General features: G+C 37.2%; 1 protein-coding gene across 1 annotated transcript; it reads right to left on the reverse strand.

The window, feature by feature from the left end:
• Positions 1-36,216: 36,216 nt before the first annotated feature.
• LOC118016499 (ubiquitin-conjugating enzyme E2 L3-like) lies at positions 36,217-36,863 on the reverse strand. Its single transcript, XM_035013900.1, has one exon. It carries the CDS (start codon positions 36,860-36,862, stop codon positions 36,398-36,400), a length of 465 nt encoding a protein of 154 aa, XP_034869791.1. The 5' UTR covers position 36,863; the 3' UTR covers positions 36,217-36,397.
• Positions 36,864-72,089: the final 35,226 nt, after the last annotated feature.

Raw genomic sequence — 72,089 nt, forward strand, 5'->3', positions numbered from 1 at the left:
AGGTTTTTTTGTTTTTCTTATCTTTATGTTTGGAATGCTCCTTTTTGTTTTTGTTTTTTAACAAAGAAGACTGTACAATGTGTGCTGGAGGCAGAAATAGAGCCCATGCTTTGAGGTTTTGCTGAGTCATTCTGTCATTGCTAAATGTTAAAGTATAGCTTCCCTGGGAGCCCAGGAGCAGGGCCCACAAATATTAAAAGTTGAAAATTTCCTTTATCAGGAGCTGAAATGAAATAAATGTTCAGGTGCTAATGCACTTGCACTGTAACATTACATACCCAAGGTATTTGAAAATCATTAAGCTAGGTGTGATTTTAGTTCCTCTTATCTTTTGTCACTCTTGGGCAAATTAATATTAATATTACATTTTCTGACATATCCAGTGAAGGGCTAGTACCCAAAATATATGAAGAACTTATAAAACTCAACACCCTAAAAACAAATAATCCAATTAAAAAATGGGCAGAAGACATAAATAGACATTTCTCCAAAAAAGACATACAGGTGGCCAACAGATACAGGAAAAGACGCTCAACATCACTCATCATCAGGGAAATGCCAATCAAAACCACAATGAGATATCACTGCACACCTGTCAGAATGGCTAAAATCAAAAACACAAGAAACAACAGGTATTGGTGAGGATGTGGGAAAAAAGGAATCTTTATGCTCTATTGGTAGGAATGCAAACTGGTGTAGTCACTGTGGAAAACAGTATGGAGGTGCCCCAAAGTTAGAAATAGAACTACCTTATGATCTAGCAATTGCACTAGTGGTTACTTGCCCAAAAAATACAAAAACAGTAATTCAAAGGGATACATGCAGCCCTATGTATACCAGCATTATTTACAATAGTCAAGAAATGGGAGTGTGCATCAATTGATGAATGGATAAAAAAGATGTGGAACATTATTCAGCCATAAAAAAGAATGAAATCTTACCATTGGCAATGACATGGATAGAGCTAGAGAATATGATGCTAAGCAAAATTACTACCTTAGGATTTCACTCATCCATGGAATTTAAGAAACAAACAAGCAAAGGAAAAAAATGAAAGAGAGAGAGTCAAAGCAAGAAAAAGACTTTTCATTATAGAGAACAAACTGATGGTTACCAGAGGGGAGGTGGGTAGGAGGATGGGTTATATAGGTGATGGGGATTAAGGAGTGCCCTTGTCATGATGAGCACCAGTGATGTACGGAAGTGTTGAATCACAATATTGTATGCCTGAAACTAATGTAACACTGTATGTTAATTAATTGGAATTAAAATAAAAACTTCTAAAAAAAGAAAAAATATATTACACTTCCAAGAGAAAGCAAAAACCAAATGAGTGCATACTACTTTTTAGACACAATCACATACCTCCATTATTATAAACCTGCCCTACAATAACATATAACCAAACAGATGAACAAACACCAAAACAAAAGGTAATTTCTTTGCTTTTGAGAAAAGAATTTTTTAAAAAGTGTGAGTTCCTTGGGATCAGAAGCTTTTGTGATACGTCAGAAAATTTTGCCAGGTATATTATAGTGAGAATATAAAAATTTAAAATACACTCTGCGCATTACAGAATCTGATTTTTTATGATATCAGGATAGAAATGTCAGGACGAAAACTTAAGAACTCTGCTACAAGCCAAAGAAGCGGCACATCTCAAGTCATCCTCTACCTAAAGAACCCTGTGAGAGATGGGCAGCTTCAAAAAAATATCTTAACATGGCCCCCAGTGCTTCTGTTTTAGACACCACATTCCTGTCACGCACAGGCCCACTAAAATTCTGTTACCTAAGGGAATGGTGACAGATCATACAACCTGTGGAGAAAGAGGGATCTAGGTTCTAGTCCTGGCTCCTATTCTGCCAGGTACAAACTGTGCTTCTTTTAACAGGTCACTGAATTTGGCAAGACCTTGGTAATAAGGAACATATGTGGAACTACTTAAAGAATATAACCTGATTTCTCTAACCCTAAATGATCTGACTAGGAAGACTATGTTAATCATATAAACACCTTTGAGAAAACATACATAAGAAAACCAGAAGGGAAAATGACTTTTCTAAAGTAAAAAAGACCTTTAAAGATATAGGTAAAAAACAAAGATTGAATAATATTATAAGCACAGCACAGAGTTTAATGAATGAACATCCAAAAAGCATTGTTAAGGACATAATATATAAGTAATACACATTCCTTTAATTTTTTACAAATTATCAAATATAATACTATCAGTAAAGATACAGTCATCTGCTATTTTATTTTGAATAGTCTTATTTATTCATTTAAACTCTATTCCTAAAAGACTTGAATAGGCTAAGTAATTGGTGGCGCGTTTTTTTTTTTTTAAATCTTGTTTGAAAGACAATTGAACAATAATTAAAACAACTGCAAATTAAGAAAGCAGGAAATGTATGTAATTTCTGAAGTATCTTAAAAGACAGTCCAGAAACAATTCTAAAATTTCCATTTCTTAAAATAGCTAAGTGCCAAAATATATCCCCTGGCACCAGTTAAGATATTTTGTATTCACATATACAGTATCATTCACAAACCTACCTTTTCTCCAACTGAGAGAGAAATAAGGGGTGGTCTAAAGCAGGCTTCTAGCATCATAAAAAAGATCAATACTTGATGGAGGTGGGAACTGTCTAAGCCCTTTAGATGCATTATTGTTTCATCTTCTCAATAATTTTAAAAGGCAAGTACCATATTATCTCCATTTTGCAGACAAAGAATCTAAGAATAAGGGAGGTAAGTACCTTGCCTAAAGTCAGACAAGTATGAAACGAAAATGCTAAAACATAAATACAGCTTAATCTGTAGTTACCCTCCTAATTACCTCATTTTCCTGCCTCCCTTCACCTGATGTTTTGAGAGAGTATTACTTCCTACCTACACATAGCTACAATTCCCAAATATAGCCACTCTGACCAGGAATTTTGTTTTTTGTGATTCTCCAGCAAATGAAGAAATTCTACCATAAGCCTTTCTGGCTTCTTGTATCCTCACCCCTTTATCTCCACCCTACTCACCAAGATAATTTCAGGAGGCACAAAGAAGTTGCAATATAATGTGGAACTTCTTAGAGCTGTCACAGTCAGGACGTATGTAGAAAGATGGCTCCAGGATTCCCATACTGGAGACAAAGTGGGGCAGGGGCAGATTACTATGGCTCTCCCCTGAAAGTGAAAAGCGGGACAGTAACCATTGTGTTGATTGTTCCCTGAGAACAGTATTGCCATCAGAAAAAAAAAAAGAAAAAAGAAAGAAAATTATTTTCTCTAGGAAACCAAGTACATTACATGCAAAGCATTCATGTGTTCTTTGAAAGATTTGCATGTTGATGAGCCCAAGAATTTCTCACTTTCCTTCCATTTTTGCAAGGTCTCTCTGGTCATGGCTTAAAACCCATCACAAAAAAAAAGCCATTTGCCAATATTTCACTGCTAATTCTAAATATGCATAAGTCATGTCTCCTATGCAAGGTTATGCCCTGTGACTGACAGCATACATTTGGGTGTAAGTCATCAAGCCCAAATGGGTAAAAAGGCAACATCATTTGTTTTCTTTTTAAAAATTTTACTTATTTATTTGACAGAGAGAGAGAAGGAGCAAGTGAACCCAAGCACAAGGAGTGGCAGAGGGAGAGTGAGAAGCAGGCTCCCCACTGAGCGGGGAGCCAGATATGGGGATTGATCCCAGGATCCTAAGATCATGACCTGAACTGGAGGCAGATGCTTAACTGACCGAGCCACCCAGGTGCTCCAAAAAGGCAACATCTTATTGGTAATGTCTTACCACCTTATAGAGCACTTTATCCAAAGATATTCCTCTGAAAACTGAAAAGGAGAAATGTGTCATATATTCAATTGATCCGTCTCCCACAGATCAATTGTTCTTCCTACCATACTCCAGAATATTCAGCACAAAAGAAGAGAGTATATAATAAAGTAGCACCTTAGAATGTATGAGCACAGTTAGGACTGTGTGGAAATACACTGAGTGCTCTTTGTCATAAGGTAGGACCCAGAGAATTTTCTATCACAATTCCAATTCCAAACTCAACCTGCAAAGAAATCAGCTAATTTGTTCCCCAGTTAAACCTCTCCCAATTCCAGAATTGAAGTGTGGCCACCTTGTGCCCACTGGACTTCCATTAGCAATAGCTCCAAGAGTATTCCATATTGCTTTCATCATTTCTGCTTTTCTTTTTTTAATTTTTCATACAGAAACTCTTATGTAATCTTTGGTTCTTTCACATGTAAGATTTTTGAAGAGAAAAAACACATCATGATAACCTTTATAGCATCAAAAAAGAAAAGTGATAAACCAAAAGCATAATTAACTTTGTTCCTTTAACATAACATGATTGCTTACTAGCATTTCCATAGGCCACTTCTTTCTCAGTATGCACTGATGATGAATTAAATAATTTTTGTTAACTACAGTTAGGCCAGAAATTAATTATTATGCTAACTTCATGCATAGATTTATATTCAACAGATTTACTACTTTCCTACTAGTTAATAAAAAGGACTTTATTTTTACAAAATTTTTCTAGTCTTTTGGTTTCCATATCTTGTCTATTGTAAATAATGCTGCTATGAACATAGCAGTGCATGTTTTCAAGTTAGTGTTTTTGTTACCATTGGATATATTCACAGAAGTGTAATTGCTATATTTTATCATAGTTTTACTTTTTATTTTTTGAGGATTCTCCATACTGTTTTCAGTAGTAACTGTATCAATTTACAATCCCACCAAGAGTGCACATCCCTTGCCTTTTTGATGATAGCCATTTTAAAGGCATGAGGTGAGATCTCATTGTGGTTTTAATGTGCATTTCCCTAATGACTGGTGATGTTGAACATCTTTTTACATACCTAGTGGCCTTTCTTATGTCTTTTTTGTAGAAATGTCTATTCATGGCTTTTGCCCATTTTTTAATTGGGTTATCTGGGGTATTTTCCACTGAGGTGTAGAAGTTCTTTACGTTTTGGACATTAACTTCTTATCAGATACATGGTTGACAAATATTTTTTCCCATCCCATAAGTTGTCTTTTCACTTTGTTGATGATTTCCTTTGCCCTGAAGAAGCTTTTTAGTTTGATGTAGTCCCACTTGTTTATTTTTTATTTTATTGCTGTGTTTTAGGCATCATAGCCAAAAAATCATTTCCTAGATCCATGTCAAGGAGCTTTGCTTCTATGTTTTCTTCTAGGAATTTCCTGGTTTCAAAGCTTACATTTAAGTCTTTAATCCACTTCAAGTTACCTTTCGTTGAGTGATACAAGATGTGGGTCCAGTTTCATTCTTTTATGTGTGAATATCTAATTATCCCAGCACCATTTATTGAGGAGACTGTCTTTTCTCCATTTGAGAATTCTTGGCTCCCTCGTCAATTAGTTGACCATATAGGTTTGGTTTATTTCCGGACTCTTGATTTTTTTTTTCCCATTGGTCCAAATGTCTGTTTTTATACTAGTACAACACAATTTTGATGACTATAGCTTTATAGAACAGCATGAAATGAGGAAATGAGATACCTCCTGCTTTGTTCTTTCTCAGGATTTCTTTGGCTATTTGCGGTGTTTTGTGATTCCATATAAATTTTAGGACTGCTTTTTATACTTCTTTAAAAAATGCCATTGGAATCTTGATAAGGATTGCATTGAATCTATAGATGGCTTTCAGTAGTATTAGCATTTTAACAGTAGGAATACTTCTAATACACAGACACAGGATATCATCCCATTTATTTGTGTCTTCAGTTTCTTTCATCAGTGTCTTACAATTTCCACTGTAGAGATCTTTGACCTCTTCTGTTAAGTTTATTTCTAAGTATTTTATTGTCTTTGGATGATAATATAAATGAGATCAATTTCTTTATTTTCTTTTCAGAAATTCCACTGTTAGTGTATAGAAATGCTCCAGATTTTTGTGTTAGTTTTGCAGAATTCTTTAGGATTCTCTATAAATAAAATCATGTCATCTGCAAATACAATGTTACTTCTTCCTTTCTAATTATGATAACTTATTATTTCTTTTTCTTGCCTTATTACTCCAGCTAGGATGTCCGGTAGTATGTTGAACAGAGGTGGTAAGAGTGGGAACCCTTGTCTTATTCCTGAACTTACAGGAAAAGCTTTCATCCTGTCACCATTGAGTATAATGTTAGCTGTGGGCTTGTTACAGTGTTTAAGCTATGAGCTTGTTAGCTATGGTTGTGGTAAACTATGGCCTTTATTATGTTACATTCCTTCTATGTCTAGTTTATTGAGTTTTTATCATGAATGGATGTTGAATTTGGTTGAATACTTTTTTTCCTGCATCTATTGAGATGATCATATGGTTCTTTTCTTTCAGTGTATTAATGTGATGTGTCACATTATTTGATTTGCATATGTTGAACATTCTTGCATTACAGGAATAAATCCCACTTGATCACAGTGAATGATCATTTTAGTGTACTGCTGAATTTGGTTTGCTAGTATTTTGTTGACAATTTTTGTATCCATATGTATCAGGAAGGGATATTGGCCTGTAGTTTTGTTTTGTTTTGTTTCTAGTAATGTCTTTTTTCTGGTTTTAGTATCAGGATAATGCTGGCCTTGTAAAACAAACTTGGGAGTGCTTCCTCCTTTTTGATTTTTTGAAAGAGTTTGAAAGGATTGGTGTTAATTCTTTAAATGTTTGGTCACCAATCAAGCCATCTGGTCCTGCACTTTTCTTTTTGATTACTAATTCAATCTCCTTACTAGTAATTGATTTATTCAGATTTTCTATTTCTTCCTGATTCAGTCTTAGTAAGTTGTGTGTTTTTAAGTATTTTTCCATTTCTTCTAGGTTGTCCAGTTTGTTGACATATAGTTGTTCATAGTAGCCTCTTATAATCCTTTGAATATCTGTTGTGTCAGTTGTAATGTCTCCTTTTTCATTTATAATTTTGTTGATATGAGTCCTTTCTCTTTTTCCTTGGTTTGTCTAGCTAAGAGTTTGTCAATTTTATCTTTTTAAAGAACCAATTTGTAGTTTAGTTAATCTTTTCTATTGTTTTCTCTATTTCATTTATTTCTACCCTAATCTTTATTATTTAGTTTCTTCTGCTAACTTTGGGCTCAGTTTGTTCTTTTTTTAGTTCTGTAAGGCATAGATTAGATTGTTTATTTGGGAACTTTCTTGTTTCTTACTGTAGGCACTTACTGCAATGAACTTCCCTTTTAGAACTGTTTTTGCTGCATCCCATAAATTCTGGTATGCTGTTTCCATTTTTGTTGTCTCAAGAAACGTTTTCAATTTAAAAGGGGGGGGGACATGTGGGTGGCTCAGTTGGTTAAGCAGCTGCCTTTGGCTTGGGTCATGATCTCAGGGCCCTGGGATCAAGCCCCACATCATGCTCTCTGCTCAGCAGGGAGACTGCTTCTCCCTCTGTCCCTCCCTCCTGCTTGTGCTCTCTCTCTCAAATAAATAAAGTATTTTTTAAAAAAGAAAATTTTATTCCCCTTTATTTTCTTCTTTGATTCACTGGTTGTTCAGAAGAGTGTTGTTTAATCTCCAAGTGTTCATGAATTTTCCAGTTTTCCTCTTGTTACTGATTTCTAGTTTCATGGTATTGTGGGCAGAAAAAATACTTGGTATAATTTAAGTCTTCTTGAATTTTTTAGGTTTTGTGGCCTAACATGTAGTCTATCCTAGAAGATGTTCCATGTCTTCTTGAGAAGAATGTATACTCTGCTGTTATTAGATAGAATGTCTGTTAGGTTAGGGCACCTGGGTGGTTCAGTCAGTTAAGTGTCTGACTCTTGGTTTCAGCTTGGATCATAATTTCATGGCTTATCAGATCAAGCCTTCTGTTGGGTTCTGAGCTCAAAGGGAAGTCTGCTTGAAGATTCTCTCCCTTTGCCCCTCCCCCCCCACTCTCCCTCTCTAAAATACATAAATAAATCTGTTTAAAGAAAAAAAAAGTGGGCACCTGGTGGTGTAGTCATTAAACGTCCAACTCTTGACTCAGGTCGTGATCTCAGGGTCATGAGATTGAGCCCCATGTCAGGCTCCATGCTCAGTGCTGAGTCTGCTTAAGATTTATTCTCCCTCTCCCTCTGCCCCTCCCCACCATGCTCTCTCTCTCTAAAATAAGTAAATATTTTTTTTAAAAATTGAAAAATAATTTAAAAAAGAATGTCTGTTAGGTCTATTTAGTCTATAGTGTTGTTAAAATCTGCTGTTTCTTTGTTGATTCTCTGTTTGTATCATCTATCCATTGTTGAGAATGAGATATTAAATCCCAGTATCATTGTATTGCTGTTTATTTCTGCTTTTAGCTGTTAGTTTTTGCTTGATATATTTAGGTCCTTCAATGTTGGGTGCAGAGATATTTACAATTAATATATCTTTTTTGATGTATTGACCTCTTTATATAATGACTTTCTTCATCTCTTTTTAATCTATTTTGTCTGATATCAGTATAGTTACTGCTGTTTTGGTTACCATTTGCTTGAAATGTCTTTTTCCATCCCTTCATTCTCAGTCTATGTGTGTCTTCAAGGCTAAAATGAGTCTCTCTTTTTTTTTTTAAGATTTTGTTTATTTATTCATGAGAGATGGAGAGAGAGAGAGAGAGAGAGAGAGAGGCAGAGGGAGAAGCAGTCTCCCAAGGAGCAGGGAGCCCGATGAAGGACTCAATCCCAGAACTCTGGGATCATGACCTGAGCCGAAGGCAGATGCTTAACCATCTGATCCACCCAGGTGCCCCTAAATTGAGTCTCTTATAGGCAGCATATGATTGGATCTTGTTTTTTATCCATTCAGACATTCTATGTCTTTTGATTGGACAATTTAATCTATTACATTTAAGGTAATTATTGATAAGTGAGGACTTAATGACTGCTGCCATTTTGTTCATTGTTTTCTGGTTATTTTGTAGATCCATTCTTCCTTGTTTTTTATCCTGCTGTGTTTTCTTTGGGTTGGGGGGGAGTTTGATGTATTTTGGTATCAGGATGCTTTGACTTCTTTATCATGTTCTTTGTGTAATTACTACAAGGTTTTCCCTTATGGTTACCATGAGGCTTATATAAAATATCTTAAATTTATAACACTCTATTTTAAACTGATAACTTCATTTCAACACAACTTGTATACTTTACACTTTTACTTCTTCTCCCCCTCATATTTTAGATTTTTGCTGCTATAATTTACATGTTTCTTATATTGTGAAACTAATAACAGATTTTTGTATTTATGGCTATTTTTCATACATCCTTTTTTTAAACCTTAAAACTAGAATTGTGAGTTATACACCACTATTACCATATTGCAGAATCTCTGGCTATATATTTACCAATACCAGTGACAGTTACATTACCTTTTTGTGTTTTTATAATGGTAATTAATGTTCTACTACTTCCAGTCTAAGAACTCCCTTTAGCATTTCTTTTTTTAAGATTTTATTTATTTATTTAATTGACAGAGAGAGAGGGAGAGAGACAGCGTGAGAGGGAACACAAGCAGGCGGAGTGGGAGAGGGAGAAGCAGGCTTCTGGCCGAGCAGGGAGCCTGATGCGGCACTTGATCCCAGGACTCTGGGATCGTGACCTGAGCCGAAGGCAGTCGCTTAACCAACTGAGCCACCCAGGCACCCTCCCTTTAGCATTTCTTATAATGGAGGTCTGGTTATAATGAACTTCCTCAGCTTTTCTCTGTTTGGGAAAGCCTTTATCCCTCCTTCATTTTGAAGGTCAGCTTTGCTGGGTATAGAATTCTTGGTTGACAGTTATTTTCTTTTAACAGTTTGAATATATCATTCCATTCTCTCTTGGCCTGTTAAATTTCTGTTGAGAAATCTGCTGATAGTATGATGGGATTCCCCTGTATGTAACTTCTCTCTTTTCTCATCTTTCACTTTTCAAAACTTAAATATAATGTGTCTTGGTGTAGCTGTACTCAGGTTCAACCTATTTGGGATAATCTGGGCCTCATGGATCTGGATGTCCATTTCTCTCCCCAAGTTTGAGAAGTTTTTAGCCATTATTGCTTTAAATATACTTTCTGTCCCTTTTTCTTTCTCTTTTCTTTCTGGAATTCCCATAATGCAAATATTTTCTTTTCATTGTGTCCCATAATTCCTACAGGATTTCTTCACTCTTTATTCTTTTTTCTTTTTACTCCTCTAAGTTATTAATTGTTAATGTCCTATCCTCTACATTGTCGATTCTTCTGCATGGTCAAGTATACTTTTGAAACTATTGAATTCTTCAGTTCTGTTATATTTTTCTCTAGGATTTCTGTTGATTTGGGATTTTTTGATGGTTGCTATTTCCTTGTCAAATTTCTCATTTTGTTCATGCATAGTTTTCCTAATTTCACTTAGTTGTCAGTTTGTGTTTTCTTGTGGTTCACTAAACTTCCTTATGAGGATTATTCTGAATTCTTTGTCTGATAGTTCATAGATCTCCATTTCTTTAGGGTCAGTTATTGGATCTCTATTAGTCTTCTTTGATGGTATCATATGTACCTCATTTTTCATGATACTTGATTTCATATGCTGATATCTGCACATTTGAGTAATGACTTTACTGGTTTGCTTTGGCAGACTTCTAGACTTTACAGGTTTGCTTTGGCAGAAACAGTTCTTCACCAGTCAGCTCAGTTTGGGTTGCTGGGTGTCTGCTGGCAATGTCTTTGGGGAGGTGGGGCCTGTTATTATGGTTATTATTATTTTTGAGCAAGGCAACTATTCAAGCTCTGAGAATAGGACTGGGGGGGGGGAAGGAGTGCCACTGGCTCAGAACAGCTGGATAGGACTGCTGGCTTGTTTCCCTACCCAAGTGAGACCAGAGGACAGGCTCCACAGCTACTTAGATTCTCCAGTCAGATTTACATGGTCAGGATTGGTTACTATATTCAGTAGTAACTGGGCTATAAATTAGCTTCCCTGCCCTGGTCTGTATAACTCATTATTTGGAAGCCTGAATGAGCACTGAATTCCTTGATCAGGTGAGGCCACTGGTTTTGTTCTACAGATAGGGCAAGCCATAGACTGTGCTCTCTGTACCACTGTGCATTGGACTGAAGAATAAGCTATGAAGCTTCCCGTGTGCTCTAGTTAGCTTCTCTAGTCAGACAAGCTGAAGGCTGTATTCAGCAATGAGAGGCTATAAATTAGATTCCCTCCCCAGGTGCAGTATGAACAGCAGCTCTAAAACCAGTAAAGCTCTTTGTTTGCTGTTTTAACTCAGGACAACCCACACCTCAAGTTTCTTGGCCAAACTAGGCCACTGGCTTTGCTCTGCAAGATATTGGCTCTGTCTGCCCTTCTCTTAGCTTGAGTGCTGCTGGGTCACACAGTTTTCAGATGTTTTCACCAGCCCTTCTGGTCAGAGGGGGTTGGAAGACACTCTCCACAGTGAGTAAGGCTATGTCTCAGCTCCCCTGCCTGGGCAGGAAAGGGAGGGGTCACTCCAGGCTACTTCCAATTTCCCAAACAGTCTGCCCCTTGGAAAGGGCCAGGAGTTACCCTCATCCTTGTCTGTGAATTACTCCCTCTGCCTGTGTGTAGCACAAGAAGCCTCCATACCCAGTAGTGGCTTTGCTCTGAGGGCAATCTGTTCTGCTCACTCTTTTGTCAGTGGGCCACACCACTTCCAGGAATTGTCACAAGGCCTTCTGATAAGATGGGGCTGGAAGACACTCTTCAGAGCAGGTGGGGCTCTGACTTAGCACCCTGCCTGAGAGTGGGCAAACCAGGCTCTAGGGCCAGCAAATCTCCTCATTTGAGAATCTGAATCAGGCAGCTCTGCACCCCACCAAGTTCCTTAGTCAGAGTGTGCTCCTGACTTGGCTCTGCAGATAAGCCAAACCACTGGTTAGGATTACTACTTGGGCTCTGCAGGTATAAACTCAGCTGCCAAGATCCACATGCTGTTTAGTGCTAGCCCCTCCCCTCTTCTCTGTCATAGTCAGATTGCCAGGGGCTGGGCCCCAAGGATTCTCCTGCATTTCCCATGCTGCAAGATTAGAGTAGGGGTTTCCACAAAACACCGACAATGCTAAGGGAGGCTGGTAGAGGAAACCGAAGCTCATAGGGGACCTCTACACATAGTGCTGCACAGTCCTGGGGGAGGGGCAAAGTGGTCAATGTGTAGCCACTTCTCTTACTCTGCTAATATAGTCTCCCTTGGTCTCTGAGATGCAGGGGATGCTTCAGCCTCACCCCTGTGTTCTAGAATTCTCACAGTTGTGTCTTGTTCATGAATAGTTAATAGTTGTTCTTCTTGTGAGGGGACATGAAGTCAAGAACAACCTATGTCACCATCTTGGTGACATTGCTTCTGTTTTAGTTTTAGCTTTTAAGTCAAATGTGCACAAATCTACCAGCATTAAGATGGTTGAGTGGTTTATTTGTTTATTAAATATTTCCTGAGTGCCTGTTTCATGGCGGGCACCAAACTAGGTACTAAGAACACAACAGTGAATACAATAAACCTAGTCTCATGTTCTGCTCATGCATGCTACATTATGAAGGAAGAGAGAAAATTAGCCAAGTAATTATAGTGCAGACAATTATAGACATACTTAACTTCCTCATCTATATTCATTCAGATCAAAAAGAAAAAAAAAAGGAAAATAAGAGGAAGGGTTGGCAAAGGGGAAAAGAAAAACATAAAAAATCTAAACTCTGCCCACCATTCTTCTCACTGATAACATGTCCTGACATAAACATGATCCAGAAAATATGAAATCTCAGTTACCACCTGCCACGCATAATGTGAACATCTCACCATGGAATGATCTAAGTGTTTTGAAGATTTGACCACTAAATACAAGTCACTGCCTTCATTTTATCTTCAACTGAATTAATAGCAGTCTAGAAGACAAATAGGGTGTGCTGGATTTATTAAAGACCGGATAAATAAATATATCCTCCAATGTGGCAACTTACTGTAGGATTTTTCAAAGGTAATTTTGACCCTGTGTGAATCCTGTTTACTGAAACATATAAGCTATGTCTCTACTCCATTATAGTGTAGTATATGGCAGGAAAGAAAAGCTCCAGGCACTTAGGTGACCAAAATTTTTCCTGTTTGACTTTGTAGATCACCATATATATAAGTGAGGTGAAATGGGTGATGAGAGGGTCATATTTCCTGACAAACACCATAGAGTTCATTCTCTTTTATTTTAGCTCTGCCTGGTGAATACTGCTGATATCTTTAGTATGCAAACCAAATTTGAAAATATCAAAGCTTTTTATCATTAGTATTTCCTCACCTGAGAAGATGCTATACTTAATCCCAGCGCAATTTTTCTTGATGCAAATAAGATGGATTAAAAAAACAAAAAAATAAAAAACAAAAAAAGAGTGAAAACTGGAGTGTCTTCACTCTTCCATTTCTATTGGTAGACCCTCAGGATGAGACATTTGACTATTTCCTTCCAGTTTACTTCTTCACTGGGCATTGCTAGCAACCCTGCTCAAATGGACTGGGTTTAAGGAAAGACTCTGGAGGAACGTGCTCCATGTAAGGAAAGAGAATCAGAGTAAAAAATGAAAGCAATCACCTGAAAAATTCAAGGCAAAAGCTTATTTTTTTATCTCTATCCTGGATACTTGGAGTGGGGGAGAGGCAGTAAATTATCTAGATAATTGCATTATTTCTTTAACTCTTTGCATCTTCATACTCAACTACAAAGTTTTTTATTTTCTTTCTGCAAATAGTTCAATTTCTAAACTTAACTGAAATAAATAGCAAACCCAAATGCAAACATTATCATTCAAAGACTTGATGATCCAGAGAAGTATATTGGTCTTATAGCACTTAACTTTTGTATTACTGTTTCATTACAGTATCACTTAATTGATATTCAAAAACATGCAAGCCCATGCAACTTTCCCATAAACTGAAGTAGAAAATGTTGAAATGGAGAAGAACAACAAGAATGCATAAATAAAATATGAAGAGTTTTGTCATGTTCTATTAGGGTTTTTCATATTAGCATCCTATTATATTAGTATTTGTTTTCACTAATATGATATGAAAATTGCTAAAATGATTGCATGGTCATATCTTGTTAGGCGATTCAAATTCTAAAATTATATGATTCTAATATAAGATGAAAGAAAATTGTTAATATTATAAAAAGTTTCTAATATGATGTGAAGGCCCATCTGGAAAAAAAAAGTTTAAGTTACTTTGGTGTGATTTCTTGGGAATATTATCTTCATAGGAACCAGGTGGTGACAAAGATGCAGAAATTGGGCATGAGGACATCACTGGTAGAAACGGAAAATATTTCTCTGTCAATATATTGCATGAATTTTTTTTTATTCACTCTAAAAATGAATTTGTTTTTAAGTGCAGGAGGTGGCCACAGTGATTTAGTTTCGGGGTTTTCTGTGCATCTGTTTTTAAGAAGAGCCACTATTTGTAATATTTCTCTTCATAATATGCTTTCATGTGGAAGTTACTATTAATTACTAAACAATAAACTAATTCCTAAACAACACAGCTTGATATCTACTCTATGGTAATAAATGTAGGGTGTTGGTTAAGGTAACAGTTTCAGTTTTTTAGTGCTTACTGCAAGACTTGTTTAATTTATCACACATCTTAAATGCGATATTGTATCATTTAGTAGTCTGATTTATTAAAAAATTTGGAGTTAAAGTTCACTTTTGATCTGGGCATAAGTGTGTTACTTTGGGGCATCAGAAATCGTAGTGTGCCTAACATAACTTTGAAGTCAAAGTAGACTTTTTTTTTTTTTAAGATTTTATTTATTTATTTGACAGAGAGAGACACAGAGAGAGAGGGAACACAAGCAGGGGGAGTGGGAGAGGGAGAAGCAGAGTCCCTGCTGAGCAGGGAGCCCAACGCGGGGCTCGATCCCAGGACCCTGGGATCATGACCCGAGCCAAAGGCAGACGCTTAACTACTGAGCCACCCAGGCGCCCCTCAAAGTAGACTTCTTTATCAAAACTTGTGTTTTATGTTACAGAAACCTGGCATAAGAATCAAGAGCTGAAGGAAACATTGGAAGAATAAAATAACTGGTTGTAAAAGATGCTATTTACTCTTTGAAAAATACCGATTGCAAAATTCTGTAAGATTCCCTAAATATTAAATGTGAATGAAGGCTGCCACATTTTAATATTTACCATAATATAACATTTTATACACTGAAGAAAACATTTTTTCTCAAAGATGACATTATCAGCAGTTTACAAAATGATTGTGATTGCTTGAAGGGCTAGGTTTAGGAAATCTAGTCCTGACGTATATTACTTTTATGGAAAAATAAATTTATCTCAATCAGTTCTTAATGTCAGCTCAAAAGGGAAACCATTTAAAATTAGCGGCTAGACATAAAAATCATCTTAGTTGAAATTAGAACATGTTTTATAAAGAAGACAAAGTGACAAAACTGACTTTAGGATAGGGCAACTTTCTTAATACAGCATATTTTATCTTAAATATGGTGTAGATTGTGTTTGTCAGAACCAGACTAGTCCCATCTCATTTCCTCCAACTCGAAGGGTTCAACCCCATGTCCAGTTCTTCAAAAATGATTTGGGATAAGAACCATTCTGATATAAACTCCTACAGGGCCATGTGGAGCTCTGTGGTGAATCAATAAAACAGACTAAAATAACAACTGAGCTAATCATGAGACTGTTTAAAATGATAAGACTTGAATTACAGCTTTTCCAAATTCCAGTGAACTTTCCTCATTACCATATCTGTCCTAGTTCGAGTATCTAGGTCTTGTTACCAAGTCTTCTCTTGTCTGAGGCAAAGGAAATCAGGTGAGAGAAGTTTGTGAGGGTAGTAGTAAGAACTGAAACATCCATATCACTTCACGATCTACTTCCAATAAACTATACGGTCAAAAGATCAGATTCATCTTGGAACAGGAAACTGTTCCCCGTTAAAAAAAAAAAAAAAAGACAATAACAAGGACTACAGCTTCACTGAATATCTTCCCTAAAGAATAGATTTTCCTATTTCTGTTTTGGTAGGGATTTTTCAATGCTGGAAACTTTATATTTCTCTATGTTCTAATCAATCAGGAGAACATGTTAAGCAACTTTTCTAATGTTTCCACTAACTTTCTTTAAATTGCCAGCATGGTGAAGATGTAACGTGTCACCAAGGCCCTTGTCTTTATTTCTGTCTCGTGGTGGTGGAAGCTGCAAAACTTACACACTGTATTATCTTTTGCAGGGAGAATACTGCTGGCCCCAAATCAAATGCCTCTCTTTCCTCAAAGCCCCAACAATGCTTCCCTCCCCCCACCCTATAAATTAGCAGTGTTTAGAAGGAGACTTGCCAACATTCTATAGATTACTTTAAGGAAAAGCTCCGTCATCCATAATACATTTGGGCTTCTTTCTAGTTGAAGATTTATATATTTTTTTATTGATGGGTTATGAATATTGACACAGGAGATATTCATTGTTTATTGAAGGCTTGTTTACATAAAAGATCTTCACAGGCTACCCCCTAAGTCTAGAGGTCCTAAACCAGTGTCAGGGAGCTGTCTGGGTATTTTTTCCCACGTATTGCACCGCCATTCCACCAACAATAGAGGCCCATTAACGTTTGGCCCTTCAAGTTACTGCAGCCCAAGCCTCAGTGGCAGGACGTCTGCCCAATATGTAAAATAACGGAATGAATGGATTCCTTGGAAACAATGATAACAAGACCTGGCTGAGCTAACTGTGACAGCATGTGGTAATTTTCCAGCCCGCTGGCCCTGTAAAGGAAACTGGAGCACAAAGCGGAGACTGCAGGGCAGGCCGGCCTGAATAGCTGCAAACAAGTGCAGAATATCTGATGATGTCATACGCACAGTTTGACAGATGGGGCTGGACAATTTTTCCCCCTCCAAACGTGTTCTTAACTATTTGTATTCCATCAGCTTCTCACTTGGGGAGTTCAATCCTGTGATCACCTGCCTGAGAGACTAAACAAACCTTAGCTGTCATGGGCTCGATTCGAGTACCACTAGTTTTATGAAGAAAAACGATATCCAGTATTAGTGGCTGGATGCTGAGGGGGGGCAGTGGGGGAGAGGGTGTTGCTGTGGATTAATGCATCATCTCTGCTTTCAGCTGTGGGCCAGGTTTTGAGTCCAGCTCTGACTGAATCCTGCCATACACTCTGAATAGCATAATGAAGTATTGTTACTGCCTCCGTCTAGTCATTACATCAGGGAAACAGACATCCAAAGTTACCAAAACTGATTACTAGCTGAGCTTTTGTGTCTATAAAATAAATGCATTAAAAAAGGCTTTTTTTCAGTCTTATGGGTGTTCTCTCAAGGTTGCGTGTTTTAGTGTTTATAGTTCTACGTGTCACTAACTATAAGTTGGTGCTAGGGTGTATCTACAGACAGTGCTCTCCCAAAACATGCCGCTATGTAGATCTGCATGTGTGTGTGTGTTTAAGTTGGTGCACGGGAGACAGAGAAAATGAAGATTGACAACATTTATAAAAATGAGACACAACTCAATTAAAATTCACCGAAAATAGTAAATGAACTGGCGTACTCTAATTGTAACAACACAGGACTGTCTTTTTCCTTCCTTCAAATAAGTCGCTGCTTTGGATCTCACATGTCTTCACCATTTTATTCATGTACTTTTTTATTTACTCTTCAAGGAATTTATGTAAATATATGTAGGCTACAGAATGGGTCTCAGATACAGCTTTATTCTTTAATCTTTTCATCAAACAGCTCACCAAAGCAGGATAGCCAAAGGATTGTGTTTATGGAGAAGTGATAGCTGTCCCACAGAAAGGCATGGCACACTGCCTAGCCTGCAGAAACAAGAATAATAGCAGTAGCATGATAATAAAAATTAATGATTAAGATTTACAAAATACCTTTTCAACTAGGAAAGTGCCACACGCTAAAACTATTTGCTTCAGAGTCTCTTAGATTATAGAAGATGTACAGAAGCCATGCTCAGCTTAACTTGCCCTGTCTTATCTAACATAGCTATTGGGTAGGGGGAAAAAGTGATAAATGTAAGCAAGGCGAATGCTCCCTCTCATCCCTGAAGACTAGGTATGCCCAACTCACCTCTGCCCCCAACGTCCACCCTCATTGTCTAGATGTGAAGGGAAAAAAATTACCTCCGATATCCTCCACGATTACAAGCTCACCTAGACACAATCAGACTACACTTAGGCCACCGTTTGTGCATTCACTCCATGAGTGTTTACTATTTGCTTAGCTTTAGTCTATGCAAATACTCCAACTGGGATTGTGTTACTATTTTAAAGTCCGTGTAAGAGAATTATTTGCACAATGCACATTTCACCAGTAGCTACATTTGAATGGCAGAGCTGTGGTTCATAAGCAGCCACAATCTAGTCCTACATCATGCCCAAGTTCAAGGGCCTAAGTGGCTGACACAGCCTATACTGAATGAGAAGCTCATCAAAGGGCACATGGTTTATGAAGAGGAGTTTGTCTCTGCTTCCCACATTTCCCACTAACTATCACCAAGGGCATCCCTCTACATGTTTACAACAGATGGAGCTCCCCATCTGTTATAAAAAGCCAAATTGTTTTATTAGTAGCTGTGGTGCTTACATCCCTACAGGATACTGAGAAGGTGAGAGCAAAGAAAAAAAAAACGGGATCAGCAGTAAGAGCTTTCCACTATCATAAGTCATAATCTGAAGCTATCCATAAGCTGTTCTTGGAGACCTATTTCTGAGCCATCTACGTAAGCAGTCTGGGCAGGCCTCTCTTAGAAGGCCTGGAGATCATAGCTAAGAGGTTCAGCTGAGGAACAGGGTGATACATGGTAGGAAGGAAAAACAGAATCCTCCATTTCCACTGTTAATAGTGAGGTAAAAGTTGGTTAATACACTGGCTTCCTAAAAGTACTCATCCGACCAAAAAGCTATTCTACTGAGGTTAATCAAAGTAACATCAGCTAGGATGACAATTAGGATAGTATTTCATAATAACTATGACCTGCAGGATGCCTGAAGGAAATTAATACATGAAGTTTCCATACTCATTTAGTACAACTTGTAAAAATATCAGTAAAGATAATGTCATATGAAGTCAGACCAAGGATCATCCAGTCTAATATGCGAAGAGGCATTCATCTGATGACAGGACATACTGTCATTCAGGTTTGCACCTCCAAAAGTAGTTTATTTCTGCACATATGACTAATACCTTAACAATAAATTATAGGTGTGCCAGTATTTAACCTCCCTAAAGATTACTTGAATCAGGGATGCCTGGGAGGCTCAGTGGGTTAAGCGGCTGCCTTCAGCTCAGGTCATGATCCCAGGGTCCTGGGATCGAGTCCTGCATCAGGCTCCTTGCCCAGCCAGGAGCCTGCTTCTCTTTCTGCCTGCAGCTCCCCCAGCTTGTGCTCTCTCTCTCTGACAAATAAATAAATAAAATCTTTAAAAAACATTACCTGAATCTGCTGAGAATTTAAGCCTATCACTTCTTAGAGTAACAAAATCCATAAATATATTAGCCACCTCATAAAACTATGCTCCGTGTTTACCTGAAACTTACAGTTTAGTTCTATTAAATGATATTTTTAAGGATATACCTAGTAAATGGTACTATGCAAGAGCAACCAGAAATACAAAGGTAGGCAGGGAGGCTTCAGCAAATTTATAATCATTTATAGGGAAAGAGAAATAGACACAACTGTCTCCAATAACCACAGAGTAAAGGATACACTATGGAAAAGTACATATAAGTTATAGATAAAGTCTAAAAGAAATGTCCACCAGGGAGAGTGCTGGGGTTTGGGGAACACATTCATGTTTACTTAGAAATATTACATAACAATTTGTTTAACTTTGATCAAAGTGTTGCGCATGCTTAGAGCCTTCCCCTTTCAAGACTAAGGTGAATCTTGTCTTCTAGTTTATCTGCCTTCGGAGAACAGCCATTTGCACTTTTATCATTGCAGTGACTCTTCTCTGGACATCTTCCAGTTACATCACTTGTTTTTCATTTTCCATTAAGCATGTTTAAGTATCAATGGACTTTGGAACTTGGAATGTAAAAATAAGAAGGAAAACTCAGATCTAAGTCCCAAGTAATGCAGGCCAAACTCTCAATTTAAAAAAATATATACATAATTAAAACCAATTCTTTATGTCTGTTGATCCCATAGAGCAGTTCAAAAAAAAGGTTCAATTCGAAAAAGGGATCTGAAGATGGGGTGAGGAACTTCATGCAGTTCTTATCAATTATTTAGGAAAAGCACTGGCGGAGTGCTATAATCCATCACAAGGCCTAATCCCACTGTTAACTGTTTGTGTAACTCGAGTTAATGCATGGAAAAGCACAGGTTCAAATTTTCATACCTGGTTTAGGTATAGATGACCTATTATTATCATTTTCTAGGTGTGATGTTTGGAAAATTACTGGTCCTTTCTGCACATGGTTTCTTTATTGATAGAATAGAAATAGTATCTACGTCACAGAGCTGTTAGCTCAGCAACCAGAATATAATGAGTTTAATAAATTCTATAACCTGCTGTTCTTAACAACAAGAAAAGTAATAAGATAAAGGCTCTCTCTTTCTTAATTTTAAAATGAAAAATTTTATGTCAGAAGTTTTGCAGTTTTTCTCAACTCTAAAATTCTGTGCTTCTGTAAAGCAGAAGTCTATAGTTAAATAAGATGATTTACACCATCTTTTGCTTACTTATTTTTAAAAAGAGGCATAATCTGAAAGACAAAAATGGGGCAGCAGGCATAACTCAAGGGGCGGTGTCTCTCAGAGTCCGAGGCCTGTGCTCAGCTCCAGCTCTGTTCTTTACCCACTTAATGACACCACGCAAGTCAGGGAACCTTTCCGAAGTTATCCTTAGGAAGGGATTATTAATCCTTGCCTCAATATGAAAACCTTTTGGGAACTTCAAAGTGCTATAGTAATATCAGTTTTTATTGTCTTATAATACTTTGCAACCTTCGTTTGCACCATCATTATCATGCCCATAACCCCCCAGTTTCTCCAGAGATGTTTCAGCATTTTTGTTACAAGAACAATTAAAGCCAAAAGTCCATAAAAATATCCTTTTAAATTATACTATTCAGACAAGATCGGGTGCGTTCAGAAGGGTATGGCTAGCTAGAGACTTCAAATATGTTTTTCAAAAGGTTAACTTAATTTTTTAAAAAATTCAAAATCTCGTGAAATTTCTTCTTTGGATTTATTTACAATTGTTATTTATTCATCATATTAAACTTTACATCTCAGGCAAAGTCTGCTTTCTGAGTGCATGCGGTGTCATTGAGTATTCAGATCTGTTTCTCAAACTAATTAGAATATGTTAGGAGAGATTCTATTTCAATTTAGGATGTTTTGTTAAAATCATTCTGGAAATCAATTCACCAATATTCATTAAGTCCCTTCTAAAAGAAAGGCATTGAGATAGGGGTTGCAGTAAATACAAAATGAGTAAGATCAAGTTACCGATCTCAAGAAATGGACAAAACTGGTGAAGTACAAAACAGGTATACAAATGATTATTACTGAGGATAAGATAAATACTCTGAGAGAAATAAAAACAAAGTTTTATGAGAGAATCAAAAAAGGAACAGATCCACTTCACCTGGAGAATAATTCCATTTGCAATTAGAAAAGTTCTTTTCAGGACGGGTCTGCCAATAACTTGCAAATTAAATATCTGAAAAGATTATAATTATAATGCAGGGTGGCCCATTTAAAGAAGTCCCACTTAACATAATGTGATTTCAACAGTAATAAGATAAAAAATACATAGTTCAAACGCATATAGATCCTCTTTTTCTGAAGGACACAAAGGATTTTAACTGCCAAGGTTTTTCTTAAATGGGTCATCCTATCGAATAGGATCACAATATTTTTTTAAACGAGAGAAATCTGAAGAGCTGCTACAAACTTCCTGGATGAAGACAACCCGTTTTTATTTGTGCTGTGGGGCACTCCGTGCAGTTCCAGACATACATGCAGTGCCCTCTGGCATTTCTGTGAGTCTGTTAACTCTTTCAGCCGCCGGGGCATCACAGGGTCATGCAGACCTCCCGGGAAGGAGGCGGCTCCCAAAGAGGCCTCTTTCTTCGGAGCCTAGTGGCCCTCTCTAAAGGATAGGGTCCTTCAGCCTTACCCCTCTGCCCCCACCCCCACCCCCAGTCTGGGACTGGGTACCATTAGTGCACTGGACCAGTAATTCCACTAAATTGTACCTTCATGGCCCCCTATTACGAAAGGAAGTGTGAATGCTGCCAAAGCCCTTTCCTAACTGGCAATGGAATCACAGGTCAGAAAACATCTTTAGCAAGCATAAATTATTAGGCTCACTATAAAAGAGAGCTGACAGATGAAACAGGCATTTCCATGAGTGAACAATACAGCTTCCATTCAAAGACTGCTGATTGGGTGTTCAGCCTTCCAGCATAAACAGCTATTCAAATTTTAAACTGTAACCAAGTGAATAAAGAGAAGGAATGCCACGGCCACCTCGGGTTCTTCAGAACAATTCAACAAGGGATGTGATATAAATAAAATGTCAACCTATAGGTTGAGTATTTCTTCTTCTTCCCAAGGGTGCTTCAGAGCTCATGAAACAGAAGGCCAGTGTTTCAGACCAGAGTCGGCTCTGGAGACCTGGAGAGCCGAGTTCCCCCACTGGCTATCCCAGAGCCTCGCCAGGGGATGGTCACTGAGCACATCAGCCTCCCTCTCCTCCTCCCCTGTCTGTCTGAGTTGTTCCCAGCCTCCTCTTTTGTAAGATGTTATCTGTATTCATGGGGCGAGGCTGTTGAGGATGAAGTCACAAACATGTAATTATGAACCTCGGAGCAATGCAAAGCATTCTACTCATAGGAAAAGTAGACACTGTCAGTTTCTTGCTGAGACGCCACAAAGGAAGAGTGCCTCCTCGAGATAAAACTATATGTAGTTAACAAAATGAAAAGTATTTATCCCTATGGTTTGCCAAAAGATGCAAATTCCAGATGTTTAAAGCCTCCCAGCATTTCTCAGGACGTGATAAGAAGCTAAGACGATCTGCAATCTTTGGTTGTATGTAAATCTCTGGTTAAAATAGAAGCATGTAACATGTATATCTAGTAACAGGAGACATGAGTGCTTAGTGCTGGCTAAGTGCTTAGTGCTAGCAGGGTACATTTTTAAGAATGCCGAAGTATTGGGCACTTCCATGTCAGGCTTACATTGGGTCCCCTTGCATTTCAGAAGGTCAGTAGAAGTAACAAAGGATGTGAATTGGAGTTTCTTCCCTGGGGGACCCTGGGTCTGCGCCTTCTGAAAGACCTACACACTGAGCGCCCTGCCTCCAACCCTTGCCCCTGCAGCATCAGCTTATGTCGCTTTTCCTAAAAAGGGCACCTGTTACCACAGAAACACTTGCTCATCAGTGGCTGCTCTCGGGTTAATTTTTCAGTACTTTCCAATGTAAGCTGGGAAGTCTTCCAGTACTGATGATATCCATCCAGAGAGCTCTCAGGTCAGTGGAGAGCTCTGATTGTTTTTAATGTGTTTTAATCAGAGCACACAAATAGCTCCATTTACATTGAAGATGTAGCCAGAATAAGTTAAATTTTGTAATTTATATATTTTTTTCCATTTTTGATATATTTGTATCAGATCATAATAACTAGAGGCCCAGAAGTCACTACTAAAAAATCTGTTTGGGGATGATGTTCCCTTACATTGGTTGAAATTACAAAACAAATGGGCCTTTCTGCTCTGAAGTACTATTTTCCAACTTCCTTGCCTCCTGGAATATGCTGGTAGCATTGTTTTTAGATGCTAAGGATAAAGTGAATTATTTAAAAATAAAGAAGGAGTTCCACTGCTGAGAAGAACTGCTCTAAAATGTGCCATGAAATGAGATAGTGACTTTAAGAAAATTGCACATGTGTGCAATTAAGTATGCCTTTGATAACCTCAGGTTGAGTTCTCATTCATTTGGTCTCTGACCCACAACTACCAGTTTAAAGAAGGGTACTGCATGACCCATGTGATTTTAGGAAAGAGTATTTCCATGACCACCATCTAGCACTACTATAGAGAAACCATAATGTGTGAGAATCTTTTGTTATTAAAAATAACTCTGCCAACAAAGAAGTCAAATTCTCACTCTTCACAGATGACATGATACTTTATGTGGAAAACCCAAAAGACTCCACCCCAAAATTGCTGGAATTCATACAGCAATTCAGCAATGTGGCAGGATATAAAATCCATGCACAGAAATCAGTTGCATTTCTATATACTAACGAGACAGAAGAAAGAGAAATTAAGGAATCAATCCCATTTACAATTGTACCAAAAACCATAAGATACCTAGGAACAAACCTAAAGAGGTTTACCAAGGAGGTAAAGAATCTGTCCTCTAAAAACTACAAAACAATCATGAAAGAAATTGAGGAAGACACAAAGAAACGGAAAAACATTCCATGCTCATGGATTGGAAGAGTAAATACTGTTAAAATGTCTATGCTACCCAGAGCAATCTACACATTCAATGCAATCCCTATCAAAATACCATCAACATTTTTCACAGTGCTGGAGCAAATAATCCTAAAATTTGTATGGAACCTGAAAAGACCCCAAATAGCCAGAAGAATGTTGAAAAAGAAAACCGAAGCTGTGGCATCACAATTCTGGACTTCAAGCTCTATTACAAAGCTGTCATCATCAAGACAGTATGGTACTGGCACAAAAACAGACACATAGATCAATGGAACAGAATAGAGAGCCCAGAAATGGACCCTCCATTCTACGGTCAACTAATTTTTGACAAAGCAGGAAAGAATATCCAGTGGAAAAAAAGACAGTGTCTTCAACAAATGGTGCTGGGAAAACTGGAAGAATGCTGGGAAAATGTAGAAGAAAGAAACTGGACCATTTTCTTACACCATACACAAAAAGAGACTCAAAATGGATGAACGACCTAAATGTGAGACAGCAATCCATCAAAATCCTAGAGAACACAGGCAGCAATTCTTCGACCTCAGTCACAGCAACTTCTCGCAGGATATGTCTCTAAAGGCAAGGGAAACAAAAGCAAAAATGAACTATTGGAACTTCATTAAGATAAAAAGCTTCTGGGGGCGCCTGGGTGGCTCAGTTGGTTAAGCGACTGCCTTCGGCTCAGGTCATGATCCTGGAGTCCCTGGATCGAGTCCCGCATCGGGCTCCCTGCTCAGCAGGGAGTCTGCTTCTCCCTCTGACCCTCCCCCCTCTCATGTGCTCTCTCTCATTCTCTCTCTCTCAAATAAATAAATAAAATCTTAAAAAAATAATAAAAAAAAAAAGATAAAAAGCTTCTGCACAGCAAAGGAAACAGTCAAAAAACCAAAAGACAACCTATAGAATGGGAGAATATATTTGCAAATATCTTATCAGATGAAGGGTTAGTATCCAAAACCTATAAAGAATTTATCAAATTCAACACCCAAAGAACAATAATCCAATCAAGAAATGGGTAGAAGACATGAACAGACATTTCTCCAAAGAAGACATCCAAATGGCCCACAGAGACATGAAAAAATGTTCACATCACTTGGCCTCAGGGAAATACAAATCAAAACCACAATAAGATACCACCTCACAGCAGTCAGAATGGCTAAATTAACAAGTCAGGAAACAACAGATGTTAGCGAGGATGCAGAGAAAGGGGAAACCTCTTTTTTTTTTTAAAGATTTTATTTATTTATTTGAGAGAGAGAGAATGAGAGAGAGAGCACGAGAGGGAAGAGGGTCAGAGGGAGAAGCAGACCCCCCGCTGAGCAGGGAGCCCGATGTGGGACTCGATCCCGGGACTCCAGGATCATGACCTGAGCCGAAGGCAGCCGCTTAACCAACTGAGCCACCCAGGCGCCCAAAGGGGGAGCCTCTTAACACTGCTGGTGGGAATGCAGGCTGGTACAGTCACCCTGGAAAACAGTATGGAGGTTCCTCAAGAAGTTAAAAATAGAGCTACCCTGTGACCAGCAATTGCACTCCTGGGTATTTACCCCAAAGATACAAATGTAGTGATCCAAAGGGGTACGTGCACCCCAATGTTCATAGCAGCAATGTCCACAATAACCAAACTGTGGAAAGAGCCGAGATGTCCATTGACAGATGAATGGATAAAGAAGATGTGGTGTGTGTATAAATATATATATTTATATATATATATACACACACAATGGAATATTACTCAGCCATCAGAAAGGATGAATACTTACCATTTACATTGACATGGATGGAACTGGAGGGCATTAGCTGAGCAAAATAAGTCAATCAGAGAAAGACAATTATCATATGGTTTCACTCATATGTGGAATATAAGAAACAGCACAGAGGATCATAGAAGAAGGGAGGGAAAACTGAATGGGAAGTCATCAGAGAGGGAGAAAAACCATGAGAGACTCTTAACTATAGGAAACAAACTGAGCATTACTGGAGGGAAGGTGGGTGGAAAGATGGGGTAATTGGGTGACGGACATCAAGGATGGCACATGATGTGATGAGCACTGGGTGTTATACGCAACTGATGAATTACTGAACACTTCATCTGAAACTAATGATGTACTATATGCTGGCTAACTGAATTTAAATAAAAAATAAAAAATAAACAAATAAAAATAAGCCTGCCAAAATGGTACTTCAGACATGGCTGTGTCGTAATGTTGTCTAGAAATTGGACATCTCATGCAACCGGCCACCAACTGGAATATGCTGAGTCTCCACCCAGTTATTGGGTTGTTGGCACATGTATTTTAATGAGCACTGATTATCAATTTCCACAGCAACATTCCAAAGGATTCTAGCTGGCTTAGTTTTCCATAGTCTAATCCAGTGATTTTGTTTTTACATTACAACATATGCAAAGAAATGTTCTTCCTTTATGGTAGGAGTGTGATTTATCAAACTTTTTCTGTTCTAACATATCTGAGTAAAGCAGGTTCATACATATCCTGATTCAGGAAGTTTTCAGGGAAAACCTCTACATTATCACCCACTAATTATCTTACCACTGATCTTTACAGGCAAGGTAATTATGAGGTGGATTGTGTAACTAGATGTAACCCCAATGATAAAAACCTTGATAAAAGGGATAATCTTCAACACAAAGAAATGGAAAAACTCTCCATGCTCATGGATTGGAAGAAAAAATATTGTGAAAATGTCAATGTTACCTAGAACAATCTACACATTTAATGCAATTCCTATCAAAATACCATCAACTTTTTTTGAAGAAATGGAACAAATAATCCTAAAATTTGTATGGAACCAGAAAAGACCCCGAATAGCCAGAGGAATGTTGAAAAAGAAAAGCAAAGCCGGTGGCATCACAATTCCAGACCTCAAGCTCTATTACAAAGCTATGATCATCAAGACAGTATGGTAATGGCACAAAAACAGACACATAGATCAATGGAACAGAACAGAGAGCCCAGAAATGGACCCCCAAACAAAGCAGGAAAGAATGTCCAATGGAAAAAAGACAGTCTCTTCAACAAATGGTGTTGGGAAAATTGGACAGCCATATGCAGAAGAATGAAACTGGACAATTTCCTTACACCACACACAAAAACAGACTCAAAATGTCTGAAAGACCTAAATGTGAGACAGGAATCCATCAAAATCCTCGAGGAGATCACAGGCAGCAACCTCTTCGACCTCAGCCGCAGCAACTTCTTCCTAGACACATCGCCAAAGGCAAGGGAAGCAAGGGCAAAAATGAACTATTGGGACTTCATCAAGATAAAAAGCTTTTGCACAGCAAAGGAAACAGTCAACAAAACCAAAAGACAACCAACAGAATGGGAGAAGATATTTGCAAATGACATATCAGATAAAGGGCTAGTATCCAAAATCTATAAAGAACTTATCAAACTCAACACCCAAAGAACAAATGATCCAAATCAAGAAATGGGCAGAAGACATGAACAGACATTTCTGCAAAGACATCCAAATGGCCAAGAGACACATGAAAAAATGTTCAACATCACTCAGCATCAAGGAAATCCAAATCAAAACCTCAATGAGATACCACCACACACCAGTCAGAATGGCTAAAATTAACAAGTCAGGAAACGACAGATGTTGGTGAGGATGCGGAGAAAGGGGAGCCCTCCTACACTGTTGGTGGGAATGCAAGCTGGTGCAACCACTCTGGAAAACAGTATGGAGGTTCCTCAAAAAGTTGAAAATAGAGCTACCATACAATCCAGCAATTGCACTCCTGGGTATCTACCCCAAAGATACAAATGTAGGGATCCGAAGGGGTACGTGCACCCCGATGTTTATAGCAACAATGTCCACAATAGCCAAAGTGCGGAAAGAGCCAAGATGTCCATCAACGGATGAATGGATAAAGAAGATGTGGTATATATATATACAATGGAATATTATCCAGCCATCAAAAAAAAAAAAAAAAGACAATGAAATCTTGCCATTTGCAATGACGTGGATGGAACTAGAGGATATTATGCTAAGTGAAATAAGTCAATCAGAGAAAGACATGTATCATATGATCTCACTGATATGAGGAATTCTTAATTTCAGGAAACAAACTGAGGGTTGCTGGAGTGGTGGGGGGGTGGGAGGGATGAGGTGGCTGGGTGATAGACATTGGGGAGGGTATGTGTTATGGTGAGCAATGTGAATTGTGTAAGACTGTTGAATCACAGACCTGTACCTCTGAAACAAATAATACATTATATGTTAAGAAAAAAAAAAAGATAGTAGGAAGGGAAAAATGAAGGGGGGGAATAGGAGGGGGAGATGAACCATGAGAGACTATGGACTCTGAGAAACAAACTGAGGATTTTAGAGAGGAGGGGGTGGGGGGATGGGTTAGCTCAGTGATGGGTATTAAGGAGGGCACATACTGAATGGAGCACTGGGTGTTATACGCAAACAATGAATCATGGAACACTACATCAAAAACTAATGATGTAATGTAGGTGACTAACATAACATAATAAAATAAAATTTTTTTAAAAAGTGATAATCTTCAAACCTGCACTTTTAATCTATAAATCCTAAAACATTTGCATCTACTCTACATAGATCTTTGCCCATGATATTACAAACTTCCAGTGTACCACCTGTATTCCTTTATCATAACAATCACTATCTTGTGATTACATGTATTTAATATTTATCTTTTCTCCTAATCAGTGGCTCTGAATTTGGGGTACACATTTTTAAATTTTGGGAGCTTTTTAAAAATACTTATTTAGAGTCCAGTGAAAACAGAATCTCCATGTGTTTGTGTATGTGTTGGCTGTGCGGGAAAGGGAGGACTCATATTGTCCTATTTTTTAATTTCCACACTCAGGTAGAGACAAAAAAACACTGCCCCAGGTTGTTAGCCCCATGAAGAAAAGGACTACTTCTGTATCTTAATGCTTGGAAAATAAGAGTACTCAAAAAATCATGTTAAATAAATAAATGAATATCACACTCATGAACAACACACTCCTTTGTCAACAAAGCACATACAGGAATTTCAAGAACCTCTCATATTTAAAGCTAACCTTGGACAACTGGCCTCTGAGTGCTTTTTCTGATGAAGCAGAAGCTGTTGAAATTATATATGATGAATTATGATGCTAGTTCAGGTCTTCCTTTTTAAGCTTAAATTGCCACCCTGCGGTGGCCTCAGCTGCAGAATGCCATCCAGCACCATTAAATCAGCACCTTCCTGCCCCTGGAGGGCACAGGCAGGAGAAGGCTTGCACTAGAGGGTAAATTGCTACACTCTTCCCCTACCTCCCCTACATTTTCAGGTCCATGAGCACAGAGCTGTGTATGAATGCAACTTGTTGCATTAACAAAAAGAATGTTGACTTTTTCATTCCTTCATGTCAAAAGGTGGTGAGACATAAAATAACAGATTTCCTACTTAGAATACAAAGACATGTGCACATCTACAGTTAGTGATATTCCTGATCCATCCAGATGATGGGTCTGGGTCTGGGAGAAGCAGCTAAGGAGATTGTTGAAGGGTAGTATCTGCCCACCCTAATATGAAAGTCAAAAATCCACACCTGAAGTGATTTGTGTAAAAGTCAGGATACTGATTACATTTGGGGGAGGGAGGAGGTGAGGTAAGGATAAGGCACATATAGTGAGGGTGACTGGAAAAGTTCTAATTCTTGACCTGGGTGGGGAGTGGTTACAAGATTTTCACTTGAAGTAAGTCATTAAGCTACAGATTTGTTTGGTGTGGTTTTCTGGCTCTGTGTTTTATAATAAAAAGTTTAAATTACAATTAAACTGTATTAATAGTCAACCAATAGTTTATACCAATTTTAATTTAAAATAATTCACCTCACTGTAAAAAGTAAAATATAAGTGTATAAAGCATTAAAAACTACATCTGAATTCAATTTATCTTTAAAATCTATTTACATATTAGTTATTACCACCTGTTGAATTATTGAGCTCTCTGAGTGTGTTCTTTCCTCCTCTCTTGGGCTTCAAGGGGAATTCCCATCAGTTCAACTGTGGGACTTGGAGGGTAAGTTTGTACTTTCTCAATAGAAACCATCTGAGCCATTAGTGACTTTCATTGTGTGCCTGTTCTGCTTCCCCCTTTCCAGACAGAGGAGTCCAAGCTTTTCAGTCTGTCATCACAGGACAGAACCCCCAGGCCCTTGAGCATCTTAGTGCTCTTCTCTAGACATGTAGATTTCGTTGGGGATAAAGAATTCAAGAGCAGTTTAAGTGGTTTCTCCCAGCTTTATACTTCTTCCACCATCTTTTTCCTCCTCAGTAAAACTTTAGTTATAACTATGGAGTAATTCAGGTGGCTCTTTATTTCTCCCTAACTCCTTGATTTCTCCTTGAATCTCCCTTGTGTCTGTCAGTCAACTGACATTTCCTGAATATCCAAGGCTGTGTTTTGTGAATTTTGCCAATTTCTCAGATTGATTCTGACTTCTTAGGGCTTTCTTTTTATTTTATCCTTTTACAGTTCCTCTCTCTCCTCTCTTGGTAAATATGTCTTCCAACCCCTCCCTTTCCTCCCACTGTTTCCTGAAGGAATTAATGAATATCTATATACTTTCTTTTGTTAGTCTTCCATCCTCATACCTACTTCTCACCCCTGCCACAGCTAACATATTTCCTGAAGTAAATTGGATTACTCACTGCATCCAATTGTCATTGACAGACATTCAAGTTCACATCCCCTCAAGCCTGTTTTAATTTATTAGCTTGAATTCTAACTTTTAGGATTCTATTTGACAAATAATATTATTTAAATCCTTATTGATGATAATAATCCTAATAATAATTCCTACCCAAAGCATATTTCACTCATGAAGTATGTGTATTTTCTAAATTTAAAAAATGTATTAATCTTTTTAACCCTCCAGTGAGCCAAAGAGAAAGTATAATTATTCCCATTTTGCATTCGAAATCACTGAGGTAAAACAACACCTATTTCCCCAGTGGCTAAACAGAGCAGGAAGGAAATAAAGGCCTGACTCCCAGTTATCTACTGGGCCACAAAGAAAAAATTTCTTGAAAGTTAAGAAAATCCAGATGAACTCTCTATGCCAATGACTTACCATTGCCTCCCTTGAAATGATTATAGTGAATGTTTATTCAGAAAATTCTAAGATAGCTCATGTATGTCATGCTACCCTGAGGAGGAAATGTCAAAAGACGGGGAATAAGAGAAATGCCAGGAAGAACATGACCCACAGAGATGATTAATATGGAGTTTGTCCATTGAGATATAAAATTTAAATGAAAATCTTTGACTTAATGCAACCTGAGGATGAAGAATCCATGGAGATACTTCTAAGACCTGAAACAGTGCCTTTCCACAGTTCAGAGACCTGACTGAACTTTTTCTCACTCGCTTTCTCCTTATACAATGCTGTCTCTGCCTCGGAAAACTATATCACATGAGGAGAAATGAAAAATCACTTTTAACTTGACTCAAACAGGAGAACTGGGGGAAATAGAAGGATTCCTGAAACAGGTCTATGACATCACAGGTACAGTAAATGTAGAATTGATGGGGTGAGGAAAAAACAAAAATCACAAATTGAAATTTTAGTCTTCAACAGTTTTGCATATAGTCTCTGGCTATATTACATAACATTTAACATATAGGCAGGAAGCCTACAGAAAAATAAAATCTCTTGATGAGGGCCAAATTGACATTAGATTTCTATCTCTTGCTTGCTAAATCAATTCAATAACATTAAGTGCTCTTTTTGAATAGACCAGTGAGTTCTCCCCTAGTTAAAGTAGCTGATCCTATTCAAACAGAATTTCCTCATATCTGGATACCAATTCATAGCACCAGATCTGCTCATGGTTCCCAGCTGATGAACAAGCCATCCACAGTAGTAGGTTATCCCAGTTGTAACTTATTTCTCATATTTCTTATTAGGATTTTATTACTATTATTATTATTATTATTATACACTCTTGCATATCAGCAGAGTCCTTAAAGTCTTATTTCTTTCTCACTTTTAGGAGGAATTCACCCCACCTTTAACCTTCTCCCTCTTGCTACCCTTGAAATCATACCCAGGGGCAATCTTTGCCAAGGAATGAAGGGAACTTTGAGAGGGCTTCCTCCCATGTTGCACACGCTTCTTGCACAAATTAAGATGTTACTCTTCTGAGTTTCTGTCAGCTTATGAAACCCATTAATAAAAATCCAGATAATCAGGAAAGCATGGCTTTACTGGACCTTTTCAGAAAACTATGCTCGACTTTGATAAGTTCAAAAACCCAGGTCAGGAGGCAGAACATTTAGGCAAAAGGATAAATGTCCAGGAGGTGTATTATAGCTATAGAAGATTCCTCTGAAGAAAGCTTCAAGGCAAAAGTTGCAAATGCACAATAAAGGTATGGAATAGAAAAAATGGATTCAGAGTCACTGCTATGTTCCATTTCCTAATCCCTAACCCTATTCTCAGAACTAAAAAACAAAACAAAACAAAACAAAAAAACAATCCTTTGGTCCTAATAACTACACCAGGTGCCATAATACCCTTCAGGGATGTTAAGACTCCTCTTTGAGACTGGATTGGTTGGGAGAAAAAAGAGCCAGGCTCACTGTGCCTATGTATATTATGCGAACATGTACATCTATGATGAGAAAAGAAAGGAAAAAGAATTGCAGAATTATTTTTTTATGCCTGACATGGTACTATTTCATTATTTTTATATTGAGACATCATCTGACCTCCATCCCAAATATAGGTGCTCATAGCTTTTTGCTCTGAACATGGAAAACCATTAGTGCTGACAGGCTGATCATATTCTCAAAAGGTCAGGATCTGCTGTAAACGTGCTTTTTCTTCATCATTTGTCATTTTTGTGGGGTCTTTTCAACTTTTGTGTCAACATATATGTTCCTCACATCTGGGCTGACATCTCACTTCAAAAGCATGTTTTATCCCTGTTGCTTCAAATGCATGAAGTAAGAAAACCTAAGTAAAAATAATTTTGTGAAGAGAAATATCTCTAGTATTGAAAATGCAACAACACACTGATAAGTGTTTTCTCTTGATGTATATCTGCAATTTCTCTCCAAATTTAGTGTGGTAACAATGGGCAGATATCATTAATCTTTGGTGAGGTGACAATGGTCAGGTATTATTAATCTCCTTTACTAGGTGGGGCAACATGGAAGACCCTTCCAAAAGAGTCAGTTGAGGATGAAATTTAACTCTTCTCATTCTCAGTTAATGCTATTTTACTTTGAATCCCAGCCTGAGGAGTATAATGTTGGAGCACAGGTTAATAGAAGTTCAAGTTGTGATACAACCTCTCCCTCTAGTTTAGGTTCAGGAAAATGGATGGAAAGGAAAGGGAACTCAATGTCTGATTGAACTGGGGACCAAGGAGGAAGAAGGAGGAATTGATTATCTCCCTTCTCCCCTTGCTGTTCTTGGCTTTCATAACCTTCCATCCCAAACCATTTGTTCTTCCCACTTCTCAACAATGCCTTCTTTATTCCATTTCTAATCCTCAATTTGCCAATCTAGATCACTGCAAATAATAATATAACTCAAAACCTACCTTCTATGGAAAGACTTCCAGGCTGGTTATTCCTTCCATGAAAATAAAAGCACTCAACCATTCTCCAAAGCTGGAAGGAATCTTTGAGATATCTAGTCCAGGTCTGGATTTTTAAAAAGAAGACCCCGAGGTTCAAAGAGACGAAATGATTCCCCAAACTCATATAACGCAAGTCCTTTGACTCCATCCTCAGGGATTTGTTCTACTGTGTTTATTTGTTTGTTTGTTTAATGGAAATGGCTTTTTCCACTGAGGCTTTTGTGGTTATTGTTGTTTTTTGTTTTTATGTCAATGAGAAGAATTGCCACCCTTTCTATGCTGGAAGGTTGTCAGTGATCCCATTCAAAAACAAGGGTGGAATAGAGGCCATCAGATCTTGAAGCCCCTTGGCTGGCCCAAGTTCCATACACACTGAAGAGTGACCAGAGCCCCCTCTGGAGGAAGACATGGGGTGTTGTATGACTGTATTTGCTTAATAGGGAACCACAGGGCTCTATGCTTTAAAAATATCACTATCTTGAACCCTCCTACACTGTTGGTGGGAATGCAAGCTGGTGCAGCCACTCTGGAAAACAGTATGGAGGTTCCTCAAAAAGTTGAAAATAGAGCTACCCTACAACCCAGCAATTGCTCTACTGCGTATTTACCCCAAAGATACAAATGTAGTGATCTGAAGGGGTACCTGCACCCCAATGTTTATTAGCAGCAATGTCCACAATAGCCAAACTGTGGAAAGAGCCGAGATGCCCTTCAACAGATGAATGGATAAAGAAGATATGGTATATGTATACAATGGAATATTAGGCAGCCATCAAAAAATTGAAATCTAGCGAAATAAGGCAATCAGAGAAAGAATTATCATATGATCTCACTGATATGTGGAATTTAAGAAACAAGGCAGAGGATCATAGGGGAAGGGAAGGGAAAAAATGAAACAAGATGAAACTAGAGAGGGAGACAAACCCTAAGAGACTATTAATCATAGGAAACAAACGAAGGTTTGTTGGAGGGGAGGTTCCTGGAGGGGAGAGGGGTAGAAGGATGGAGTAACTGGATGATGGACACTGGGGAGGGTATGTGCTGTAAAGAGCACTGGGTATTATATAAGACTGATGAATCACAGACCTGTACCTCTGAAACCATTAATACATTATATGTTAATTAATTGAATTTAAATTTTTAAAAAGAGGAAAAAAGATAAAATTTAAAAATTAAAAAAAATCCCTATCTTAACAAAATCAAGGGTAGAAAAGTACCATTCAATACTGAACTATTTTCAGTATCCAAAAGCTTCATTGTCCAAAAGTTTTACTATAGTGAAACTAAAATTATTTTCAGTCATTGCTCTTGAAATAAAAGCAAGGGAGGATTTTTGAACTGTATTCCAAGATCATTTTATCCAACAGCTCCTAAAACAATAATTGCTTTTTCCAATTCTGCTTAAGCTTGCTATTTTAACAAGTTGACAATTTCTAAATATCTAATATGTATCCTTTAAAAAAAATAAAATGTATCCTGTTAATGGCTTTAGCCACAAAATCTCACATCCAGCTTCCTAAGTCACAACTCAGAAAATCAAGACACCATCCTCACAAATTCCACTTCCCAGGTCAAAATGGGAATGTCATAACCAAATCTAAGAGCACTCTCGTTCCTCTTGGAAGTCCCCAAACAAAGCTATTTCTCTTTGAAATATGAAAGAGTGCTTCTCTTATGAAAGAGTGCTTTGACGGCCCCACAACCTCAAGGCCAGACAGGAAAGTCTAACCTAGATCTTTCTAAATGAAATATTACTGTTATCTTTGTAAAAAAAAAAAAAAACTCACTCCATGCCTCCCACATCACCCTGATAAAACGCTTACATGAATAGCAAAGTAGAGTTCTGGACTTCACATTCTGTTTGGTTATCCTGTCAGCCCTCAATTTCATTATTTGTCTGTATACAATTCCAGTTACCACATGTTCCCCAAGCAGCAATTAATAATATCTGCTATATATTATGCTTCAGGCTATTATGGGCTACATATTTGTGTCCCCTCAAAATTCATATGTTGAAATCCTAACTTTTTTTTTTTTGTACAAGAAAAGAAACACCATTTTTTAAAGTAGATTGAAGCAGTGATTTTTAAAACAAAGAAAGCAGAACTAGAACATCTTAAATTTTTAATCCTTTCTTTACAGGTTACCTAAACCACTTTTGATTAAGAAAACTGTAGAAAGTTAGTAACTGCCACAAGCAAGCCAGGCGGCAGCACGTGTCAATTTTCCACAGGGTCCTGCTTTGCGGGGTCTCCGCTCACACTCGCTGGAATCGGTCGCGGCAGAGTTTAGTCCACAGGTCGTTTCTCCTCGTATTTCTTTGTAAACTCTTCAGCGTTCTTACAGAATTTTTTACGGTCCTTAGAGTATTCTTCAGCTAGGTCAGCCCGAAGTGGGTGCTCGGGCTGGGGGTCGTTCACCAGTGCTATGAGGGACTGGATTACTTCGTCGGTTTTGGTTGCTGGCTTCCAGTTTTCAGCACTAATTACTGGCAGACAGACCTGCCCCTTTTCATCGATGTTCGGGTGATAGATCTTTGTTTTAAATGTGATCTTCGGTGGTTTGAATGGGTATTCTGCTGGAAAGTTGATTTCGATTCTGAAGGCCCCCTTATCATATGGAGGGTTGTCAGGAACAATAAGCCCTTGCCAAGTCAATAAATTAGCTTCATCAACCTGGATGTTACAGAAGTTTTTCATTCCACATTTGCGGATTTCTTCAAGCTCCTTCATCAGCCTCCCGCTGGCCTCCATCTTGGATCTGGTGCTGCTGCTTTCCCCGAAATCCTAACTTCTAATGTAATGGTATTTGGAGTCTTGGGGAGGTATCTGGGTTTGTAGAGGTGCAATTAGTGCCCTTAAAAGAAGAGGAAAACAGAAAGATCTCTCTCTCTGTCCATATGCACACACTGAGGAAGGACCATGCGAACACATAACAAGAAGGCAGCTTGTCTACAAATCAGGAAGAGAGCTGTCACTAGGAACCAAACCTGCCGGGACCCTGATCTTGGACTTCCCAGCCTTCAGAACCGTGAAAATAAATTTCTTTTGTTTAAGCCACCTAATATTTTGTTATAGCAACCTGAGCTAAGACACAGACTCTATCCTAAATATTTTACATTCAGTATCCCATTTAAAATTTACACAAATCCCACTAGGAGACACCACTTTCCCCATTTTACAAATGAGAAAACTATCTCTTAGATTAAATAGCTCTTCAACATGAAGAATGTGAAGTGCAGAGTTGGATTTCAAATATGCCTCTTAACCCTGAATCATGCTGCATAGTACATAGTAGACATCAAATAATTAAAGTGAATCCCTCCTACTTCTTCTTCTACTCCAGCACTTTAAAACTGTCCATTTATACATATATCTTCATCACGCAGCTGAAAGTTCTTTGAGGACCAAGATTATTGTATTCTCAATGCCTAACACACAGCATGTGCAGAAAGAAGGAAGGAAAGGGAAGGGAACGGAAACAAGACAAAGCAAGGCAAGAAAGAAGGAAGGAAGGAAATAAAGAAAACAGTGTATGTGAATCCATAATTAGTAGGTACATTAGTGTGCTAGGGCTACCAAAACAAAGGACTACAAACTGGGTGGCTTGAACAACAGAAATTTATTGGCTCATAGTTCTTGAGGCTAAAAGTCTGAAATCAAGGTGTCAGCAGGTTGGTTCTGAGGACTGTGAGAAAAAGATCTATTCCAGACCTCTCACCTGGGCTTGTAGATGGCCAACATTTCCCTACGCCTCTTCACACTGTCTTCCCTCCATGTATATCTCTGTGTCTAAATTTCTCCTTTCATAAGGACACCAGTCATGCTGGATTAGGGTCCACTCTAACGACCTCACTTAAAATTGATTACCTCTGTAAGTATTGAGGAGGGCATGTACTGCATGAAGCACTGGGTGTTATACGAAAACAATGAATTGTGGATCACTACAACAAAAACTAATGATGTAATGTATGGTGATTAACATAACAATGAAAAAATTTTAAAAAAACTATAGCAGGAACAGCTATTTGGAAATTAACTAATTGAAGATTTCTTTTGCACTTCTCCAGAAAAAAAAAAAAAAACTAATGACGTAATGTATGGTGATTAACATAACAAAATTTTAAAAATGTTAAAAAAAAAAACTAATGATGTATTTTGTATGGTGACTAACATAACGTAATAAAATTTTTAAAAAGACCCTATCTCCAAATAAGTTCACATTATGAGACATCAGGAGTTAGGACTCGCACATATGGATTTGGAGGGAGACACAATCTGTCCCATACTGTGGTAACAGAGATGCTTTCCACATAAGGGACAGCTGACCACAACACAACCCAGCTGTTTGAGGGACATGGAAGGCACATGCAGGGCCCTCTGTAGTCAGAAATAGCCTAACCTCACAACAGAAGAGCTAGCAACTGAATCTGTTAAATGATGGCTCCACTCATTTATGTGAGGCTCTACCCCTCTGGCAGCAACCTATAAACTAAACTATAAACAATTTTAAGACATCATTTTTATAATCAGTCCTGTATCACCACTTCTGCATTTAAGTTTGCTCCTAAGAGGTCTGTTAGAAATGGTCACAGGTACTCTCTGTTCTCAATTATTCTATCCAGATCTTCATTTGCCTTAAGATAAACTCCACTCACAGGGCATCATTCTCTCCAGTGACTTCTGAGCCAAGCAGGGAAAAATTGCCTATCCCGTGTGCTCAGTCATGATCTCTTCTAAGCCTTTATGTGCCTGAAATGTAGTATATCTCTATGGGCCATTTACGGACCCCATCTTTCCAGGAAAGAGTATCTTTTATCCCCTAAAACTGCACTAGTGGTAAAGAGAAAATCTGCCTCAATGTTCCCTAAATTCCCACGGAAACGGAAGAGAAAAAGATACCCAGGATTCCTGGGCTCGGCTCCCAGGCATAATCACAGATGCTATCCCACAGTGGAGTCACTGTCCCTACTCGCCATGCAAGCATGCCCACAGCCTCCAACTTCTCTCATTTCACACTGGAGAAGAAAGAAAACCACACTGGACAGGGATTTAAACCCCCTCTGTCCCTCTGCTCACTGCTCTCACTTGCTTTCTTCACTTGTGTCTTTAGAGAATGTTGAGTACACAGTGCATTCTTCTTCTTGACGAGCCGCAACCTTACAGTTTCACATGATTTTGATCCCATCAACTCTTCCAGAAATTGGTTTCATTCCCCAGTTGATCTTACTGTTAAATTTTTCTCCACTCTTTCAAACACTTTTTGTTCAAATTTAAATCCATCATTTCTATTCTTATCTTTGCTAACTAATGAGAGTGGTTTCTTCTCCTTTGGGAAACTACCAAGTTGTGTGTACCTGCATTCACATTTCCATGTGCGTTTTCTCTCATACTTTTAGAGGTTATCAAAAATTCAGAAGAAGAAAACCTTGCTTTAATTAAAGAATATACACAATTTCATTCTTTCCCAGAACCTGCTTGCATGTTTACTTTTCATAATATTTGTCTCCTTAGAGGAATGCAGAAATAACAGGAAAGATGTTTCTCAGATACTGTTTAAAACATGCAGTCTATTATCAAAACTACTATCAAAGTCCACTACTGGGTAACTTGATTGTGGAAATTGAAGCAACTTAGCCTACATGGAGATTATTTGACTACCTTACAATTTCTCAGAATAAAATACTCCCTGAATTCTGATTTTTTAATAAATTACTGTAATTTGATCTACCATTTATGTGATATGTGAGGAACAGAGAAGAATCCCTCTTCTGAACTGTCAGTGATTTTAACAGACAGAAACTTTAATCACATTGCTTATGAACTAATCAATTAACAAGTATCAAGAATTTACTGGGTACATAATACTACAAGACAGAAATAGGGATATAACAAAAATATGTTTTCCTTTCCCATCCCCTTAATCCCAGGACAATCTCCCATGAGAGAAATATCCCTGTCATCCTCTTCCTGATCCTCAGATTTCTTACCCTATTCCCCCTGCCCAAATCCATCATTATATCAAATGACCACATCCTAACTCCTATGAGGCTCCTTCCAGCAAAAGATAAACACCTTGCTTCTTTCCCCACACACAAAATCTACTGCTTTCTCCTATCACTGGGCAAATTTGAAGTTATTCAATACTATCATTGCCCCCCAAGCCCCATTCACTCCTGACCTAAACCAGGCCTCATTTGTCCCCTTCTAAATACACTCACCTACAGAACCAGCCACCTCCATGAGCTACTTGAGTCACCTCACCATTCTACTCTGAACTCTGTTGACACGTAGACCTCCTAGACCTCCTCACTGGTAATTCTACAGCAGCATTCTTCAAAAAGAGAACCCCTGAGAGCACATAACAATTTTCCAAAGGCTACACAACCAAGTATGGTTTCAAGGGGGTCATTTTCCAGATCCTCATCTTCCATGTATGTTCTTTCACAAAACTGATCTAAGAATGGTTTTAGATGGAGGGAATTCTACAGTTCTCCTTTCTTGTTTCATTCTTCTCAATTTCTCATTTGTCCTTTTCCCACATAAATACATACTTAATATACGTAGGTACACAGGTAAATAAAATCTCCCTCATTCCAAATTTTACTATATTGTAATGCCTTGAGATATTTAAAAACCTCCAGGGCTCCAAAGGAAAAAAAAATAATAAAAGTGCTGGCACTAAAGTCTCTTTTAATCAAGACTTCATAAATCTTTGCTAGGCCCCCTATTTTTCTTTGCCTTACACATATTTTTGCTAAGAGCCAAATGTGGCATAAAAACAGGAGGGTTTGGCCTCAGTAGGGATGTAATGGATTCAGATGTTTTACACAGTGTAGCAGAGGGAGTGATACTAAGTTTAAGGACTTCATCTCTTGCATCACCCAAATACTTACAAAAAAAAAAAAAAAATCCCTCTTAAAGAAGAGCCTAAGAGAATAAAGCTAGACTGTATGGGTAAGAAAAACTGAAAGCAGTGGAACCTTTTTCATTTAGGCAACAGAGTCCTAGTAAGGCTCTGTGACTTGCCTGACCTAAAATCAGCATTAAGAAGTGAGATGTCAGGCAGTGTGTATTAACACATTGATTTGAATTGATAAATGCAGTCAAGTTTATCTGAGAGAAAGTAAACCTAATTTACCTGATTGGTTTGATAATGAAAACTGGTCTGCTTATTTGGTTATAATGACAGATGCATTCCTTAATTCGAATGAGTTAAATGTGTAGTTCCAAAGTTTTGGTGAAAAAATATTTAAAGCATGTGATACAATAAATGTAATTTATCAAAAATCACTGTATTGGCAAAGGGATACTGAAAGTAACAAGGTTTCAATGTTCCCAGCAGTTTCTAATATATCAGATTTTTTTAAATGCCTCTAAATGAAAGAGAAACAAATACAGTTAACAGTTACTTGATGAGTCTCCCTGAAACGCTTTTGTTATGCTCACTAGAAATTCAGAACCTGAGTAAATAAAGGTGATTTTATAAATTCTTTCACAATTCTCTGCCCTCAACAAAATTGAAAAAGAACCTATCATGATTACAGATTATTAAAAGTAATTTTGGTAATATATTGCTGTGGTCTTTGGTATTCAATTCAGAATAAATTCAAATAATTGTGCGAGATTGTTATTAAAGATAAACAAATTCCTTTCATTCCTTTTAAGGCCTTCCAATCATTCCATGCTTACATCATAGTGGGACTAGAACTGATATTGATCCATCTTTCATCCTAATTGTTCACATCCAAGAACAGACTATCCACCTAATTTTGAAATGCACTTCCAATAAAATTTATTTCTAATGTTTAATAATTTTATATAAAAATTTCTATTATTTTGATATATTGCCAATTGTGTACCAATACAAATCTTGAGGATAATTCAACCCTAAAGAAAACATTTTTTAAGACTTAGCATTATGGTTATAAAAGAATTAAAATTTTTAATTCAACTAAGTTAAAATTCTATGAGGAAAATGGAATAGAAATATAGGCTCTAGGAATAAAAGAAATGATATCAAAATAAAATTAAAGAGGAGCTTATTCATGAATTTTTTATTTACTTACTTTTAATCTAAATATAGCACCTATTCAGCCTATCTTCGGAAAAGCATAAAAATCTTAAGTGTAGCTCAATAAATTTTCAGCAAATGAACATGTAAATCAGCACTCAGCAGATCAAGAATAAGAACATTACCACTACCCCAGAAACATGCTCCCCCAATCACTACCCTCCCAAAGTTAACCACTATCCTTGCTTCCAACATTCTAGCTAAGATGTGCTTGTTTTTGAACTTTATAAATAGAATCACACACTATGTGCTTTTTTTTTCTGCTGTCTTTTACTCAGCACCATGTTTGTGAGGTTCATCTACATTCACCTATTGCATAAATGCATTATAATGGCTTCCAACTATTTATTTTAAACTACCAATTTTTGCAATATAGGAAAAACTACATATTTGAATCTATTTAAGCATGTGAAGAAAAATTTGGATCCCAACTCAAAATTATGCAAGCTTAGTTATTTAAAGTCCATGGGCCTCAATTTTATCATATGTAAAATGGGGTTCAAATACTGATTCCTCATAGAGTTGCTGTGAGATTGTACACGGAAAGCACAGTTCCTGACACAAATAAATACTGCAGCCATTGTTGTGACGGCGGTGGTTGTCGTTGCCTTCCAACTGGTCATCCCAACTTCGATAAGGCACTCTCCAAATCCCTGCTGCTAAGGGACAGAACTAAAACACATAAATGAACATGCCCCTCCCGCGCTTATATTAACTTTGTTCTAGCTTTTTGTCACTTAAAGTATGTGGTCCAAGCACTCCTGCATGACCTGCAATGGTGAACTGGACCAGACCCCTGCTTAATTCCTCTGTAATTGAGGGGTACCAATACCTCTTTCACTGGACTACTGAAAATAAATGAGAGGAAATAAGGAAAAAATAAAAATAAATATTAAATAAAATAAAAATAAAGAAAAGCTTAGTTTATGTATGAATGTACATATGTATGTATGTATGTAAAGCATTTGATATGAAGCAGGTGCATAAGAAATGGTAGTTACTTAGGAAGAAGGAAGAAAGGGAGGAGAAGGGGAGAGAGGAAAGATTATTGCAAAACCTGATTTTGTCGGTGACAGAAGGGCGCCTATGAGGTGATAGGTCTATAAGTCAGTTGCTTTTTCTACCCACTTCTGAGTCAAGGTGGGTAGAAGTAGTATAAGTAAAATAAGTAGGATATGTGATTTCCATCCCACTCTGTAGATGAGAAAACTGCAATCCTGAGAGGCTAAGTGATCTTACCCAAGGATCTATAGGGAATTAGTGGCAGAGCCAAGATTCTTGTGTGAATCTGTCTGATTCCAGAGCTCTGATTTTTTTTTGTTTTTTGCTCTATTCCATTGCCTCCCTGAAATATTCTAATTTTAATGTGGTATCTCAAATATGCTCCACTTTAAGGAAGATATAATTTTCAGTCTTAGCCTTTCTGACCCTCAGGGTCTAGTCTATAAAATTGAACTAATAATAGTAACTGCCTTCTAAATAAGTTAATACATGTAAAGTGCCTAGAATAGCACTCAGTAAGTGTTACCTTTGTTGTTGTTTTAATTTTAAACTATCGATTCATTGAATTTCTGATTGAAGTAGAAAATCACTGTATGTGGTTTTGGCCAATATAGGTGAGCTATCTTAGGGGAGCATTATCCCTTCCACTTAAAGTAAACATCAACATTCAGATATACCCTTGACTCATTTCCTAATCCTTAGGTGCTAAATAAATACTAATTCAAAAATTAGCTAAAATCTCTGCTCTCACAAAGCTTGCAACAAACCTGTGGAATTAGGACATATCAAGGGAGGAAGGAAGGAAGGAAGGAAGGAAGGAAGGAAGGAGTAACAATGCTTTTCCTGGTACAACTCTGTTCTCAAAAAATAAACTTGAAATAATGTTCTATTTTTGAAAACTCAACTTCTCCCCATAGTTCTTAAAAATACTCTGACAATCTGCTGAAAATTTGAATATTTTTCATTATTGCTTATTACTGTTATTTTCTATTATTACATATTACACTTATTGTCTTCAGTTTTTCTCATAAATATGCGTTTGACCAGGCATACTGTAAATATAAGTGTTGTCATTGATATTCTCGGCAAGGTGAAAGTGAATGGTTCATTTCAAAGGATAATTTAAATCATCCTTTATACATATAATATGGAAAGAAAACGATTTGCCTGAATAGAGCCAGCACTATTCAGTAGAAACTGAGTATTTATCGTGGCCACAGTGGATTTGACAGAGGACATAACCCCTGCCTTTTGGGAGGACACAGTCCATAGGGGAAGAGACACATGCACAAATACACGCATAAAACATGTAAACAAAGCCTACGTAATACAAAGTTACGCGGCAGCTGAATAACATCCATGATGTGAGCTGAAATATTCAGATTCTCAGGATGTACAGTTCATATAACTGAAGTAAGGAGGGAGGATTACAAATCAGCTAATATTTTTTTTATTTATTTTTTATTATGTTCAGTTAGCCACTGTGTAGTACCTCATTAGTTTCTGATGTAGTGTTCAACAATTCATTAGTTGCATATAACACCCAGTGTTCATCACAACACATGCCCTCCTTAATACCCATCACCCGGCTACCCCATTCCCCAACCCTCCTCCCCTCTGAAATCCTCAGATTGTTTCCCGGAGTCCAGTCTCTCATGGTTCGTCCTCCTTCTCTGATTTCTCCCCCTTCAGTTTTCCCTTCCTTCTCCTAATATCCTTCATGCTATTCCTTATGTTCCACAAATGAGTGAAACCATATGATAATTGTCTTTCTCTGCTTGACTTATTTTACTTAGCATAATCCCCTCCAGCTGATAATTTAGAAAACACAGTGTCTTCATGAGACAGTCTGGGGCCAATGCTATGTAGTCTTACTTCTCATTATGTAATCCACAGAACACCAGCATCACCTAGGAGCGTCATAGAACTACAGAGTCTCAGGGCCCAAACCTGACTTGCTGAATCAGAATCTGATCTTTAGCAAGATTCCAGGTGATCTGTAAATTAAAGCTGGAAAAGCCCTGGTATAGGGTGCTTCTCCAGGCTGCCTGTACATTAGAAATACCAGCAGAGTTTTCTTTAAAATGTCCATACCTGGGCCGCACCTCAGGCCTAACAAGTTAGAATCACTTAGCATTTTCATCATATCTCAGCTCAAAGATCACATTCTCTGGGACGTCTTCTCTGACCCACCTCAGACCAAAATAAATTCCTAAATAATGTATTCTAAAAGCACCCTTGGCTCTTATCACCCCTTGCAACTAACATTTGTTTGTTTTCATGTGATAACTGTCTCTAAAATTGGCAAATGGTCTGTGAGAGAAGCATCTCTTTTGGTTTTGCTCAACATGACACCCCCAATGCCCAACAGAAATCTTGTCACATGTTAGACATTCAATAAATTCATTCATTCATTTATTCCACAAATATTACTAAGCACCTACAATGTTCTAAGTTCTTGAGAGATGTATCAGTGAATGAAAGAAGAATCCCTGAAAGAAGTGACAGAAAACAAATGTTAGGGAGATAGAAGTATTACATAAAAAATAAGAATGAAGGCAAGGTAAAGGGAACTAGGGGCACTAATGGGGGTGGGCTAAGTTACCATTTTAAACAGGATGGTGAGGGTAGTCATCATAAAAAAGTAATATCTAAAAGAGACTTCGAAGGAGTAAGTTAGCCCCCGTCTCAACAAAGAGCATGCCAGACTAATGGAACAACACTAGTGGAAAGGAGCATGCTGGTATATTCCAGGAACTGCAAGAGGGCCAGTGTGGGTACTGCGGAGTTGTGGGGAGACAGGTAAGCTGGGAGGGAGGAGTAGAAGATAACAACACAAAGGTAATGGAGAATCAGACCATGTAAGTTCTTGTAGGTGAATGTAAGGACTTTGGCTTTTACACTGTATGAAACATGGAACCACTGCAGGATTTTGAGCAGCAGAGTGATATAATTTGACTTAATTTTAAAGGAAACCTTCTGGTTACTGTATCAAAAACATATTAAAGAAAGTCAAGAAAAACAGTAGAGAGAAAAATCAAGAAAAAACTAAAGCAAGTCACATGAGAAATGATGGTAATGATGTGGCTTAGACCAGAGGGTTAGCAGTGGCACTAGTGAGAATTGGTTCAGATTGGAGATAACATACATACATACATACATACATATGAATCCATGTATTATTGCGAAGTGAACACACCCATGTAAACATCTATCAGGTATAGGAAGAAAAAGTCACTTATATCTCCTCCCCCCCAAGGAAAACCACTATCCAGACTTTGAACACCATTAGTTTACCTATTTTCAATCTTTACATATGTGAAATCAACAATACATATTATTTTGTGTCTATCTTTTTTCTCTGAAATCAATTCATGTTGTTGCATGTAACTGAAGTTCATTTATGTTTATTGAAGTATAGTGCTTAAATGCATAAATATGCATAGTCTATTTATCCATCTTACTGTTGTCAAGCATTTCTAGCTTGTGGCTATTACAAATAATGGTACCATGAACATTCTTACACATGTATTTCTGTGTTGATATCTATTGATCCTATTCATACAAATTAGAATTCTTAGGTCATAAGTTATGAGTATGCACAACTTTACTAAATAATGTTAAATAATTTCTCAAAGTGGATTTTATCAACCTAAATCCCTACCAGCAGGGAATAAAGCATTCTTATTTCTCTGCATCAGTGTGTGTAAATTTTAGCTATTTTATGGACTATATAATTGTATCTCAGAGTAGATTTAGTTTGCATTTTCCTAGTGACTTATCGAGTTGAATACCTTGCCATATGTTTATTGACTGTGTGGAGAATATCTTTTGTGAAGCACCTCTTCAAGAGTCTGTCCAAGGTCAAAAGACCTAAATGTGAGATAAGAAACCATAAGACTTCTGAAAGAAAACATACCCAGTAATTTCTTGGACATTAGCCCTAGCAATATTTTTATGGATATTTCCATGGGCAAGGGAAACAAAAGCAATAATTAGTTATTGGGGCTACCGCAAAATAAAAAGCTCTCGCACAGCAAAGGAAATCAACAAAGTAAAAAGGCAACCTACTGAATAGAAGAAGATATTTGCAAATGATATATCCAATAAGGGGTTAATATCCAAAATATATAAAGAACTTATACAACTGAACACCAAATAAATAAATAATACAATTTAAAAATGGTCAGAGGACTCAAATAGATTTTTTTTCCCAAAAAAGACACACAGATGGCCAAAAGACATATGAAAAGATGTTCAACATCACTAATCATCAGATAAATGCAAACCCAAACCATGAGATATTGCCTCACACTGTCAGAATAGCTAGCATGAAAAAGACAAGAAATAAGTATTGGAAAGGATGTTTAAAAAAAAAAAAAAAGGAACACTTGTGCACTGTTGGTGAAACCACTGTGGAAAACAGTATAGAGACTCCTCAAAAAATTAAAAATAGAAATTTACCATATAATCTAGTAATTCCATTCTTTGTTTTTTTTTCTTTTTGCATATAACACCCAGTGCTCCATTCAATACGTGCCCTCTTTAATACCCATCACCAGGCTAACCCATCCCTCCACCCCCCTCCCCTCTAGAACCCTCAGTTTGTTTCTCAGAGAATAATAAAAAAAAAATTTTAAATAAGTAATCTAGTAATTCCACTCATTGGGTATTTACCCAAAGAAAATGAAAACACTAATTTGAAAAGATTTAGGCACCCCCATGTCCTTTGCAGCATTATTTACAATAGCCAAGATATGGAAGCAACTTAAGTGTTCACAGATTGACAAATGGATGAAGAAGATGTGGTGTATATATATATATATACACAATGGAATATTAGCCAAAAAAAGAATGAGATCATGCCATTGCAACAACATGTATGGACCAAAAGGGTATTATGCTAAGAGAAATAAGTCAGAGAAAGAAAAATACCATGTGATTTCCCTTATAAATGTGGAATCTAAAAAACAAACAAAAAATGCACAAACAAAAACAGAAATAGACTCATAAATACAGAGAATAAACTGGTGGTTGCCAGAGAAGAGGGTGGTAGGAGGAAGGTGAAAGGGATTAAGAGATACAAACTTCCAGTTATAAAATAAGTAACAGGGATGAAAAGTACAGCACAGAGAATATAGTCAATAATATTGTAATAACACTGTATGGTGACAGATGGTAACTACACTTATTGTGATGAGCACTGCATAGTGTATGGAGTTTTCAAATCACTATGTTGTATACCTGAAGCTAATATGAAATTCTATGTCAACTATACTTCAATAATAAAAATTTTAAGAAACAAAAATAAAATTAAAGTTTTTAAAAAGAGTCATTTGTTGTAAGGATTATCTGTCTTCTTACTGATTTGTAGAAACTCTTCCTGTATTTGGGAATGAGACCTTTGTCAACTACATGTATTGCAAATATCTTCTACTATGCGGTTTGCCTTTTCACTTTCTTCTCAATGTCTTTTGATGATTAAAATGTCTTAATTTTAATGTAGTCTAACTTATATTTTCACTTATGGTTAATGCTTTTTTCTTCTTATTGAGAAATCTTTCTTCATGACAAGACCATGAAGATCTTCTTTTATGTTATCTTCTAGAAATTTTATTAGTTTACTATTTATATTTAGCTCTACTCTTCAACCAGACTTAAATGGAGTAAGATAGAGGTTGAATTTTATTTTTTCCCCATGAATATCCAATTGACCTAACACCATCTACTGAAAAGACCATCTTTTCACTATTCTTCTATACTGTAACCTTTATCATAAATCCAGTGTTCATGTTTGTGTGCATTTAGTTCTGATTATCTGTTCTGTTCTATTGACCTATTGCCAATTACTGTGGCTTTTAGGCCAGATATTCAATAGTATGAGTTGTCCATATTTTTCTGCTGCTTTAAAAGTATTTTGGATATTCTTAGCCCCTTACATTTCCATATAAATTTTAGAAATCAGCCTGTTAACTTTAACAACAACAACAAAACTCACTCAGATTTTGGTTGTGATTTAAATCTATAAATCTTTAAATAATCTGTTGACATCTGTACAACATTACATCCTCTAATCAATAAACATGGTATACACATCTATTGATTTGTCTTTAATTTCTATTAATAATGTTTTACAGATTTGTGTGTAGATGCCTCACATAACCTTCATTAGATTTCTATCCAGGGATTTTATGGGTTTTTTTCTTTTTTTTTTTTTCAAGATTTTATTTACTTATTTGAGAGAGAGAGTGAGCAAGTAAGAGAGAGCAAGCAGGAGAGGGAGAAGCAGACTCCCCACTGAGCAGGGAGCCCATGTGGGACTCGATCCCAGGACCCTGAGATCATGACCTAAGCTGAAGGCAGATGCTTAACTGACTAAGCTACCCAGGTGCCCCAGATTTTATGTTTTTCATGCTACTAAAAATAGTCATTTTTACTACTAATTTACATTTCCTAATTTTTTTCTGTTACATAGAAATATATAAAAATGTGTAGGCTGACTTGATATCCAGAAAACTTGCTAAACTTACTTATTAATTACATAACTTCTTTGTACACTGCTTTGGATTTTCAATGCAAGCAATCATATTGTCTAAGAAAACAACATTTTCATTTATTTGTTTTAAATCCTTATAGCCTTTAATTTTTCTTCCCTACAAAACAATGTCCAATAGAAATAAGGTCTTCCTACCTCATTCCTAGCTCAGAGGAAAGTTTTTAATAGTTCTCCTTTAACTATGACGCTTGTCATAGGCTCCTTGTAGATGTCCATGACCAGATTAAGGAACTTCCCCTCTATTCCTAGTTTGTTAAAGGCTTTTATCATGAATAGATTTTTAATTTTATCAAATTACTTTTCTGTATCTATTTTTGCTCTTTTATTACTGTTAATGTGATAAATTACACTAATTAATTTGTAAATGTTAAACCAATCTTGCATTTATGGGTTAAAATCTATTTGATTATGATATACTATCCTTTTCATATATTGCCAGTTTCAGTTTGCTGATACTGTTTTAGAATTTTGTTATCTATGTTCATGAATGAAACTGGCCTGATATTTGCCTTATACTAACCTTCTCAGATTTTGGTTAAGGTTAGGCTGGCCTAATAAAGACACTGGAATACGGTCATTCTTTTTTTTATTCCCTGGAAGATTTTGTGTAAGACTGGCACTATTTTTCTTTTTGTATTTGGTGGAATTTTCCAATAAGACCATTTGAATTTGAAGTTTCCTTTTTGGTAAGGCTTAAGATGCTGATTAAATCTAAAAGTTATGATGGGAAGAAAGAGCAGCAGGCCTGCAGTTCATTCTGTCCTCTTACTGGGAGATGCCTCCATAGAAAGAAAGCGAATCTGGTCAGGTAAACTCCTCAAGACCAAACTCAGTCCTACTGCATGCTTCAGGTGCCCAGTATATCCTTCCTGATAGGCTGACCATGGCAAGGAGAAGTCTGTCATTTTCATAACTATTTTTCCTTTATTGTATTAATAATTAAATTTTGCTGGGGCGCCTGGGAGGCTCAGTTGGTTAAGCATCTGCCTTCGGCTCAGGTAATGATCTCAGAGTCCTGGGATGGAGCCCCGTATTGGGCTCCCTGCTCAGCAGGGAGTCTGCTTCTCCCTCTCCTTTTCCCCCTGCTGTTCCCCCTGTTTGTGCTCTCTCACGCTCTCTCTCTTTCTCTCTCAAATAAATAAATAAAATCTTTTAAAAAATAAAATAAAATAATTAAATTTTGCTATTTTGATTGTCACTACTCTCCTTGGCTTCATTGTAAACACCTCCACATCAGGTATTTTCTTTTTAGTGTTTCCTTTTAGCACCATGGTCTGACCAACTGAGCTAACTGGACATTCTAATGCTCCCTTTTAATCACCCCTACATATCCGACATAACAGGCTGGGAAAAGAATCAGGAAAAAAATACTAATATCCAAAATGATATTCCCACAATACCCAAATATTCATTAGAAAGAGAATGAACTATAGATGCAAAAGTTGAGTACATTAGGCTAAGTAAAATAAGATAAAGGCAAATAGTAAGTTATCTCACTTATGTGCAGAATCTAAAAACAAACAAACAAACAAACTAGAAACAAGAGAATAGATTTGTGGTTGCCTGGGGCAGAGTTGGGAGTAGGGGCCTGGGGAGTGAAAATAGGTGAAGGGTACAAACTTTTAGTTATAAGATGAATAAGTTCTGGAGATGTAATATACAGCAGTGTTTAGTTCTGGGGATGTAATATGCTGTGGTGACTATAGTTAACAATACTGTACTGTGGGGCGCCTGGGTGGCTCAGTTGGTTAAGCGACTGCCTTCGGCTCAGGTCATGATCCTGGAGTCCCGGGATCGAGTCCCACGTCGGGCTCCCTGCTCAGCAGGGAGTCTGCCTCTCTTTCTGACCCTCCCCCCCTTATGCTCTCTATCTCATTCTCTCTCTCAAATAAATAAATAAAATCTTTAAAAAAAAAAAAAAAGAAATGTGATTCAAGACAGTCATAGTGCTCTTCAACATGTTTTCCTCTGTCTTTGATCATTTTTAAACTGGGTAATTTACATTTGAAGTGTCATTGAGAAAGATTTTTTTTTTTTCCTCTCTTCACACAATAAAGGAGGAAGGAAAACCTTTCAAACCTTGTGCTATGAAATTCTTTTGGAACGAACTCAGGGTTTCTCAAGTAAGTATTAATCAATATTGCTGTCAAACAAATTATTTTTCAATGAAGACATAAAGACTATCATTGTATTTCTTAAAAACAAACAAACAAAAAGCCCCTTATTGACCCTCTTGGGTTATGACATGGGAAAAATTATCAATAAAATCATGGTCTTTATATGAACCTCCAAGACCTCCTAAACTGAACAATTCTGACCCTCCATGGACATAGCTCTACCAGTGAGTTGAATCTCTTTAAGCTGAAGTAGTCTTCCAATCTGCTAGTGTTTTATATGGTCCACAAATAGAATTTTCTTCATTTTGTGATAGAATTATATGTAACTAAGCAATTTGGTCAGTTGGATTTAGTTCAGCTGAACTTCATACCATAAGATTAAAGTGTAGAGAGATATAATGGTTCTAACACTCTTAGAACTAGCTTAAACTGCTAGAACAGTATATACTGACATAATATGTTTACTGTGCAGTTCTATCTCTGTCATATACCCAAAGCCACTGTTTCTATTTTCTGAAATGTCTTAGGACATGGGGAAATAATGTACTTTCTAAAAGACAGATAACTTATAGTAGGGTATGCCAAGCACTGAGACACTGTATGTTTTTTCACTGGCACATCTTTCTATCAATAGCAAATTGTAGGCTTGATAAGTATTTGAGGATGGAAAGGACTATAAAAGCAGTTTACTAAAGATAAAATATTATCATGCTTAAATGGGATTTACTTGGATAAGCTGAACACATTATGAATTATTAAGACAGGGTGGTTGCCATCACCCTAAAATATTACAAGGTGACACAATTTAGAATTATTGTCAATCCCCCATTTACTAACTCAGAATGCATTTCTTCATATAAAATTAAGTTATATTTAAGCAGAATCTCTATAGGTAAAGGTTGAAAAAAACATGCAATCATGGTGAAAAATATGGGCACAACCACTGCAATACTAATAATTTAAAATATGTAAAGACTTTAAGGGGAAAAAAAGATAAAATACATAAAGACGTAACAAAAAGTAACAAGACTACTATAATTTTTTGTTTACTTGTTTCAAGAATTCCTTATTTCACAAAAAACAGGATTAGTTTTGTAAAGGGGGAGGTAGAAAATTTTCAGGAGATTCTGAAGAACATTTTTAAATGATTTAGAGGTTGAGATACTGTTCTCTAGAGGTACTTCTCTTTAGAAACATTTCTAGGAAATCTGGAAAAAAAATGTATATCTCTCAAGGAAAAAAATGTTGTTTTAGGATGTTAAGAGAAACAAAAAAAAAGGTGTATATAATCACCAAGAGATGAATACAGAGTTAGAAAGAATAGCTAAGTCAGATGATCCCCTATGTTAGCCATCAGGTGATACTGTCTTTCGGGGGTTCTTAACCATCAGCCTGACTTAAGCAGATCCCATGGGAGAGCCATGTGTACCCTATTGATGGTGGACCAGATCTAGAAGTTGCACTTAATTGCTTCATACTGCCTACATATTTTTAGAAGGAAGAAAATGATAGTGCAAAATGAGTAAAAAATTGCCAAAACCTAATCTCTGTTAATAGGGATTCATTAAGTAAATCATATATGTACTTTAAGTATGATGATAAAGTAACAATGAATTTTATCAAGCTAGAAAAACTTGAGGAAAGCAAAGAGATGCTATTAAAATACCCTAGGAAAAGTGGTATAAATCAGACTGTTCCAAGCACATCAGGACTTATAATTAGAAAATATTATAAAGTGTATGTATAATATTGATGGGTTGTAGAAGTTATGAAGGGTGTATGAAATATATCAGCTTCATTAGATCATGCTAAGGTGTCTTCTAAAATGATTATGCAGGTTATTACATCTTCATCAAATTGTGGCATTACAATACTTTAAGTTTTACCAATATAATAGGTGTAAAATTTATCTCATTGTGGTTTAACTTGGCACATCCCTGATTACTAATAAAGTTGAACAACTTTTCATAAGTTTATTGGTTATTTTTCCTCTCCTGTGAAATGTCTGTTAACATCTTTTACCTCCCACCCTGATGTTTATAGCAGCAATGTCCACAATAGCCAAACTATGGAAAGAGCTAAGATGTCCACCGACAGATGAATGGATAAAGAAGATGTGGTGTATATATATACAATGGAATATTATGCAGCCATCAAAAGGAATGAAATCTTGCCATTTGCAACGACATGGATGGAACTGGAGGGTATTATGCTGAGCGGAATAAGTCAATCAGAGAAAGATATGTATCATATGACCTCACTGATATGAGAAATTCTTAATCTCAGGAAACAAACTGAGGTTTGCTGGAGTGGTGGGGGGTGGGAGGGATGGGGTGGCTGGGTAATAGACATTGAGGAGGGTATGTGCTATGGTGAGTGCTGTGAATTGTGTAAGACTGCTGAATCACAGACTTGTACCTCTGAAACAAATAATACATTATGTGAAGAAGAAGAAGAAGAAGAAGAAAGAAGAAAGAAGAAGAAGAAGAAGAAGAAGAAGAAGAAGAAGAAGAAGAAGAAGAAGAAGAAGAAGAAGGAAGAAGAAGAAGAAGAAGAAGAAGAAGAAGAAGAAGAAGAAGGAGGAGGAGGAGGAGGAGGAGGAGGAGGAGGAGGAGGAGGAGAAGGAGAAGATGATAGCAGGAAGGGAAAAATGAAGGGGGGGAATCGGAGGGGGAGATGAACCATGAGAGACTATGGACTCTGAGAAACTGAGGGTTCTAGAGGGAAGGGGGGTGGGGGGATGGGTTAGTCTGGTGATGGGTATTAAAGAGGGCATGTACTGAATGGAGCACTGGGTGTTATATATGCAAACAATGAATCATGGAACACTACATCAAAAACTAATGATGTAATGTATGGTGATTAACATAACATAATAAAAAAAAATCTTTTACCTCCTCCTCCAGCAGATTGTTTACCTTTTCTTACTGATCTGCAGTTTTTTCAATGTTCTAGACACTACTTTTTATCAATTATATATGTTGCAAATATTTTCTCCCAGTTTGTGGCTAGACATTTCCTCTGTTTGGGGGAATCTTTTGATAAATTAACGTTACCATATTTATCACTTTTTCTTCATGTTTTATGATTTTGATGTATTAAGAATCCATTCCTACGCAGAAATTACATATTTACTTCTAAAAGCACTGAAGACTTGTCTTTCACACTGAAATTCTTTAGCTGACTGGAATTGATTTTTGTATATTGTGAAGATCCTAGGGGAACTGTAGGTGGCAACTGCCTCTCACTTGTTGACCATTTATAAATCTTAATACATGTCCCCTAAGTGTGGCAGGCACATTGGACTGGTGTCACGGTCATGTCTAAGCAATCTAGGGAGAAAAGGTTGCTCTCGTGGCCTCTGACAGCTGTAGCAACTTTGTGCAGGGTCTCTGATGTGATTTTGCCACCTAGGAAGGCCTCAAGCTTTGTTGCCTTTTCCACATGGGCGCAGTGTGAACAAATTCAGGTAGGCTACCTGGGCAGTGCAAATGCTCTTCCCTTCCCTTTCTTCCCCTCCCAGCAAATGCCCAATACTGTACTTGCCTGTATATCTAGATTTATGCTTTCTCATTTTGGTTTCTGAAGATTTTCCTTTCAGCTCACAAATTAGCCATGCATTTAAAAATACGGCTTTTTAAAATATTTTATCCAGTATTTTAAATGTCCTTCCCTAAAAAGTGTTCTCTGAACATCTATCTATTCAGCCATGTTGCCTGCTGCAGAAGTCTACAATATAGCTTCAAAATGCATTTAAGTGGAGTCTAGGCTGAATGAACATTAAACCAAAGTTTATGCTAAAAGTGTCAGCATTGTCTCTGTTTTACAAAGGGGACAAGTGATGCTCAGAGACATTAAATTTCTTTGCCAAGGTGATTCTAATTTTGTTTCTGATAATAATTTTTTAAATTTGTCTTGTTTCTTAGGGTTGGCAATAACATAGTTCGCTCAAAATCTTGAAATGTCTTTTCCCCACTCTTTCTGACAAGATTCATTTTAGTAAAAGACCATTCCCTGAGTTATTATCTGGAACCATATGTGAAGAGAAAAAGAAGAGTAATTGAAATTTTCTGATTATAACTAACTGCTAATTACAATTGGATAGCAGGCACTAAAAATTTAGTAAGAATAATCAATTTAAATACATTCTCATGTTGATATGCTTAATAGGAAACGTGACTCCTGCCTTTGAAAATTAGATTTTATAACACAATACATTATGTATCTACTTTGTTTTATCATTATTATTTGGAGGAATGATTTCCTTTTCTCTCATAATCAAGTGACAAAAAGAATGTTTTCTCAGGTTGGGTTTTCTAGAAAGAGATTTGAGATGGATATTTGCCTGTGGGAAATTTATCGGAAAATGCTCTCAGGCAGAGTACACATAAAGAAAAAGGGAAAGCAGAATTGGACAGAGGGAAGGGTTGAACTATGAGGCAATTGCAACAGAGACCTTAACATTTCCTGTGGTGAATTCTAGCTGCAATGGTCCTTCCAAGTTGTCCTAAACTGAGGCAAGGGGACCAAGCTTTTGTACCCCATGTAGCCCAATCAAGGGATGAGGGGTGCCACGGAATTGGGGCTGAGGCATAACCATTTGCAAAGTGGCTTCCTTTGGCCAAGGGCAATTCCTGTAGAGGGAATTATAGAGGGAATGTGTGAGCTACAGCAACCAACCCTCTTAGCAGCTGGAACAAAGCATGCCTTGGTCCTGATTGGGGGGTGGGAAGAATCTTCCCGGAGAGGAATATGGGTAGCAAACCACAGCATTTTTAAGCAGGAAGCATGGTACGCTCTAAGCAACCAGTGTTTTCTGATACTTTTTGCTAACTTACTTTTATTAAGGTACTCCAAACCACATCAATTTCTCTAATTACCACAAATTTTAAGAAAATTCAATTTAAAAATCAAGAGGAAAAAAGATTCGAAATTTAGAAATTAGAAATTTTGCAGGCTTTGGTTTTTTGGATGATGTCACTTTTCTCATAAATGAGAACACTCATTTTTAAGAATACTACTAAAACAAAATGACCCAGGGGTGCCTGGCTGGCTCAGTCAGCAGAACATGTGACCCTTGATCTCTCGGTCATAAGTTTGAGCCCCACGTTGGGGGTAGAGGTTACTTAAATTTTAAAAATAATACCCAATGTTTATAGCAGCATTATCTACAATCGCCAAATTATGAAAAGAATCCAAATGTCCATTAATTAATGAATGGATAAGGAAGATGTGGTATATATATATATAAGGAAATATTGTGGTATATATATATAAAGAAATACATATACAAAGAAATATTGCTCAGCCATAAAAAAGAATGAAATCTTGCCATTTGCAACAACATGGATGGAGCTAGAGAGTAAAATACTAAGTGAAATAAGTCAGTCAAAGAAAGACAAATATCATATGATTTCACTCATATGTGAAATTTAAGAAACCAAACAAACAAAGGAAAAAAAGAGAGAAAGAAAAACAAGCCAAGAAACAGACTTAACTATTAAGAACAAACAGATGGTGGGCACCTGGGTGGCTCAGTTGGTTGAGCGACTGCCTTTGGCTCAGGTCATGATCCTGGAGTCACAGGATCGAGTCCCGCATTGGGCTCCCTGCTCGGCAGGGAGTCTGCTTCTTCCTCTGACCCTCCTCCCTCTCGTGCTCTCTGTCTCTCATTCTCTCTCTCTCAAATAAATAAATAAAAAAAATCTTAAAAAAAAAAAAAAGAATAGTTATAAAAAAAAAAAAAGAACAAACAGATGGTTATCAGAGGGAAGGTGGATGAAATAGGTGATGGGGATTAAGGAGGGCACTTGTGATGAGCACCTGGTGGCGAATCACTAAACTGTACACCTGAAGCTAATACTACACTGTATTAAACTAATATTACTGGAATTTAAATAAAAACTTTAAAAATAAAAAAATATATTTTTAAATGACACAACTCAGAGACAAAGAATGCTAAAACACCATTTCCTGTGACATCTGTAGCAAATACTGTAGTGTGCTGTCAAGACCATGGACCATGCATTTATTTCCCTATCTGCCAAATGTTGGCTACTGACTGCTTACAGTCAGGTTTCCTTCTTTGGCCTTTGATAGAAGAAAGCCATCTGCCCAAAGTTTCACTCCATCTTCAAGGGTAACCTTCATTTATGTGAGGATTCAAATTTTGCTTCTCTGCCTCAAATTAAAACAGTTCTTAGAGGCCATTCCAGCTCTAGAATCCCTCATATGATCAGCTGAGGCTTTTCTTGCAACTGCATCACCATTCAATCTCTCCTTTTGCCCAAGCCTGCTTTCTTTACTCCTTTACCTATCTCATGCCCAAGAACACTGACCAGTAAGCCTCCTGAATACACAAGTCTGTCTCAGGGTATTTTTTCCAGGGAATTTGACCTAGGAGACTGTACCAAGAGTAATCCAAGAAGTAGAATCTAGAATGAAATGTTGGAGCTGGCTCACCCATTGGCCAGCTGGTAATGTGGACCCTGTCACTGGGGCTAGGTAGATTACTGACAGCCCCTGGCATACTATAACAGTTCCACTGTTACAACTCTCACCAATAGCAAACTGGTAGAAGGGAATGCATTAGTATAAGCAATATCTCAGGTGTCTGAGAAATCTGGAGAATTTAGCAATGCTGATTATAGTGAAAGGCTAAAAATAACTAACCATTAGTTTAAAGCAAAATGTGAAAGCCATAGGGCCTCTTTAGCAGCACACAATGGGGCTTTACTCTTTTGCAGGGCAAGAAAAGCTAAGTATCAGACCCAGTATTTAATTATGACATAGCATATTTCCAGAAAATGCTGAATTCTCAGCCTCGACAGGTCTGCTATGCCAAGGTCAGGGCTCTGATGAGGAAGGAATAGGACCATGAACTATGGGATGGGAACATTTGGGTTAATGCACTTAAAAATTTAGAAACCTTAAGTTTCACTGAAACCTCTGGATCTGCCTAAGTATTGAAGGCCTAGTGTTCCCTCCTTCCTTGCAGATGATGCAGAGCCTCCTCTTTGGAAGATACCAGGTGCCCTTCTCAGGATCCACCTCCACTTCCTTCTCTAGCTACCAAACCAATTGTTAGGATCAAGTCATGACATAACCTGACCAGGAAAGTTCTGGGCCTATTGAGGGAGAAAAGGCAAAATATACTGAAGAAGTTACAGGGCCAAGAAAATACATACCAGTGGGAGCCAAGAAAGTAGGACTAGACCCTGATGGTACTGGATCAGGATATATAAAGCATAAATTTGCATAAAGGAAAGTTTGTTGATGTGGAAGCATTCTCCCATGATACATGATTTAACACCCTGGCAGGGACCTGGTAACAATGCAAACATAGGGTCCCTAGGATAGCTCTTGGAAGTCTAAAAAAGGCTATGATCCACACAAAGTGAAGCAGAAAAATACTAGCAAACTGAATCCAACAATGCATTTAAAAAATCATTCACCAGGACCAAGTGAGATTTATTTCCAGGATGCAAGGGTGGTTAAATATTTGCAAATCAATCAACATGATACATCGCATCAATAAACAGAAAGGATAAAAATCATAATAAATTCAATAGATACAGAAAAAGCATTTGACAAAGTACAACATCTATTCATGATAAAAACTCTCAACAAAGTAAGGTTAGAGGGAATATACCTCAACATAATAAAGGCCATCTATGAAAAACCTACAGCTAACATCATATTCAAAGGTGAAAAACTGAGAGCTTTTCTCCACTAAGGTCAGAAACAAGACAAAGATGCCCACTCTCAACATTTTTATTCAACATAGTACTGGAAGTCCTAGCTATAGCAATCAGACAAGAAAAAGGAATAAAAGGCATCCAAATTGGATGAAGGAAGAAGTAAAATTCTATTTGCAGATGACAGAACACGATATACAGAAAACCCTAAAGGCTCCACTAAAAAACTACTAGAACTAATAAATGAATTTAGTAAGGTCACAGGATACAAAATCAATGTACAGAAATTCATTGCATTTATATATACTAATAATAAGGCAGCAGAAAGAGAAATTAAGAAAACAATCCTATTTACAAAAAAGAAAGAAAGAGAAAAAGAAAACAATCCCATATACGACTGTACCAAAAATAATACAATAGCTAGGAATATACTTAACCAAGAGGGTGAAAAACCTGTACTCTGAAAACTATAATGATGAAATAAACTGAAGACAACACCAACAAATGGAAAGATATGCCATGCTCAGGGATTGGAAGAACAAATATTGCTAAAATGTCCATACCACCCAAAGCAATCTACAAATTTAATATAATTCCTATCAAAATACTATTAGTATTTTTCACAGAACTAGAACAAACAATCCTAAAATTTGTATGGAACCACAGAAGACCCCAAATAGCCAAAGCAATCTGGAAAAGGAAAAACAAAGCTGGGGACATCACAATTTCAGATTTCAAGTTATACTACAAACTGTAGTAATCAAAACAGTATGGTACTGGCACAAAAATAGATACATAGATCAACAGAACATGATACAAAGCCCAGAAACAAACTCACAATTATCAATTTATTGGCAAGAATTTGCAATGGGACTGTTTCTTTAACAAGTGGTGTTGGGAAAATTAGTCAGCTACAAGCAAAAGAATAAAACTGGACCACTTTCTTACATCATACACAAAAACAAACTCAAAATGGATTAAATACCTAAATGTGAGACCTGAAACCATACAAATCCTACAAGAAAGCACAGGCAGTAATGTCTCTAACATCAGCCATAACATCATTTTTCTAGACATGTCACCTGAGGCAAAGGAAACAAAAGCAAAAATTAAACTATTGGGATTACACCAAAATAAAAAGCTTCTGCACAGTGAAGGAAACAATCAACAAAAAGACAGCCTGTTGAATGGGAGAAGATATTTCCAAATGACATATCTCATAAAGAGCTAGTACCCAAAATATATAAATAACTTATATAACTTATCACCCCAAAACAAATAATCCAATTAAGAAATGGGCAGAAGACATGAACAAACATTTCTCCAAAGAAGACATCCAGATGGCCAACAGACACATGAAAAGATGCTCAACATAACTCATCATCAGGGAAATGCAAATCAAAACTACAGTGAGATATACCAGTCAGAATGGTTAAAATCAAGAACACAAGAAACAACATGTGGTAGCAAGGATGTAGAGAAAAAGGAACCCTGGTGCACTGTTGGTGGGAATGCAAACTGGTGCAGCTTCTGTGGAAAACAGTATGAAGGATTCTCAAAAAATTAAAAATAGAACTACCCTATGATCCAGTAATCACAAGACTGGGCATTTACCCAAAGAATACAAAAATACTAATCGAAAAGGATATATGCACCCCGATGTTCACTGCAGCATTATTTACAAAAGCCAAATTATGGAAGCAACCCAAATGTTCATCGAATGATGAATGGATAAAGAAGATCTCTTCATATACATATACACATATATGTATATATACACACAATGTGTATATATCTATATATACACAATGAATATTATTTACTACATATATGCACACAATGTGTATATATATATCACTTACTATATATGCACACAATGTGTGTGTGTGTGTATATATATATATATATGCACAATGAATTATTTAAGCATAAAAAAGAATGAAATTTTGCCATTTGCAACAACATGGATGGGCCTGGAGTGTATAATACTAAGCAAAATAAATCGGAGAAAGAAAATACCATATGATTTTACTCATATGTGGAATTTAAAAAACAAAACAGATGAACATAGGGGAAAGAAGGAAAAAAAAGAGGGAGACAAACCATAAAAGAGACTTAACTATAGAGAACAAACTGAGGGTTGCTGGAGGGGAAGTGGGCAGGGGGATGGGTTAAATGGGTGATGGATATTAAGGAGGGCACTTGTGATGAGCACTGGGTGTCGTAAGTGACACATAACTGTGATGTAAGTGATAAATCACTAAATTCTGCACCTGAAACCAATTTTACCATAATTAACTAGAATTTAAATTTAAAAAAAGAAGAAGAAGATAGCAGGAAGGGAAGAATGAAGGGGGGGAAATCAGAGGGGGAGACAAACCATGAGAGACTATGGACTCTGAGAAATAAACTGAGGGTTCTAGAGGGGAGGGGGGTGGCAAACAATGAATCATGGAACACTACATCAAAAACTAGTGATGTAATGTATGGTGATTAACATAACATAATAATAAAAAAAATAATAAGATAATGTATGTGAAAGCTCCTAACCCTGTTCCTGGCATAAAATTGGCATTGAAACACACACACACACACACACACACACAAATACTTGAAATTAAAAAAAAAAAAAAACTTGAAATAAAAAAAGAAACGAAAAAAGAGAGAGAGCGACAAATCAAAAACACTCCTAACTACAGAGAAGAGATGATCACCAGAGGGGAGGTGGATGGGGGAATGGATGAAATAGGTGATGGGGATTAAAGAGTATACTTACCTTGGTGAGCACTGAGTAATACATAGAATTGTTCAATTGCTATATTGTATACCTGAAACTAATATAACACTGTATGTTAACACTCCTGGAATTAAAATTAAATTAATTAATTAATAAACATTGATAACCAGAGGCCCAAAGACTCATCATAGCCCTCTATTAGAGTGGAGATATACGAGAGCCTACAGTCCTGACCCAACTCTGAGAGCAGGTCCGTTAAATCCATGGTGGTCATTGCCTTGGTCACCAGATCAATAATTGAAATGGACATACTTGGTAGTCTGCAGAACCTCCACAACGGGTCCTTGGCATATAGGGTAAAAGCTATCATAGTAGAGAAAGCCTAATGTAAACCTCTGAAATTTCCTTTTCACAACTAAAAATAATAGTTCATCTTGGTGGTGGTGGCAGAGGTTAGCACCACCCTTATACCCCTAAAGAATTCAGAGGTAGTAGTCACCATAATACCCTATTTAAATACACCATAGCTCTAATGAACCCTACAAAGCCAGATGGATCCTGTACATGACATTTGAAAATCACAAACTTAATCAATTACAACTATATGCCAGATGTGATATATTTACTACAGCAGATTAATATAGCTTCAGGTACAAGCTACCTGACAAATGTGATCTTTTTTTTTTTTAAAGATTTTATTTATTTGACAGAGAGAGACACAGTGAGAGAGGGAACACAAGCAGGGGGAGTGGGAGAGGGAGAAGCAGGCTTCCTGCAGAGCAGGGAGCCCGATGCGGGGCTCGATCCCAGGACCCTGAGATCATGACCTGAGCCGAAGGCAGACGCTTAACGACTGAGCCACCCAGGTGCCCCAACAAATGTGATCTTTTCCACTCCTATCAGGAAAGAGGATCAGAAGTAGTTTATATTCACATGAGATGGACAACCATACACATTTTGTCTCACCCCAAAGCTATGTTAACTCTGTAGCCTCTGTCATAATATAGTCCAAATGAATCACCTGGGCCATCTGTACATTACACAAAACATCACAATGGCTCACTATATTGAAGACATCATATTATTCAGACCAGATGTGTAAGAACTGGCAAGTATATGGGAGGTCTTAGTAAGATACACGTGCTCTAGAGAGTCTAGGAAAAACCCTACAAAGATTCAGGGACCTCACATAACAGTGAAGTGATCTTTGAAATGCCAGAACATTCCCTCAAAAGTAAGACACAAATTATTATATCCTGGAATTCCCACAACTAAGAAAGAATGACACCTATTATACCCCTCCAGGTTCTGGAGGTAGCACATGTCATACTCTGATGACTTTACTAAATGACATGAAAGGCAGCCACCTTTGACTGCAGGGGAGGGACAACAGGAAAAAACTCCACATCATGGCATCAGGCTGCTGGCAAGCAGCTCTGCCTGCTAGCCATATGACCTGGTAGGCATTTTCTCAAGATTTGAAGTAATTCTAAAAATGACTATGATTTTGTAACAATTCAATATAGGTAAGTTAGACAGACTGCACTGGTTGCTTAGAGCCTGCCATCCTTTATGTTTAAAATTTGGCTATGGGAAAGAAAGACACCATTTTCCATGTTAGCACTGGTGTGATTACTAGCCCCCATCTATATGAGGACAATGTCTACATAATGGATACAAATAGTCATAAGTGAAGGGATTTCTCAAAAGCTTTCAGAAGCCAAAATAATCACTTGAAAAATGAAGTCTTTGATTAACTACATAGTAATTTCCTCTACATAAAACAGGAGTCTTCAACTATTAGACCTCATAAGGACCTTCACGGTCATCTAGTTCAATGCTTTAATTTTACAAATGAAGAAACTGAGGCAAAAAAAGAAAAGGTTAAGGAATTTGCCTAATATATTTTCAATTTAAATTTTACCAAAGCCTAATTTACATCCAATTATATTCCCATAAAACTAACTCTAATCAATTCCATATTTAACAATTAAAAACCAAAATCAATCAAATCTAAAATGCAATCATGTAAAAGAGACTCATATATTAAATCATAAAAAATAGAACAGGTGATTAAACAAGGATTCATTTGCCCAGCCATCTCCTTATCTGGAAACATAGTTCACAGGTCATGTGGTCTGAAGTCTATTTCTTCCAACAAAATCCTTTACACAAACTCATGACACAAAGTTGCTAAAATTTATGTCCCCATTTCCCCTGATTAATTTATAGACTGAACATTATCACTTTTAATCATTTTATGAGACTGATATTTTTATGGCCAGAAAAGGCCTCAAGGTTATCTTTTGTGTTATAGGATTTGGTCTCTTAAGCTCTACAAATCCAAACTTGATGGTCTGATGAGCCAGAGGAAAAAAATAACTTACTCCTCCCAAACCTATATAAGGCTAATGGCTGCCATAAAAGTCAGAAATCATTCAAGCAAAGGTTTCTGTTGATCAAATCCTACAGACTCTTTCTAATATGAATTTCTCTTGGCCTCTTTACTTAAATTTGGGTGCTCCTATTCCTTAGCTTAATTAATTGCTCTCACAATTCCCTTTCTACCTCTCTGGCCGTTTCTTCCCAGCCTCCTTTACATCACCTCTACTCAACCCTTAAACACTAGAATGCTAAGGATTCTATCCTTGCCTTCTTCCCTTCTTTATAGTCTATAATAGAGATTCTTAACAAAGCAGGTATGAATTGCATAGGAAAAATTAAATCTTTATTTCCACTAACCTCTAACTCAAATTCAGCATTTTCCTCAATTATGAAGATATACATTAAACTATGGTAATATTACAATAACTGTCACTCTGTAACCATTTCTTAAAAATCAGATTTTTTTAAATATCACACTGAAGTTGTTTTAGAGATCTCAAAGTAGCCTTTATACTCATCACTTACTTTCAAAAATACTATAAGAGAAACCATCACATAAAACATAATACAAGAAAGTACAAGAATAAAGAAGGAATAAAGCTTCATGGAGGCAGAGAGAAAAAAGTGTATAACTCTCATTAGAAGAAATGGGGAGTGTTTTATAACTCTAATAAAAGTATTGTAACTTTAAACAATTCCTCTTCCAATCACCAGTATTTACATTTTCATTGTTTAAATTTTATTCTTATTCTTATGGCACACTATTTTACTTGATCTATAATTTGTCACTATTGACATATTATACTAAGTTCATCAAAAAACATAAAGAGACCAAAAGCTTTTATAAATCTGATCACATCCCCACATATAACATAGAATGCCAAGGTTTTTTAATTCCTATTTTACTAATATAAAAATTAACTTTCAAGTAATGAAATCTATTATAGTAAAATTCCAGATAGATGATGATGATAGATGATAGATATGATAATAGATGATAGACAGATAGATGATAGATGGATGGATAGATAGACAGATAGACAGATAGATAGATATCACAGCATTTGGATAAGATAGTAGTTGGAAACTTGGCATTCTTCTATTGCTAAGAAATGAATAGCATTTTATTTTTTCAAAATTTCCTGTGTGCATTACTACTGCTCACCATTCAACTTATCTAATTATGTCAAAATGGTATCTTGGAAGACAATGGTTCGATTCACCATGAATTCACAAATAGCATTCACTCAATAGAACTCCACATTAGAACTTTCCTCTCATTTTCTCATGACAGAATCTCTAGTTCATGAATACAAGGCTAGGCTACAATCAGAAGTAAGTTCAAGGACAACGGTGAGTTTTCTGGGTTAATACACCCGATTTGTGAAGTCATTTTTGCCTCAGTTCTCACCCTGTCTTCTGAAAGACAGGCATGTCTGAGCAACATTAAAAACACTGGTGATTTATTCTCAAGTCAAATTTTTCTCCTATTTATGTATGCTTTTTTGTCATGGAGGTTTTGTAATGTTTGTCCTACACAATTATTTTTCTTCTGAGTCTGCCCCACCTCCCTACTGGCCTAAGAGGACTCCCAAACAGAGATTGTGAATGCACCTCAAGATCCACTTTTTGACCTCCACTCTACACTGTACATGACTGTTTAATTTCCTATTTAACACAAATTAATCGTTGCATGCTCTAATGAGGCTGCAGAGGATCCCGCTCCAGTCCACAAGCTTGGAAGAGGTTACCCAGAGGTTGCTCAGATTAATGGTTCCAGGGTGGATGACCTGAAAATGAACTTTGACTAAACTTTGCTCTTTGTGCACTTGGCAGTCTGTACTTGGAAAGTGGCAATTGTCTGCAGTAGACATTTAAAACTTCAGCCTAAGATTTTGTTTGGAGGTTAGCCTTCAGTGAAGGGGGGGCGGGGGGAGAAAGTCTTTGTCAATCTTTTCAATACCAGTTTTATGTATTGTTTTCTAACTGTTTTACTCTTCTTTATAACATCCAAGTTACATTTCAGGATAGAAAGTATTAGCCTAACTAAAAATGTCTTTTTTCTTTTCCATGTCCTCTTCTTCCAGGCACTATACAAGTTAGAATTGTTTTTTAACTTGAACCCAATATCCTATAATGCAACTTCTACAATGCCCTCCACTTAAGAATTTAGATAGTATGCTTACAAATAATAGTTGGTTCCTGCAACCTATAGGCCATGTATTAAACACATTTTACTGATTAGATATAATTTATCTTTGGTTTATGTTGGCACTGAAATCATTAAATTTCAACTCTGCAATACAAGATTACAGTCTGTCCAGGAGATTTCCCCTAAGCTTAATTGTGCATCAGAAGGAGTATTAGAGAACTTTTTCTATTAATGTGCCAGTACAGAGCAGCAGGATATTCTGAGATAAATTATTTGAGTTTGACCTGCCTAAGCAGCTGGACTGGATGCCATAAAACCACTTTTGAATAACATATAACTACTCTCCACTTAAAGATACATAAATAAAATAGTGTTGTTTTATGTAATATTTGTCAGTGTTTCCTCATAAGCAATTGATAAATACCATAATACTCTCACTAAAGAATCATGAATAGGAAGAGGCATCTCCCCATGAGACATGGGAAAACTGACCTGGGAAATGGTTTAGATTACACGACAAGAGATTTGAAATAAGAAGTCAACATTTCTTACTTTCTGGTACTTTTTATTTCTCCTCATTTTCTCATCTATTTTCTCTTGAAGTGACCTAGGCAATCCTAGGTGCTGGTCAACCACCTCCTTTAGTCCCATTGTAGTTTAAGGTGAAAAAAAAAAAAAAAGAGCCTTAATGTACCCCTCTTTAGGTAGGCAGGAAAGGAGTTTGCATGTGTCTTTTCCCTTGACCAAAGTCCCTAGAAAAGTATAAAGGGCATCTTAAAAGGTCAACATACACTTGAAACCTGACTGATGTGCACATGAAAAGATTCTCAATCTCCCCCAAAAGCCTATGTAATCTCCTATTTATAACTCTAATAAAAGTATTGTAACTTTTACAATTGAACATATTGTAACTCATTTGTCCCCTGGAATAACCAGATTATTTCATCTTCTTAGGGGTATTCTTCAGGTCTTAGTTGAATTAGGAATTTTTTTTCTGGTTCCTTTAGAATATATCAGAGCCCCCACTGGACTCCAGAGCAGATTATCATGGTGTTTTTAAAATATTGTCCTTTCTAGTGCTACTGTGCACTCCTAAAGCCAGGCTGCTTAGCCTAGAGACAAAGTGACTGGAAATTGCCAAACCAGTTCCCCTGAGGCTTCCCTAAATTTTTCTGGCTGGAGTTCTCTCATATCAACCCCTGACTTCCATAGAGTTGGACAGGGGTGAAGGAAGGCATCTTTCTGGACTCTAGCCAATCAGCACATTATCATCAACAAGACCAGCCTAAAGAACAAAATGGTGTTCTGTAGCTTTTACTATCTCTTGAAATTATAATGCCCTTGAGTAGATAGGATTTAGGAAGAAGTGCTGATAGAAACTCATATCAATAATCTGCCCTCTCTGCTCTTTACCTCCCCTCACTTGTCCATCAAAATTCCAGGATCAGAACTGGAAAAAGAACTTATGGGCAGATATAAAATAAAAGTCTTAGCAACAGAGCTCCAGTGGCAGTGTTTCTGCAATACCTCATACACCTGAAAAACCAATGGGCCAAATAATCCATGATATATTGTCTATGATAAAACTCCTTTATAAGAACAGAGCTAGACTGTTACATTTCACGCTCAAGGCAGAAGCTGAAATGAATAAAGCAGAAACAGATCCTCTAATGGGCAAAGATACTCTGACTTAATGTGAGAAATGAAGGGGGCAAAATGAACTGGGAAAAATATAATAACCTTTTCGATTTGGAGAGGGATAATACCTGCTAACTAGAATGTCTTTCACAATTTAACGTGAGACATCACCAACTCTTTGGGGGTCATTTCAAATCACACCAGGTGGTACTAACTTGGCTCAGAGGCTAGAAATTGAGACATAGCTATAATCAGGTACTTATCACAGTTTAGGATGCTGGAGAAAACGGTAGTGTGATGACCTGTTCTCTGTGCTTCCATTCCTCACAGCTTTCACTCTTTTACCTTCCTCTACGGGGCAATTTGATGTTAGTGACATTGTTGGGATAAACTGTCTCTTTCAAGTCACTGACTTATCTTTTGGTAGAAATTTAAGATGTGCCTCCACTGCTCCTTTAAGACAAGGTTGTAGACTTAGTGGAAAAGATTGACTGACACAGTACCTTTTGAGAGTGATTTTCAGCGTGCCTTCCGAACTAAATTTCATGTCAAGACTTCCAGGCATCTGAATTCCCAAGTTATTCTATCTAGAGAGCCCTGGGTGTCCTACTATCTTCTCCACTGGCCACATGGCTACTCCTCTCCTTTTATAACAGTTAAGACAAGACAGCCATTAACAAAGCTAAGACCACAGTGCAACCAAGAAATACAAGCAAAAGCTAATTCTGTTTCCTTCTGTGATCGGTGTCCCTGAAACAGGTCATGAGTAAAGGAGAAAGTAGCCTAGCTTGAGGTTAATTTCTCCATCACAAATAATTATGGTGAATTGGTTTGGTACTATCAACACTTACTTTATTTTCAATTGATTTGCTGCTAAAATAGAAAAAAAAAGCCTGAAAGACTAAGGCCATACAACCATTATGGGAATGAGAATTATTTACTCTCCAAAGCATATTTTTAATTGTTAAATCCAATAACTGGTTTTGAGTTAAATGACTAACACACTGGAAAAATTTGTAAGGTGAGAATATTTGTTTTCTTAAAACATTATTAGTCTATAAATCATCAAGCAATCTATTCGTATACAAAAACATACTGTTTCACCTTATGTATTTGTACATAGTCATTTAAAAATGCCCATATTTAAGGGGTGCCTGGCTGGCTCAGTTGGTGGAGCATGTGACTCTTGATCTCAGGAGTGTGAGTTCAAGCCCCACGTTGAGTGAGAGAGTGTAGAGATTACTTAAAAATAAAATCTTTAAAAAAATGACTATAATTAAAATTAAATACTAACTGGGCGCCTGGGTGGCTCAGTTGGTTAAGCAACTGCCTTCGGCTCAGGTCATGATCCTGGAGTCCCGGGATCAAGTCCCACATCAGGCTCCCTGCTCAGCAGGGAGTCTGCTTCTCCCTCTGACCCTCCCCCCTCTCATGCTCTCTCTCTCTCTCTCATTCTCTCTCAAATAAATAAATAAAATCTTTAAAAAAAATTAAATACTAACTTCAAAATTTTCATTAATCTGTATTTTTAATAGAAAATATATAAGACCTCAGACTGCTCTCCAGAGAAGACTTTTATTTTGAGGGAACTCTTATGATTTTTAAGGATCTATGAATCTCTGTATTATCATTATATTCATTCTTCTTTTATCTTTTTTCTACTGACTTAGGTTTTCCTTTGCTCTCCCTCTTTAGGGAAGGCAGCTTTCCTTTATATCATTCCCAACAGCGCTGAAGCATGAAGCAAACACAAAACAACCAGATACCAGCAATTCATCAGGGTTAGGTGAAAGTCAGAACTATTCAACCGATATTAATAAGAAGGGACGTAACAAACCCACCTTCTTATAATTCATTTGAAAGTCAGATAATATCAATTAGCATTTATCAAATAAAAATGGGCAGGTGAGGGTGACAATATCTTACCTACCTCTCAGGAACAAGTGATGATGAATGACTCACTCATGAAATATTGTAAGTCAGCATTTCCTGAGCACTCACAGACTATGTCTAAACAACTCCAAATATCTAAACAAAATAGAAAAACTCAGTTGTGAAGCCACAGTCGGGTGGACACAAGCCCAGTATGCTGAATACTTCACCAAGTTAGATTCCTAACCTAGCTGCTAATGTCCTAGGAGATAAGCATTAAGTAAAGTTGACGTGGATTCTGTTTATTTCAGCTTCAGTACAAAAATCATTTTCTACGGTGGCTCAGTCATTAAGCATCTGCCTTCGGCTCAGGTCATGATCCCAGGGTCCTGGGATCGAGCCCCACATCGGGCTCCCTGCTCCACAGGAAGCCTGCTTCTCCCTCTCCCACTCCCCCTGCTTGTGTTCCCTCTCTCGATGTGTCTCTCTCTGCCAAATAAATAAATAAAATCTTGGAAAAAAATCATTTTCTAGGAAAATATATAACTCTTTTCTAAAGAGTCCTGGGACTATCTGCAGTAAATTCCTACTGATCTCTGCAAGGTGGGTACCATTAGGCCTATCATAAAGGGAGAAAATGAAAACAAAGAGAGACCTTGGAATGATTTGCCCAAGTGAAGAAAGTGAGCATAGAAACCTATATGCTAGAAACTTAAGGCAGCACTTCAACCACTATGCCAGACTGTCTTTTATACCAAACTACTTACAGGAAACAGGAATATTCCACGTGTGTATGTTAGAATCATCTCTGTTACCACTTATCTAGATTAATGCATGTCTGCTCAGTAGGCTCTCACCAATATATGAAACACTCAGATGTTACCTCATAGAGTTTCAGTTCAGGAAAACACAGACTCCTTCTCATGCCCCAGGGTACTTACTAGTAAGTCAGGCTTCCTAAGTGAAGGAAGGAGAACCTTTGACCTTGCAATTCCTGGCATGTTCAGGTTTAAATTCACTAAGAAAGTTCAAGATGCCTATATTTTATTTGAACACCGAATGTCAATGCTAAGGCCAGTATTACAAACTTGGAATAAAGTGCTGAAAGTCAATTTGGCTGGTAAGGTATAATTAATTTAGGTTATAACTATAAAATTGAATACATCGGATTTCTTAGCCTTCCAGTAAAGTGGATAATAAATGCCAAAAAAGATAATTGTCTACATTAAATGGTTATAAAATCAGAATTTTTTGAGAAAACTATTCAACTCAGCTGCATTTTTTTTTCCCTTTTATTCATTCATTAAATGCATAGAGCTATGTGGAGCTCCTGCTGCTATACACTAGAGTTAAGTGCATCGTGACTAAGCACTGTGCTAGGGTTGAAGACACCCACAGGGAGCAAGTGGACTTACAGTTGGGGAAAGGAGAACCACAAAGTGCATTCAAATATTGCATGATACACAGGAATATAGTGTTATCAGTGGGATACACCCTGGAGGCACTATTCCACCAGGGAGAGCCAGACAAAAACCACAGAAGACATCCTGGTGACAAAGAAGAGATATGCATGGATTAGAGAAAGTTTTAGAAAATTGATTTGATTTTTAAATGTAACATGAGGCTAGTTTTAGCCTCACATTGCGGTGGCTGTGAGGGCACTGGGGAGTAAAGAGGGAGAAGTTAACAAAAAACTCTGAGACTTCATGAGCATGGCTTTACAATGCCCTCTTTTTTGAAAAATAAATGAG

The sequence above is a fragment of the Mirounga leonina genome, unplaced genomic scaffold (genome assembly GCF_011800145.1).
Source record: "Mirounga leonina isolate KUSES-001 unplaced genomic scaffold, KU_Mleo_1.0 Mir_168, whole genome shotgun sequence".
NCBI lineage: Eukaryota > Metazoa > Chordata > Mammalia > Carnivora > Phocidae > Mirounga > Mirounga leonina.

Excerpts from the sequence above, each read along its gene's own strand:
- LOC118016499 (XM_035013900.1), bottom strand. The coding sequence starts at position 36,862 with ATGGAGGCCAGCGGGAGGCTGATGAAGGAGCTTGAAGAAATCCGCAAA.